Raw genomic sequence first — 72,089 nt, 5'->3', positions numbered from 1 at the left:
TCACACACAGTGTCAAATTCAACTCAGAAGTATAAATGATACGTGAGATGGTTACAGACAGAGCTTCGTGTGTGTGCTCCAAACACCTTCAGAGTGTGCATTGTAGCTCCTCTAAAAGCACTGGGAGCCAACAGTGTGGGCGGTAACCCTGCCTGGGAGCCGGACGAAGCAACCACACCCTTCCAATTGATGAAGAAGTTGATGAGTGTGAAAGTGTGAAGTCCTTTCACACATATCATAGACTCAGGCTTATGGTCCACAGACATGACGTGGCCCTCCTTATGACTAGAGAAGAGGTCAAGGAGTTGTCACAGAAAAACACACAGAGTACACATAAAACAGACTAACGTGACAGTGCTAATGAGGATACAGGTGTAGGGTGTGGAGGTCTGGCTTCTTGATTTTGTCCTGGACTCCCATCTCCTTCAGCCAAGACAAAGTGCTGTCTTCATCTCTGTAGTCTCCATCATGGTCTCCTCCATCAACTGTATCGCTCAGCTTGGGGAACCTATACATTGGTTCCCCACAAAAACACCACAACAAAAGGTTCTTCTTACGTCTGACTGATTACATTTTTAAAATTTCCAGGTTATTAGTGCCTCATTTTTCCTTATGGTATATTTAAAGCATGACGACTGGTTATATCTAGTTCCTTCTACAGGCCTTTATGGCTTAACTTACCATCGTTAAAAATAACTAAACTTTTTACTTTTCTTATCTTTTGTAGAGTGCTTGTGTTAAGTCTGTAGGGTGCAGGTTTCTTTTTATTGCCCAAAAAGTTATTCCAGTCATTCCCCATTTAATTAACATTTAATTTAACCTAATTAACAAGAATAATCCAGGCATCTGAGTCTCTTAAAAGTATTAGATCAGTTGTATCTGACGCATGAATATCCTAATCTCCACCGTGTATTTGGACTACCGAAGCCTCTGCTGCAATCTAATTAAATCCTTTCTTTATTCCTCTTGATTGGGTTGTGCAAACCATTTACATGAAGGGTAATCATACTACGTACTTGATTTTGCATTTGGTTGTTTTTTGTTCTAACAGTTGAGTTACGTGATGACCAAACGTGAGCTGTTGCAGAACTATGAAGCACACTGATGGATATTTTCAAACAGAAAGAATGAGAGAGAGAAAACAAAACTGGATGAACTTCATTTTAGCGTTAGCTATTTTGGTGTGCGAGGGATAATGTACCTTAATGCAACAGGTAAAAAAAAAAAAACAACTTCTAAAGTGTGTTCTGTGCATTTTGTCCATTTAGATTCGATCTTTCACCAAATGTTTCATTATTCAGTGGATAGTCTGAATTATGCTTATGTTAGGCATAGGGGTACCTGGTCATCATGCACATACAAACAGTCATAACCCACCAAGTCATTGAAAGTTGGGTTTAATAATATAGTAAGGCCAGACACTCCCTGGTGCACTTGCCTTGCTGTCAGCGGTCCAAGCATCCAGTGCAAAGGCCAGGAAACTATGAATGTTAGAAGAAACATCTGTAGTACTAAGTGTTGCCAGTACTTGGCTGCTCCATCCAGTATTTGAATCCATAGTGTGGTACTGCGCTTGTATGGACATTGATCCACAGCCAGTAAGAACATCCACACGGACCAGCTTTCAGTGAATAATTCTGTGAGAAGGCGACTCCGCTGAGAACCGGAGTTCTGTCCACGCAGGAACCAAGAAAATGTGGTTCCATAAAAGTGAAATGTGAACCACGATCAGTTATTAAACATGCCAGCGATGGCATTACTCCACATGCTTGGTGTCGACTTCTCTAACTGCACATTCTCTTACCCAAATTCTTCATTATTGCCATGCAGTTCTTTCAAACTGTTGCCTTCAGTTGCAAAGTTGTAATTTAGCACAGCCATTGGAAGCTTTGCAGGGTTGCTCTGTTAGCTCTCATATGTCCTCACTGGAGATGGACCGATCCGATATTACGTATCAGACCTAACTTACTGGATCGGATATCAAAAAGAAATAAAAAATGTAATCCGATCCATTAAATATCAAAAAAGCAGCTCACAGAACTTGCGACAACTCCTAACTCTGCTCATAACCATAGCACGTGGGAGCAGTATGCATCACGTGATAGAGCGGCTGTGGCGCGCCAGACCTGTCGGCGGTCTGGTTGAGCATTTGTAGCCTTGGTACCAAACCGGCATTTCATCTCCGAGGAAGTTATCCCAGAGAGAAGTAAAGCAAGTGTGTAAGTTCATCTCTGAGTGTTTGTAAAGCATTCCAGCGTTAGCGACTGCCTTTCTCTCTCTCTCTCTCTCCTGCTGCTACTTCAATCATGAAACTGATCAATGATCAGCTGATCGGCTTTTCTGTAGCGAGTCCGTCTCTCTTGTTTGTTTATCGCCCACTTTGCACCAGAAAGAGGAAACCAGCGGCTGAACAACAGCAGCACGTTTAAGCTTGATCAGCTGTTGTTAGAATTTATTTAATATAACTTTCTACTCGAGGATCTTTTTCTACGTAGCTGACACTGGTAACTGTGCAGGGGCGGATCTAGCAAAGTTTAGCCAGGGGGGCCGATAGGGCATGAACAGGGAAAAGGGGGCACAAAGACAGACTTTTCTTTCTTATTCTCATTTAAAATGTCGAGCTTTTAATAAATAATTATCCGACTCTTACACCCAAAGTTTTAATCTGATGTAAAATGTATAGAAGTCCATTACTGTATATAGTAACTGTTAAGTCTAATATACCCTAGTAAGCTATACTACTTTTTCCATCTGTGCAGTTCTGTTGAAGAAAGATGTTGAATCTATTTAATTATTCTTGAAAAATAATTGATTTCTGTGCAATTTTTTCCCACTGCATCAAATTAAAGTTGATTACGTCGATTAAGCATCATGAGGTGGAGGGTGGGGGGTGGTTCCCTATTTTTTTTTTTGCTGGAGTTTGCAACCCTATTAGTTAGGTTGCTTAATATTTCTGCTAAGTTCTCTTTAAAATACCAGAATAGGGAGGATGGAGCAGGTTTAAGTTTATTAGATTGATCAGTGTTGCTGAACTATGAAATATTTTGGGTACAGTGTGTTTTTTCCATACAGGTATAACAGAATAGCTTTAGTGTTTGTTTGTTTATTTAAACTTTAGTATGAACTTATACAAAATGCAGCAATACATTAAAAAAAAGTTTCATTGATTAAAAAACACTATATCGGATTAATATCGGTATTGGCCAATATCCAATTTTATGATATCGGTATCGGACATAAAAAAGTGGTATCGTGCCATCTCTAGTCCTGACTTGGGCGCTTCTCAGTTTCCGCCTCGAGGTGTCCTGTGCAGCAGATCCCCTTGGTCTCCTTAAATCCTCCACTGCCTTGTTTGCCCTGCTGTAAACTACCAGCCTGTACACTTTTATTGTGGCAGCAGGGCTGGTGTCTGGGATCAAATGTCTTGCTTCGAGTTTTGCTGCTGTATTCTGAGTTTGACTCCACTCAGGGCTCTTGAGCTGTTTTAATAAAATCATTTATAGAATCAGATGTTGTATCCTTCCAAGGCCTCCACATGGTGGGAGCCTCCAGGTCTGCTCATGAATGCAGATTCGAGTTCCACTCTTCCATATCAGCTCATCTTCCCACCCTGTTGGTCGTCTTCAAATCAGTTATTAGGTCGCCTAGTTTCTGTTAAAATTCTGCTATCCTTTCTCAGATTGTCTCTAATGTTTTCTTGAAACTGACCCAGGTCAAACTGGACCTCTTGACTTATGTCTGTGTGGATAGCAGCTAGGGCTGCCACGATTGGTCGACTAACAAAATCATCGACGACAAATTTGATAGTCGACGCGCTGTTTAAAGCTTTGTAAGACCAGAAAGACGCAGGAATACGTAGCAGGATTTAAGAGTGTAATAACGGACTGAAACAGAAGATGGCAGCACTGCATGTACAAGGATGCCAGCTGCCGTTAAACCCCGAAGAAGAAGAAGCAGTGTCCGGTATCATAGCTGTGTCCAAATTCAGGGGCCGCATCCTTCGGAGGCCGCATTTGAAGGCTGATTACGTTACAGCAATGTGATGAAGGCTGTCCAACTTCGAAGACTTCGGCAAATACAGTCGACAAATGCGTCCTACTTTTCCCCAGATTTGAAGGACGGGTCGGGCGTATGGCCCAACCTATCCCAGAATTCATAGCGCAGCCCAGCTCAGTTTCCAACAATGGCGGCAGCTAGTTAGTTTTAATGTTACTCTTATTATTCTTTCTGGGTCACAAAATAAACGTTTAACATATTTTCAGGCGAGAATGTAGCTGTGTAAACCTCAAATATCTGCTCAGTTTATCAAGACACCACATATTTTCAAAAGCGCTCCGACGTTTTCAGAGACGTCTGTTACCCACTAGCTCGATATTTAGCCGGGGGCTAGGCTAACTAGAGCCGTGAGAACACCGGACTCCTGGCAAATCGTTTTCAAACCCACCGCTGTCTTTCGCTACTCAGGTTAAACATGATATATGAGTCACTTAGATAACTTAAAAATGTTATTGTTTGGCTTTTTTTTAGAATTTTATTTGTTCCTGAGTAAATCGGTTTGGCTGAGATTAAAGTTTTTACACAGCTGAATAAACATCAAGCAGACAGCTGATTATCAGAAGTGTGAGATGCTCCAGAATTTACTCCGGTGTCCTGTTATAGTTTAGATGGCAAGGAGTTTATTAAACTTCACTGAAACAATCTGCAAATTTCATTAAAATTTAATTCATCTTGTCTTTATTTTTAGTTAGCACAGACCTGAAACACTTAAAGCTGTAAGCTAATGACAGTTACATAAGAGCAGATGCTGCTGGTGCAATAAGCTGTACGTTTTATGTTCAATGGATGATGATCTGATTGGTCGACTAATCGGATCATGCATCTGTTGGACGTAAAACATACAGCTTATTGCATCAACATGCGTCTGCTCTCCAAATTCAGGGGTCAAAAGATGTGGCCCCTGAATTTGGACACAGTAAGCGGAGACTGCTGCTTCTTCTGCTTCTTCTTCGGGGTTTAACAGCAGCTGGCACCCTTTTACATGCATTGCTGCCATCTTCTGTTTCAGGCGTTATTACACTCTTAAGTCCTGCTACTTATTCCTGCGTTTTTCGGGATCCTACAAAGCTTCAAATGACGCATCGACTATTAAATTGGCTCATGGCCAATTTAAATGTTCTTTTGCTATTTCATCTAGGGTTTGAGAGTAACGAAATTTCTATTCTCTGTATGTCCTGTACATGTGGTAGAATTGACAAATAAAGTTGACTTTGACTTGACTTTGATGGCCGCTCAGACATCGTGTTTGTCTCTTCAATCGTCTTTTTAAAAATCTTTCCCATCTGGCAGCTCCGCCAGATGTGAACTACCCAAAGATTTTTCATTTTAAAAAAGGAAGTATTATTATTTATTATTAGCTGTATGAGAAGTCAGCTATTCTAGAATGATATGAAGCTGTGTGGAAACTGCTGAGTGAGTCCAAAATGATATTTTACACATATTTTCAAAACAGTGATCAGAATCAGAACCCCGACAGCTCCCAGCCCTACTGAGCACAGACAATGAAAGAGCAGCACTTACGTGACCTCTTGTTCCTCCTGCTCCTCCTCTTGGTGAATGGTCTGCTTCTGTGCCTCCCTGCACCTCCTCTGTTCCTCCAGCAGAGGGAGGGTGAACTCTATACCTATATGGGTAAACTGATCAGTGAGGAGCAGCGAATGATGAAGCTGTCATGTCCTCTGTTCAGTCCTAACCTCAGGCTAGAGGTCTGACATTGTTTGACTCCTACAGCTAATTTTTCTTGTACTTTTTTATTTGACAAGTCATGTCTTAAAGAATAAACTACAGGCAAAGCTTTTTCATACAGCGGTCAGGTTTGTGGACTATTTTACTGCAACTACATGTCACATTTCAGACGAGTGGAAAGAAAATGTTGGTTGTCCACGCTGCCTGCCCGGCCGGCTGACAACGATACCTTGTCAGCCTTTTACGGCTGTAAATGTATCAAATGAAAATTAATTTTGAGACCAAAGCTACAGTTCAGCTCTCACCTTCAGCCTTCATTGCCTCTCTGAGGCCCCTCGTTGTGGGGGAAATGAAAGCAGTGATGCTGCTGGATCCTCCAAGACCTGCTGCCCGGAACAACACTGTGAACTGACAAAGAAACAGATGAGCTGAAGGACGGTGTTGCTGAGCACAGTTCAGATTGCATATTAACACCTACCTGATAGGAACAGAGGTAGAAGTACGGACACAGTCTGGCCTTTAACAGACTGTAGAGAGATGACAGACTGAAGGACCTGAGCAACAAACATGGACAAAGGAAGGAGTGTGGGAATAATGCCACTGAATACATGTACAGTATACAGAACACAGCAGCCAGTGTTCAGCAGTTTCACAGTACACACAGCATTCATTTGACTCTGGCTGCATCGAGTATTTTGAATTACAAAAAAGACCTCAACAAGGCAGCACCTGTTCCTGGAAGCTCCACTAAAACCTTTACTGGATACAGGCTGGCGTTAAAACACCTGTTTCACTTTATAACTACACCTGACCTGTTTGTCACAGCTACAGTAAAGTTACATTCAAACTCACAGCTGAACACACGCACACGTCATCTGGTCCAGGAGATACAACAATGTCAGAAGTCTTTTTGCAGAGCATCACCATGGAGCTCCACCTAAAAATGCTACTTCATTGTGTGGCTGCTCTTACTTGGCCATGAAACACTTCACTGTACAAAGGTTCATTTAATGTGCAACCCTGCTGTGTGAGATTTAACCCCACCTGTGAAGCTGGATTCAGGAAAGAAGTGTTTAAACATGTTTAGCGCTAGTACAGAGCGTGATGTCACTGGGTCCGATGGTTAGCTGGCTGCTGCTAACAGACTGGGTTTGTGTTAGCTAACTGTGACAGAGCTGATAACTTGGCGTACTGATACTAAAACACAGTCTAAGGAGGTCGTAACTTCCTTCTCTCTCTGACAGATTTATTGGGGTTACTCAGCCTAACAATGACCTCTTTCATCTACATCTCTTCGGACCTCCAGTGTAAAGATCTCAAATCTTAGAATCAAGTTCAGTTTTTTTTAATGATTCATTTATCAATAGGACATATCAGTGAAATCACCTGTCAGTCAGTTATACATAAAAATGGCTGTAATTCCTAAACTACGGAGCCCCGCAGGGGACATGGGAGAAAAAAAAAATTAGGATGGACTTTTGCGAGATCTCGCAAAACAAACTCGGGATCTCGCAAAACATTTGTGAGATCTCGCAAAACATTTGCGAGATCTCGCAAAACTTTCTCGCGAAAGTTGAATTCCAACAATGGCGGCAGCTACTTAGTTGTAATATTACTCTTTCTGGGTCACAAAATACACTTTTAAGATATTTTGAGGCGTGAATGTAGCTGTGTAAACGTCAGATACCTGCTCGGTTTACAAGACATCACATATTTGCAAAAGTGCTCCGACGTTTTTGGAGATCTGACACCCACTAGCTCGAAGCTAACGGGAGGTCGAGACCTACTACAGCCGGGAGGAACACCGCTTTCCCGGCACATGGTGCCTCGACCTACCGGCCGGCTTCGAGCTGGCGGCCTCCGAAGAATGCGACTAAAACTTTTGCGAGATCTCGCAATACTTTTGCGAGATCCCGAGTTTGTTTTGCGAGATCTCGCAAAAGTCCGTGTTAATTTTTTTTTCTCCCATGTCCCCTGCGGGGCTCCGTACTAAACAAACAATATTTTTATTAAAATCCGTCGAGTTAAAGTTGAAAGTCTGTGATTCAATCGCATCTTGATTCATTTAAAATCAGGACAGAGAGAAAAATGAAATCATTGCAGTAAAACCTTGTCACCCTATCAGCCTCACCATTCTGTCATGAGACTCTGCTGTATCGTTGCATCATGAGCCCAGGGGGCGCTCTTGCCAAAGAAGCTCCTTTCAGCGTTGATCCTAGGGAACAGAGACAGCCAGGGTATGGAGGGATGCTGCCAGTAGACCAGGCTTTGCTGGAAGGCACAACGTAGCTCTGAGCAGGACCTGGGATCCTATAGCAGGCACAGAGACAGGTCGGGCTGAGGAACAAGCTACTGAAGAACCCAAGACAAACTAAGAGCTGTCGGGTATCCATTAGGGGTGCAACGATACACAAAATTCATGGTTCGGTTCGGTTCGATACTTTGGTGTCACGGTTCGATATTTTTTCGATACAAAAAAAAATGTTCATGCCTTTTTAATTTGTCATTTATTAAAATTATAAATATATATTTTAACTCAAAAGTACAGTTTTTAAATTTAACCCTAACCCTTGTGCGTGTTTTTTTATTTTGACAGCGAATACGCACCTGCGGACCACTTATGTGCAGCCCTGGTTATTTAGCTCGTCATATTGCAGCCACAGAAATTATTTTGTCCATGAAACCATAAAGCTGCACTTTCTTTTTACCTTATAGTCTGATTTGTCATAACTTCTCCGTTTTGTGGTAAGCTTTTCTTTGGCTGTCACTTCTTCACCCTGACCTGTCTTATTTGGCTCAGCAGAACTGAAATATATATCCTCCTGCTTTTACACAGGCACTCACATAAGCTCTGCGATTCTCTGCGCGATCAACCTCTCACATGTTTAAGCTGCGGGAGATTTCACTTGTCATGTTTGCATAGTAAGCTAACAATTAATAAGACGATGTCAGAGGAATTGGTGCACAAATTATCATCACTCACAGATCAGTGCTGTCGCTCTCTATACACAGTTCGCGCGATTGCAAAGTGAAAGCAAAAAAACAAGCGCAAATTCAAACGCGATTTCAATATGTCACATATTGACAGTGGCTCACCCAATGACATAATTACCCAGCTACATTTCTGAAAGAATGCAAAAGCATTGACATATATTTTTCCTTCCTACAATAGCCCGACGGGCAGGGCAGAGATAGATTTTGGTAGCCCGACTGGAAAAATCGCTAGCCCCGGGACGTCGGGCTAGCGATATTGCGAGCCCTGTATCTGATTGAGGAATCACTCATCTTTGGAAAAGAGAGTTTATTACAGAGAAATGTCTCTTTCCAAAATAAAAGCTCTACTATACGCTTCTTCTGGGCTATATTCTCAGCAGCATATTAAACATATCAGGTCCCCATAAGGAGAATCCTGTGCTAACGGCTGTCTAAATGACTCTGCTAAAGTTAGTAGCATGCGTGCTTGTTGTTTTTGTCTGCTTCCACTTGTCTTTGCACTAGGATGATGTCGGCGTAAATGTGCAGTCATATTCGTTGTGTTCCCACTAGTGCTGTCAGCGTTAATCTCGTTGAAATAACCTTAACGCCACAACATGGCAAATCTCCGTTAACGAGCTACCGCCGATTGCCCCGTGCGTGGGGCTGGACGGCCAACACGTTAACGAGCTAACTGTGCTAACACACTAGCTCCCACCCATGTAATTGAGCATTGCATGGCACATCCAACATACTATTTTACTTTAGTCCATGACTCGCTTACCTTCAGGGTCATACGTCACATGAAGACCAAAATAATTCCAAACGCCAGATCTGAATGAGGGTGGGGGAGGTCCACTTCTGTCTCGCTAGCTTGCCCTGCGCTCTTCCTTCTGACGATGCTGTCTGTGTTGAGCGCTCAGTGAATCTGCGTTCGACTACTCCGCCTAGGCTGCACTCTCGAGCCTAGGCGGAGTAGTCGAACGCAGATTCACTGAGCGCTCAACACAGACAGCATCGTCAGAAGGAAAGTTGATAAAATAAATTACAAATTTTGTATTGTTCGATACATATGCGTACCGAACCGAAAGCACTGTATCGAACGGTTCAATATCGATACGAGTATCGTTGCACCCCTAGTATCCATATCAGCATACTTTATTAATACCTAAGGAAATTATGTGGGTTACAGTTGCTCCAGTAAAGTAACAGTAACAGACCAGTAGGGCTGCCACGATTAGTCACTAGTCACGACTATTAAAATCGTCGACGACAAATTTGATAGTCGACGCATCGTTTGAAGCTTTGTAAGATCCCAAAGGACGCAGGAATAAGTAGCAGGATTTAAGGGTGTAATAATGGACTGAAACAGAAGATGGCAGCACTGCATGTACAAGGATGCCAGCTGCCATTAAACCCCGAAGAAGAAGAAGCTGTGTCCCAGAATTCATAGCGCAGCCCAGCTCAGTTTCCAACAATGGCGGCAGCTAGTTAGTTTTAATGTTACTCTTATTATTCTTTCTGGGTCACAAAATAAACGTTTAACATATTTTCAGGCGAGAATGTAGCTGTGTAAACCTCAAATATCTGCTCAGTTTATCAAGACACCACATATTTTCAAAAGCGCTCCGACGTTTTCAGAGACGTCTGTTACCCACTAGCTCGATATTTAGCCGGGGGCTAGGCTAACTAGAGCCGTGAGAACAGCGGACTCTGGCAAATCGTTTTCAAACCCACCGCTGTCTTTCGCTACTCAGGTTAAACATGATATATGAGTCACTTAGATAACTTAAAAATGTTATTGTTTGGCTTTTTTTTAGAATTTTATTTGTTCCTGAGTAAATCGGTTTGGCTGAGATTAAAGTTTTTACACAGCTGAATAAACATCAAGCAGACAGCTGATTATCAGGAGTGTGAGATGCTCCAGAATATACTCCGGTGTCCTGTTATAGTTTAGATGGCAAGGAGTTTATTAAACTTCACTGAAACAATCTGCAAATTTCATTAAAATTTAATTCATCTTGTCTTTACTTTTAGTTAGCACATACGTAAACACTTAAAGCTGTAAGCTAATGATAGTTATATAAGAGCAGATGCTGCTGGTGCAATAAGCTGTACGTTTTACGTCCAATGGATGATGATCTGATTAGTCGACTAATCGCAAAAATAATCGCTGACTAGTCAACTATCAAAATAATCGTTTGTGGCAGCCCTACTGATGAGATTATTTAACGATACAGTATGTTACACATGTGTATTTAGTTCTATATTTCTGGAGATAATTTGTTCACTCTGGTGCTCTTACACTGGTGCAGATTAATTGTCATCTGGTATTGACTAATAACAAATACACACATGCATTTTGTGTGATAAGCACAAGTATTAAAACCTAATGGTGAAATAACTAGTAGCTCAGTGTTTCAACATGCAGAAGAAGCAACTGCTATTGCAACTAGAGATTTGAAAGAGCCGCTGACCTGAGAGGAAATCCTGGACCCTCAATGATTACGAAGACTAGGTGAAGTAGGGCTGGGCGATATGACCCAAAATTCATTTCTCGATATTCTTTAGCTGGATGACGATATATATCTCGATATTTTTTTAAAGACATAAAGTAAGAACAAAAAGAGAGTTCTTAGTCAAAGCTGTGTCCCAGATGTCACACAGGCACTTTTATTATCATACAGCACAGATGTACATGAAAAAATTACTCAGAAAAAAATATGAGCATTTATTAAATAATAATGCTCCATAAATAAAAGAAAACAATGTTGCTTTTGTGCATAACAAAAAGCTCACAATTGTGCAGTCAAAACGTGAACTAACAGACGCTGAGCATAATAACAAAGACCATAGACTTCCGCTATGGTTCGCTGCTGAGCAGTCGCGTGGCAGAGCCGCTCCTAACTTTCAAGGAGTTCACTACTAATTTAATCGAATTTACATCAAATTCTAGCTTTACTGGAAATGCCAAATTCAAAAAATATATATACGATGCCTCCCAAAACTACGAAGCAACACTCAAAACAGCAAAATGGTAAATGGCCTACATTTGTATAGCGCTTTACTCAGTCTCTAAGGACCCCAAAGTGCTTTACACTACATTCAGTCATTCACCCATTCACACACACATTCACACACTGGCAATGGTAAGCTACGTTGTAGCCACAGCTGCCCTGGGGCCTAACCTGGTTCAAGATCCGGAACAACAAGCAAGCGAGATCACGGAAGATGAGCTAACTACGGATGCTAATGCTAGCGAAGTTGCCCCGACATCCGTACTTCAGTTAATGCAAGTAGACTTTGGGAAAAGATTTGATTTCGGCAAGCACAATATCAAAGCTGCAAGATGTGATAAACAACTTCTGGCAAACCGTGTCGCGCTGGCAGAGGACAGAATTGGAACAAACGAGGACGACATTGCTGCTGTTAAAGCTACGAATACCACTTTAGAAACAAAGTTGGAGACACTAACACGCAAGGTAGAAGAGCTGGAGAATGACAGCCGAAGAAATAATATTCGCTTGGTGGGTCTCCGTGAAGGAGAAGAGGGCACAGATATGTGTGAATTCCTAACTAAGTGGATCCCAGAGGTGCTTGGGATTCAATCTTTCCCAGAACCCATAGTGATTGAGTGAGCCCACAGAATCGGGAGACAAAGTCAACAGTAAATCCAACACGGCCCTGCGAGGTGTTAATGAAGTTTTTAAACTCTGCTGATAAGGTTGGGCTGCTCAAATCAGAGTGGCAATGTTCTATTTTGTTAATGAGCAAACTCCAGTGTGGGTTTCTATGGAGTCTACAGAAATCAAAAATCCCCCGGACTTATATCTTTACTCAGCCGACAGGAAGACACTAAATAAGCAAACTAAGAACCCCTTTTTAAAAAACACTATAATGATCTGGTTAGAAATACACAACTACTTGGGAGAAATGATACAGCTGTCTAGGTTTACTCTGATATTTAGAAATAACAGCTTTCTTCCTGGTAGGGCGGATGCAGGTTTTAAATTTTGGTTTGATCAAGGTATAAGAAAAGTGTCTGATATATTTAGGAATAATACTCTTATGTCTTTTGAACAACTTAGAAGTACTCTTTCTATTCCTGTCAAACATTTTTTTTAATTTCTTCAATTAAGAAATTTTATCTTAACCACACAAGGTAACAGCTTAGAAATCCCCACCTACTCCTCTCTAGAGAACACAGTTATAAAGCATCTAAATGGGAGAGGTGAGTTTCTGCATTGTACAAATTATTTATGGAAAATTCCAAAGAATCAACACAGTCTATATTAGAGGCTTGGAGGAATGATTTGCAAATGGATATATCTGATGATGAGTGGTATAAATCATGCTCCTTGGCCCAGAGTCAGACAATTAATGTGCAATCTCGACTACTTCAATATAAATGTTTAACAAGACAATATCTTACTCTGTCCAAAATGCATCATTTTAACTCAAACATCCCAGACACCTGTATTAAGTGTGGAGTGGACAGGGGCACTTTATTTCACTGTATATGGGACTGTCCACATGTGAAAATCTTTTGGGAAAAGGTAATAAATCTGTTGAGTCAAATCATTGGTGATGTGATTCCACTTCATCCTAAAATATGTATTTTAAATATATACCCGAATAATTTTGTACCTGCTGCAAATATATGGTCAAAATTCTACAACTTTCTGGAGAACTGCAGCGTGAACACACTTAACGGCCTGAAGCGCTAACTTGATTTGTATATCTGTCCTTCCCTTTTGTTATGGTTTGCTTTGTTTTTGTTTCTATTACTATGTTGTTTCTGTTGTTGTTGTGGTTTTGTTTTTATTTATGTATTTATTTATTTTTTTTACTTTATTTTTTTTTTTTTAATGCTCGCGGTGCACCATGTAAAACCGGTTAAAACCAATAAATAAATGTTAAAAAACAAAGACAGATTTCACAGCTGCTCTGTTCCCAACTTCTACTGCGAGACTGACAGCCTGGAGCTTGAAATCCTCTTTGTAACCACGTCTCTTAACAGCTGCCATTTGTGGTCCTTATACGCACACAGTCCGGTTGAACCACAGTACATATTACTCCGTAATGCTCCGACAATCCATCAGGCGGTGCAGCTCCGTAGCTTACCTAAGTCGTACTAAAACATTTTTGACAGATTGCTGAGCGCCGTGTACATAAAATCGGTTCACGGTCAGTAAGCACAACCAGAATTCATACATAAGGCGCGCTGTCGATTTTTGAGAAAAAGAAAGGACTCTAGGCCGTGCAGCCCCTGTGCGATGTGAATGCAACATTACAGATAATCCCCACTGTGGTCATCAATGTAACCAACCAACTGATCTACCCCACAACAGCAGTGATCAGTGAGATTTTTGGCAACAAAATGAGCACCCACAAGGAGCAGTACCCTCCATGGAGAAGGAAACTAGAGGCCAAGGTCAAGGCAGCATAGAGGGAAGTATCGGAGCTGCAGAAAGGTGTGATAAAGGAAGGGATGTCTAAGAAGTACAGCAAGCTGGTCATACCTGATCATCAAAGACTCACAGCCTTGGCTAGCAGCTTGAAGAGGTACACCAGAGAGATCGAAGCCATGAAAATCAAATCATCTGAGGTGTGAGGTGCTGGAGATGGAGCAATATCGGAAGAGTATACAGCAGAAGGACACAACCCGTGACAGCAATGCTCAGTGTTCAGTGGATCTAAGAGCGGACCACAGCAGCCTCTCTGAACGGGATCCATTAAGCATCACAGCAGCAGACATCCATGAAAGAGTCTCAAGCATGAAGTGTTGGGCAGCACCAGGCCCTGACATCATCCACGCCTACTGGCTAAAGAAGCTCATATATACAAAATCCCTACTAATGACAGCAGGGACCTGCAATTTTCATTATTATTATAAATAATAATTATTAAGACGCAAATCTTTGTTTTAGACTGAGACTCAGAATCATCAAACTGATCCAGGTTTACATGGAAACTGTGACACTGATCATCTCTGTTATTCTGTGATATCATTTTTTAATTTGGTTACAGAAAAAATAATCTGGCTGAATAAAAAACAAGATTTTAGGTTTAAACATCTGAAGTAGGTCTAAAATCGAAAAGTCGTGACATGGTGAGGGCTCAACAAGTGCTGAAAAAATATTTATTTGGAGGGCTGTAACTGGTGTCACTGGTGTCTCAACATATGTGACTATTGTGTGCCTGTCCATCTTCCACATGTATGCAATGAGCCTACCTGTGGACTGTGTGGCAGGGAACTGAACTGTGCCCTGCAGTGCTGGCTGAGCCCCTGAGCTTCTTCCTGAGCCTTGAGCTGCTCTGCCCATGAAAGGGAGACCAGAGAGGTCAGGAGGAGACGAGTCTTCAGGCTCCAGTCTGCTGGATACTGGGTGCACACAGGAGCTGCAGTGGGAGCACTGGCTTGGGGGCTCTAGAAGGACAGAGGGGAATCCTTTGAATACACGGTTATACACTGCACAACAGAAAACCTGGGAAAAAGTGACAATTCTCACAGATATGTCAGTCAGCATTTAAAAAAATACAGAAAAAATCCCCACCTTTAGCAGGGGGCTTTTAATATGCTCCGGTTCTTCTTCCAACAACACATCACTCTCAGACAGAGATCCAGATTTCTGCAGCAGGACACAGACAGGAAAGGTAAGAGGGGGTCCTATAGTGTCTCCCTTCATGTTTACATCTCTACCACATAAACACAGGAGCTTTCTGATGATACGGGCGGTGCAAAGGACCGAGACCAACCTGGCTGGAAGCTTGTCGGTACTCCTGTTTTTGTGCCTCATCGAGCCTGAAACTGAGAGCCAGATCTAGCGCGCCTTCTCTCTTCGATGATTCTTCATCTCTCTCATTGTTTGTGATCCCGGAGCTATCAGAGTTTTCGGGGTTACAGCTGGCGTCGCTGAAAGTCAGACGTTTCTTCTTAGGACTGTAAGTGTTTTCTATTTTTGCGAACGGGTTCCTGCGTTTTATTCCAACCCCGGAATGGTTCTGGGCACCGGAGAGCGGTTCTGGGGAGAAAGTCCGCACGCACGTCGGAGATGAGCCGCTTTGTTCGGGGCGGTCTGTGGACCCGGCACCGGTGTCGCTTCGGGCTCTTTTGCACCTCATTCGCAAAATTTCCGCTGGTCGCTTGAAGCTGGGTGAGTATCCAAAGTGTTCCGACATCCTGTGGAGATGCAGTTTGCCCCAAACAATCCGCTTTTAGCGCTGTTTCCTTTAGAAAGCGCAGGACCCGCGGCTGTTTTTGTTTTGCGCTTTCTGCGCTGTAAAAATTTGGCGCGCAGCGTGCTGACGTAAAGAGTCCCCGCGTGTTGATGGCTGTGAAAAGGAGCTAAACGGACGTCATTTGCTTACGTTTGTTTTTGTGACGCACGTTAAAAATAAATACACAATAATCTACAGTGTTAAATGCAATTATTGTATCTGTTGGAGCCTTTACTCATCGGGAACTTTGGACGTTATGGTACAGCAGGATGTGACGTCGTGTCGGGTTTTACTACATTTGAATTGTATGATTTAAATTAATAATTTAATAATAATCAGAGACGTATACACAAGGAGATGTTGGAACAGTTTGAAAACTTGAGGGTTTGTGGAAAGACCTTTTCAGAAAAACACAAGGCAAAGCCTTGACTTCCGGCTTTGACTTCTTCTCTTCCTATATCAGCGCTTATGTGGCAATATTGTCTGAGTGGCGACGCCTATCTTCCAGGAGAATACTGCAGCGGCTTCCTGTGCCTTACCGGCGGATATACAGTGACGAGTACCTGGAACTTAGAGGGGATTTGAGACAAATTTTACGTCGCCAGCTTCGCACAGATCTACAAATGTAAGCTGCTTTCAAGTTCCAGTGTAAAACTGGGACATTTGGGCTTCCATTGTATACCTGCATTTTGTTTTCAGATGAAGTAGTCTTTTCTTTCTAAAAAACAAACAAACTTGAAAGCGTGATTTATCATTGCAGACACTATACAGTAGCCTGTAAAGGTTAGTATATGGTTTAAATAATCTGTTGTTACATGCTGAACGCTCTTCGGTGGGGAAAAGCCAACCAGTGCTCAGCTGCAGATAGAGGGAACAACATGGTTGTATCATCCTCTCGAGTGAGTATAGTTTTCCTTTTCAAGATCAGCTCTATAAATTCGCTATAGGCTCCTCTTGTTCATGTGTATCTTTTATCAGTTTATTTATTTGTTTCTTTTTGTGTCATTTCAGTTATTACATTATGTGTGGTATAGTATGACAATGTCTAAGGCAGGACAGGCAAGAGGAGAAATAAAAGGGGGAAGGAGGGAAGAAATAAGAGAAAATATAATAAAAGGATAGTGGCACGAGCCGAGAACAGGGTCCCAGGGCTCCAGGCGCCCAAGAATTGGCCAGCACCTGAGCCAGAGCCCCCTAACAAGGAAGAGGTCCAAGCCATCCCATACCAGCAAGGGAGCGGCTCAACAACCACACCAGAACATCCAGCCACGTGCCGTTGATCCCTCCCTGGGATGCTGCCCCTCCCTACATCCCAGGGAGGGGCAGCATCGTCCAGCGGAAAGTGGTAGGAAGAGGGAACCACTCCCTCCATGACCATTTCCCAAAGGGGCCAAGGTTCTGCAAGCCCCAGGTCCGGTCATGAGCTTACACTGGATTTTTGAGCCAGTATTTTTTACTGGTCTTACTGAAGTGCTCTTACTGCACCATTGCTTATAAATTGCTCCACACTGCAGTTTTGATATCACAATAATTTGCCTCGCTTAGTAAATCTGTCCCATGGCATATAAAATTAAATACATCTTATTTTCTTATATTTTATGGTTGTGGTCCAGTTTAACCCGTTTTCTCCTTCCTGGTTAGAATTTCAAAATAGGCCAGGGGTCAAAAAGAGGAACACCAATGCCCTGTTCCACACTAATATAATCAGTGTTCTCACAATCGAGGTAAACAAGGCAAACAAGCTAGAAAACGTGGTCCCAATATGATAGAGAAGCTTAAACATGACTAGAGTTTGCTTATGAAGAAATCAATGGCATTAACAAAAGAAAAAAACAAGCTCTTGAGAAAATATTCAAAAACAGCAAAGTGATATCAGTAACAGATTATCTGAAGCGGAGTGCTACAAAAAAGGATGGCGTCTGCATCTGTACGCTGAGAATGAACAAGAGAACAGGACATGAGACAGAAAGTATCCTGATTCTGTCAGAAAGCTGCTACCGAGCTCAGACAGAAGGCAATGATTGATGTGACGCACACGCTGGGCAGACGAGCCATGTGCAATCATCGTCCTCTGCTCTGTGAGAAACATCTGAAAGAGAGCAAACAACAGTTCCTTCCTGAAAGAGAAGAAGCTTCATTTTGGTGAGAACGAGATTCGTCAGAGCAGCGCTGTGGAAACAGCTACATTTCACTGTGTGTTATACTTGTATAACTATGCTTGTGACAAATAAAGAACCTTGACCTTGACCTTGACAGCTTACATCCAAAGATTCTACTCTGTCTATAATCACGTTTTGGTTGATTTCAGCAGAGCTTGAACTGAATATAAATGAGGCAGACATTTTTCCTGCTATTTTGAAAGACCACAACATTTTGACACTGACACCAAATATCAGTAAGTGGAACAATAGAAGGGGTTAGGCTCAGACTAGCTCATTTCTGAAGAGTGAACAGCCCATATCAGATATCAAGGATGTTATAGGAAAGTCCTGGAATTTGGCCTCAAAAAGTAATGTATGTGGAAAATACTGGGAATTTCTAAGGTTTTAAATGAGAAAGATAGCCACTGCATATGGCAAAAAAACAAGCACATAAAAATAGCTCAAAAATAGAAAAAATAATGATGTTTCTGCTGTCAATTTACCAATTAAATGATTAGCTGCTCTCTTTAATGAAGCGATCTGTAAAAGAAGAACTGTCCCCTTCATTGAAGAAAGGACATCTCCCTTTAATTCCCCAAACCAACAAAGATCCTTTATTTATTGATAACTGGAGACCAATTACACTCAACAATGATTATAAAATGACAATTTTCATAGTAGCAAAGCGTTGAAACACTGATCCAAATAAAAGAATTCAGGAATCCCACTGTGGATTCATGAGTGGCATTCATATCTCAATAATATTCACCTGTTTTTGGAGCTACAAATAATGGCTTGTTGGCAGTCACCTGATTTTATTCTTGATTCTCTACAGTTCTCCACAATTCTATCTTTAACCCTAAATTTTTAAAAATTTGATAACTTTTTTTATCAAAGCAATCAAGACATCATCGGTGAAACTGCCATCACTCCGATTAAGAGGGGAATTTCGTTATGGCCGTCCCATCTCTTCTTAGCGGTAAGCCAAATTCTGAACCTTTCAATAATCTACCATAAGTTTAGTTGCATTATCTTTAAATATACACAAGTCATTGTCTCTGGGGTGACTGTAGCTCAGGAGGTAGAGTGGGTCACTTTAGTGGTTTGATCCCCGTCTGCATAAATAACCCCAAGCTGCTCTCTGATGCATCCATTTGAGTACGAATGTGTGTGACTGTTAGATAAAAAGCACATAAGTATAAGAAAAAAGTGATTGTATTAATGGCAAATGGACTGATATGAATGGTGCTTTTCCACTCTCTCAAACACAATAATAATAATGTGTACGTTGCTCAGGGGTACCTCAGGGGAGCCGTTCAGTGGAGTCAAACCCCCGACCTTCCGATCATGGGGCAACCACTCTACCTACTGAGCTATCCCTGCCCCTCAATGTGTCACAATGACACAAATGAAATCTCAAAGTCTGATCTGTTATTAACATCAGGCTTAAACCTTAATTTAAATAATTTTGACATTCTTGCTTTAAAAGACATTGCTGATACAGAAATATCCCAGTTAAAAATATTGTTAAATATTTGGGAGTTTTGATCCCAGTGGAGGACAAAAGCTTGATGGATGATAACATAGACCTGGTGATTTGATATGTTCAAATGAAATGTAGCTCCTAGCTAAAGACTTCCTCTTTATGTCTTTATGTGTAAGTGCTGTTAAGCGAAGAAATAAGCTGCACAACATTTTTCCCTGCATTTAATCAGATTATCACAATTATTGGTCCAGTTGCTGCATCCGCACAGAGGATGGCTACACGGATTTCTTCACCATTGAGACCGGTGTGAGGCAAGGGGGTATCCTCTCTCCCTTCCTCATCCTTCTTGCCATTGACTTTGTTATGCAGAGTGCCATGGACCAAGATGGCTTTGGGATACCTTGGCATCCACCAACATGCCTCAAGGACCTCGACTTTGCAGACGACATCGCTTTGTTGGCTGACGTCCGGAAAAACATGACTACTATGACATCATGCTTGGAGCAAGAGGCAGCCAAAGTGAGCTTATGGATCAGTGGAAACAAAACCAAGGTCATGAGGACAGGTTACGTGACGAAACAGGACCCCATTACGGTAGGACTGCAACCACTGGAGGAGGTGAATCAATTCACCTACCTGGGCAGCATCCTGGCAAGTGATGGAGATGCTGAGCATGACGTTGTGTGTCGAATTGTTAAAGCAGGTGCGGTCTTTCAGCAGCTCCGGCCAATCTGGTCGACCCCAAAGATCGTGGTCAACTCCATCGTTATACCTACTGCAATCTACACTTGTGAGACGTGGAAAACATCAGCCAGAATCGCAAAAAGACTCCATGTGGCCCAGCAGCAATGGCTAAGACGTATTCTGGGGGTCTCCTACCGGGACCATGTCACCAACGAATAAGTACACCATCGAACTGCCACACGTCCCCTCCAGGACATTGTGACTGAGTGGCGTGTGCGGTTTGGAGGTCATGTTCTACGTCAACCCCCACATCAACTGCCCAAGATTGCCATCACATGGAACCCACCCCATGGAAGACGCAAACCAGGCCGCCCCCATACAACATGGCGGAGGACCTTCATCGATGACTTATGCACCATAGACATTGCATGGGATGAGGCCGAAGCAGCCGATCGAGTATGTTGGTGGACACTTGCCGCCCAATGCGCTGAACAGCACAGGAGGACCTAAGTCCAAGTAAGTAAAGGTCTCCAAAGAGGAGATCCCATACTAAACATATTAATATATAGAAAAAGATCTATTTAAAAATATTTTTTAAAGCTTAAAAGAGTATGAATATGTAAGATTTCCATGGGAGTGCAGAGGATCCTCTTTCACAGCATATTTTATATCTAAAGAGACTTTCAATAGAACATATTTTAAATGTCCAGTACATGAAAATAAGATGCCAATCCAGCAGTATTAGTTTGTCCCACTGTTGGCAGTAAAACAGAACTGTTAGTTCACCCCTGACAATAAACCACAGGACTATCACACTTTCACTCAAGCATCACCAGAGTACACAGACCAGAGTTTTCCTCAGTACTTTCATTTTGATTCGCCCATGGTTATTATTCCAAAAGGAAACTATACCAAGTTCATACTCACACTTGTATAATAAATCCCTGAACTCAACAGGCTTTAAGAGCAACAGATGTTAACTAGTTACTTTAAAAAAAGTCAACTTCTAATGTAAAGTTTGACTAATACTAAGGGTTTACTGTTTTTGTTCAATGTGTTATTCATTATATTGTATTAAAAGTAGACAAATGCGTGTCTAAGAGTGATTCTTTTTTTGTTCAGTCACAAGGCATTAATGCAGAAACCAGCGCAGTGCTTCAGATGGATGTCAGAGCCTGAAGATTTGATATATGCTGTTAAGGAATATTGAACACATTTAAGGTATTTCTGAAAATCGTGATATAAATAAATGTTTAAGTGGATCTGTAGTTATTTAGATTCAGGAGTCTCCAGTGTTTGTAGTTGGTATCTGTGGCAGTTCCCTCTGAACTCAGATGTTTAATTTGAGATGGAGGGTTAGTTAGAATCTCTAAAACACTAATGCGCTTATATTATCATTGTATTTGACAACACGTGGACCCAAATAAATCAAAGGGATATATTTACATTGATTTATATATTAAAACTGGCCTCTGGAGATGAAAGAAGGGCAGCAGGAGAGCGCAGGCTGAACAGGTGAAATGCAGGAAGTAGGTAGGTGCTTGGTCATGAAGCATGATGAAAGTGTCAGTGGCGTTTAGGTTGGGTCATGAGCATGGTGGGTGACACTGGAGATTCAGGGGAACAGCGAGAACCATGGTTAGTACAGTGAAGATCAGACAGGACCAATCAGACAATATCACGTATGTTATGCAGTCAATACAAGGAAAAAAGTAAAAGTAAATCTATAAATTTCACTTCAACAGGTCCCGCGATGGTGGAAGATGGTTTGACTTCAAGTGACATGTTTCTTTCTTGGTCTTTTTATATCCTGTCTTTTTCAAATAAGGTTTTTCTATTAAATGTACTTTAAGTTGTGGAAAATCTTTCCACTGTGAATGGCAAGTAGAAGTAAAGATGAGGGCAGCTGCGAATGAGACCTCTCAGTCTTTTGCTTTCTGATTGGCTGACTTCCACCCCCAACCGCCACTTCCCCCCTTCAGCTACAAGTGCAACAAGTGTTGCAAAAGTCAAAGCATAGAATATGTAAATATGTGCAGTTGAGCACTTGTATTCACTGATTTAAGAGCTCACAGAGCTGTGTTTTGTAAATATTAAAATAATAAATAAACATGAATAAAATGTGAATACAGGTTTGGAGATTTAAACTGTAACTGTAATTTCAAATTTGTGTGAGAAATTTTACAAATGAAAATTTCAAAATACAAGTTTAAATTTTTAACGAGTTTGTTCAGACTATTGAAGGAAAATCATAAACAGCGAAACAAATAGTCTCAGGTTTTTTTCTCACTGTAGCTCCTGTTTCCCTGTCATGATGATCACTGAGACTTTATGAGAATCCAGCTCCTTGTTAATCTGTCATCAGTCATACAGAGCTCAAAAAATGGAGCACCTGGATCAGAGTACAGTATTACATTTCTGGGATACTCATCTGGTCAGTTGTGTGGGGGGTGTTAATAAGGGGGAAACAATTGGCTGACTCTATCCTCATCTTTTCAGAGAGTTTTTTCCACTAGTTTTGATTTGGCGAGGCTCAGTGTCACTATGGGTAGCATGAGGCGATACCTGGACTCTACCATTGCCTGAGGGTTTGCTGTGTCTCCCAGCACAGTCTCAGGAGCATGGAGGAGATTCTAGGAGACACACAGCTACTCTGGATAGTTGAACAAAAACTTTTTAAACAGTCAGCAGCAACAGTATCCGGATGAACACTGCCAATCCCTTACAAAATGACCTTCAGCAGGCCAGTGGTGTGAAGGTCCAATTGTCATTTATGTTGTTTGTATCATCGTTCTACATAACCATTTGGGTACTGTGCCAGTAATGATCTGGGAAGACAAATCAATGAATGGATTGCATAGACCTCTACAGGCTAGGCAATGGCACCCTGACCACCATTAGATACTGGGATTAAATTGTCTTAACACATTATTAGACACTACACTGGTGCAGTGGGCTCTGACTTCCTTTGACAATGCATGACAATGGCCTCCCTCATGTATTAACAGTAGTTCATCCTTTTGGATGGAGGAAATAATATAATGCACTGGGCTCCATGCTTGCCTGATCTAAGTCCAATAGATCATCTGCTCAGTACTCAATTTTCTGAAGGGTCAATTACTACAGACCTCCAAGCTTCATGTGGCCTTCAGATTAGCTCAAGAACAAAGAGCTTAATCGGAAGGGTTTCCATGAATGAGGACCTACATCTAAGCTTTACATAACCAAGCACAACACAAAGTGTTGGATAAAAATAAAGCATGCTCCCACTAAACTCTAAAGCAGTGAAGATGTGGTATCTGGAGTGAAGAGTCATGCCTCTCCATTTGGCAGTCTAATGGGCAAGTCTGGGTTTGTTGCCAGGAGTTAGTTGTCTGACTGCACTGTGCCAGGTGTAATGGTTGGTGGAGGGGGGATTATGGTGTTGGGTAGCTATTCAGGACTTGGGCTGGGACCCTTAATTCCAGTTAAAGGAACTCTTAATAATTTAGGATATCAAAGTATTCCAATTTCAAGCCCCAAACTTTGTTCCAACAGGAGTGCACACCAGTGCACAAAGCGGTTTGGAGTGGAAGAACTGGACTGGCCTGCATATAGACCTGGGAATGAGTTAGAGTGGAGATTGCAAGCCAAGCATTCTCGTCCTTCATCAGTGACTCACATCATAAATGCACTCCTGGAAGAATGCTAAAACATTCCTATAAGCACACACTTGGTGTCCTTTTTATATGAATAGATCCAGTCATCTACAAACTTGAATTACTCATTTGGTATTAAATTCCAGGCTGCAGGTGTCAGGTATCTCACTCGACTTTTAAGTGTGTTGGTGTTGCACTTCAGGTTCAGGGTCAGAAACAGCAAAAGATCGTGTGTGTGTGTGTGTGTTTTGTCTTAGGGCAGATTATTCATGAAGAGACAAATAACAATGAAAACATATTAAAGGACCAGGAAACAGTTGTGTTTTCTTTATATTTACATCAGTCTAATTGAAATATACACAACAGTGTTATAGCAAACTATGACGTAAGTGTGTGTGTGTGTCTTTGTATGTCTCTCTGAGTCTGTGTGTCTATTTGAGAGAGACAATGAGAGAGAGGAAGGGGTGATGAAAACAATCTTAGGGTGTCATATACAGTCATTGCTATATATGGTACAAATCAGTAGTGGATCACTGGAAAATTTGACACACAGACACACAATTACATGGACTCTCACCCAAACACACATATGCACACAGACAGGAACAAATATGAAATAAACTCTAAAAAGGCGTCATGAGAACAAATTCAATGCTTTTACAATGGTGCAGTCTTTGGTGCGATGGTTTGTTGGTTCAAAATTAAATGGTGGTGGATTTGGAGGACAGAGAAGACCATCTTGGATGAACACAGCTAATGGAATACAGTGAACTTTGGAAATGGAAACAATGGAAAACTTTGAACTATTTCATGTCTAAAATTATATTTCTTGAACTTTAGTTGAGAAAGAAAAAAGGGAGAAAGAATGCTGATACAGTAAACACAAACAGTTCATCACAACAGTTGTCAGGAGCAAATAATATATTCACATCATCAACCACATTATGACGAATAAGTCCTGGTACTGAACAAAGGATGCTTGGCTGAGATCAGTCCAGTCCTGCTCGAGCACAGTGTCTTCAGTTTGTTGTTTCTCCTCTACAGAGAGCAATCCTATCTTGATAGACCCTGATGTGACAGTATTTCATACTGGCTGTACTCTTCTGGCTCCTAGTTGTGTGATGTTTGGTACCGACATTAGCCAGTTCTAACATAAACTGGTCTTAACATGCAGCTTAACTTGAAACTCAATATTGCTTGCTAATTAGTAAGCAGACCCACCGGATGTTACCGTTTCATTTTATTTGTTCCACCCTTGCCAGTGTGTGCATCACATGACAAAGTGGGTGGGTGCACCCTTCACTTCTGCCATTGCTCGTTTAGTAGGGTCTCCAGACAGCTTCAGCAGGAGCCATGTTTGTTGGTGAGCTACTGTGACTGGACTCCACCTCCGCACCCACCCCTTCGTTCTGACTGGGTAAAGAGGGGTGCAGGAGGGAAGAACCTGTGGAGGCATTGGTGCATGGTGGCAAGATCCTTGGTGGTGAGCGTGAATCACTGCTGCCTGCTCCGCTTGTCATCATGGAGAACTGGTAGGAGCCAGCGGCAGTGGAGTAGTAGAGATATGGTGAGGAGGTGGACTGGAAAGGCCCGTTCTGAGCTTGGGGTGCATTTGCAGGATAGGGTGGAGGCAGGTAGGTGTGGTACCTCCCTGCAGGGGTGGTGGCCATGGCTGTTGCCATTGTGATACCGAGTGCACCATTGGAGACTGGATTGTGGGATGGGGTGTAGGTAAAGGCAGCTGCAGTGGGAGGATAGTGCACCCGGGGATCAGAAAAACGTGAGTCAGGCAAGGAGGGCAGGGAACTGAAAGGCCGTTCTAAGGTCATCCTTGGGTCACCAAAGGCAGTGAGCTCAGAGCCTGAAAGAAGACAAAGGTTGATTGTTACAACTTAATCACAGTGTTCCCTACGTGTGTCACCACGCATAGGTTTGTTACCTGTTAGTCGAGAGGACAGGTCACTGAGAGAAGAACGACCAGGTGATAGAGAATTAGCCGTGGGAACAGTGGGTGTAGTTATCTGGCCAAGATAAGGATACGATTGATCGTAAGACCATGATGGTGATGACTGCATCTGTCTGGAATCTGAAAGAGATACAAGCAGACAGGAGAAAGGGACTGTGAGCGAAAATACATGTAATATATAATCACTGATACCTTTGGAGCAGTAAAATGTTTCAAGAAATGTTTATTCCTTCAACAGTGCTAGTTTCAGTTACTGTGCAAATGTACTGTATATAAGGTTGGAATCCTGCAGTCAGCTGAGACTGAAGAAGTCATCTGGATGAAACGTTTCTCCCACTGAAAACGCTACGTCCAGATGAACAGGATCAACGTTTGAGGTTCAAGAAAAGTTTTTTTCACATGACTTTTTCCTGTGCTACTGACACTCCCAGTTTATGTTATGTTGCATGTGGGTGGGGTGATTAGCACTGTTTCTATTTAGTGAGAAGGTCCTGAGTTTGATTCCACCCCCAGGTTTTTCTGTTTGGAATTTGCATGTTCTCCCGTGTTCGCGTGGGTTTTCTCCAGGTACTCCGGCTTCCCCCCACAGTCCAAAGATTAGCAGTTGGGGTTAGGTTAGCTGGTAATTCTAAACTGTCCATAGGTGTGAATGTGAGTATGAATGGTTGTCTGTGTTAGCTCTGCGGCAGGCTGGCGACCTGTCCAGCCCTATGACAGCTGGGATAGGCTCCAGCCCGACCCTGACAAGGATAAGTGGATGAGACTGGATGAATGTTGAATGTGACTATTAAAAACTTCAAAGCCACACTTTAAAGAAATGTTCATGTTCAAAGTAGCCATTCATTTTACCCCAATCTCTCCCTTCCTAATTATGTCCCTCCATCTATTTTCTTACAACGTTAATTATGTCTTCCTTACTCTGTTGTTGGGGCTGCAATTAAGTCAAAACTCTTACCTCAGGATTGAGGACTGGTATGATATGTTCGTGCTGAAATAGTGTTTTTTTCCTTTCACCAAACAAGCCAATTTGGCCAAACATATTCACATTAGACTTGTATATCCAACATCGTCCCAGAAGTCTTGTGGCTTGCTCAGATGCCATTTTGCAAAGCTAAGGTTTTAGGGATACAAGGCTTTTGGCTGACAATGCTACCAAACAAGCCATACCTCTTCAGTTTTTTCTAATCAAAAGAAAAACATTGAAAGAAACCTGGAACTGATGAGCCTCTAACATTGATCTCTTTCTACCTTGGTGTTGCATTAAATCCCAAAGGAATACCCCACAGAGCAAACGACCAAAAATGTCTGCCTTTATAGAGGTGGGCACACTCGCTGATGATCATTTAATCATGACCATTTGATTAACATCTTTATGGAAGTAGTAATGGTGTGCTTGGTTTTTTATACACTGCTTCTGCATTTTGGCTTATTTTCTTTAGTAAATAAATAATAACACAGTGTAATATGTCACATTTTATAGTTTATCTGAGTTTGTATTAAACTAATGTTAAGACCTACTACAGACCACATTATTTTTTTTACATGTTCTGAGATATAAAACTTTAGAATTTAATTTTAATTTGTTAACTATTACACTGAGAATTTGGAGTTACATTCATCGTAATAAGCAACTTCTATGATAACAAAAACTGTGTGGTACGACTGATTCAAGAAAAATAACTAACCTACTATACTGAGATTAAATTAAGGGAAGAGGTTCATGCCAGTAACTCTTTAAGCATAAACTAAACATCAGTTGAAAAAATAAAATTACATGACACTTCAAGAAATAATCATGTACGAGCTTAATAAATTAAATGATGCATTGCATCAGCTTGCATGAAACAATACAGAAGTCTTTCTAGATAATTGATTTTGGCTCCTGATTGTTTCTTTTTTTGAAGGAATTATGGACTGATGCCGCATACAAACAAAAATCGCCCTTCTTACAGCTTTATTAGAAAGGTGGAGTGAAGACTGACAGGAAAGCAGAGGGGGGAGACATGGCAACGGGCCACGGGTCGGACTCAAACCTGGGCTGGCCACTCTCAGCCATGCAGCATTTGATCACCTGCTTATCCAACTGAGCTCAACCAGCACCCTGTTTTGACATTTACTTGCTTTGTTTATTTCAAGGCTTTTACCAAGGCTACTGGCTCATGGGTTGCTCCTGGTTAGTATTTAATGAAGTGGCAGGCCAGTGTATTTCCACCTCCAACTTGTGGTGGTATTCTGTACCCAGAGCTTAAGTATGGAGGCTTGTTCTCTGGATTTTCTCCCAGTCACTCACAAATGGAATTGGTTGGGTTGGCATGGGTTTTCACACTGGTATTGATGGTAGTCCCATGAGTTAAAGGGCTATCTGCCTGTATCAGTATTAGTAGATCCTAACCTTTCACAAAGTGAGGATACATCTGAGCATTCCTGGTGCTATAAGAGGCAAACTGGGTCTTAATCAGCCCAACAGGTAATATTTGTGGGCAGTGGAAGACTTGAAAATTGCAGCTATGCAGACAAAGTATGTAAAGATATATAAAGCTTTTTTACACAACACGTGTTAATTCTAACTCTGTATTTCTTGGACTCACTTTGTCAAGTCTTAACAAAATGATCAAGTCTTGAGCTGTTTGAGGTCCAAAAGACTGGCAAGAACAGGAACTTTGAAATGCCTGTAGAAAAGCCAGTTCAGCATCAGAGTCCTTTGTTTTTAATGGTCCTATATGATCTCTTCAAAGGTTTTGTAACGATAAAGGCACTGATCCTATTAGAAGTCCATCTGTAAGGAAGACCATTGATCATTGATCAAAGACCACTGATCAATATCCATGAGTCCCATTCACAGAGAGTTGGGGAATGGCTGCAATCACAGCATGTAAGATGGTGTACGACGCTTACAAATGTGGATTGCACAACACTGGACATTATATTTCTTCATTTCCATTTAATACTTGTACAGCTGCTGTTACTGTATATATATATTTATATTTCTTCATACATTCTTATATATTTCTAAACTTTATATTGTGTATTTTGTTGTACAGTTATTTTATTTTCAACTTTAACTCATATATTTTATCTTATTCTTTCCCAGTTAAATTTACCCTTCATTCTAATTTGTGTTGTACAGTTATTTCATTTTTAACTTTAATTTTTATATTTTATTTTATTTTATTGCTTCCTAGTTAAATTTACCCTTTTAAATTTTCATATTTATTTCCTATCTTATTCATAGCCTTTTCATTTTTCTTTAGGTCACAAGCAGTTGTCTAAGCATTTCACTGCATATCGTACTGTGTATGTGACAAATAAAATTTGAATTTGAATTTGATTTGATGACAGATGTACCCTTAGGCCCCTCCTCGATTCAGAGATGGTCTTTCCCTTTTCACGTAAATGGCCTCCTGGACTCCACCCTCAAACCAGCGTTCCTCCCTGTCCAGGATGTTACATCCTCATCCTTGAAAGAGTGTCCACTGGCCTGTAGGTGTAGGATAGACTGCAGAGTCCTGGCCTGACAAGGCGGTAAATGGTAAATGGACTGATTCTTATACAGCGCTTTTCTACTCTCTACTCTCTCGGAGTACTCAAAACGCTGTATACAACATGCCTCATTCACCCATTCACACCCACTCATACAGGCACTTCTAAACTCAAGTGCAACTAATTAACATTCACACACATTCACACTCCGATGAACGCATCGAGGAGGGTGGGCCAATTGGGGTTAGTATCTTGCCCAAGGATATTTGGCATGCAGACTGGGGAGCCAGGAATCGAACCACCAACCACCCAATCAGCAGCTGATCTGCTCTACCACCTGAGCCATAGCCACCCCACAGCTGTTCTGTTTTGTGCCATCCGCTTCACCAGAGGTTGTTTGGTTTCCCCCATGTATAAATCCTGGCAATCCTCCTGGCACTTAACAGTGTACACTATGTTAAGGATTTCCCAGGTCGCGTTTCCAATTCACTAAGCCTGGCCTCCAGAGCTGCAAATAGGCTACATTTCTCACAAATATTTGTAAAGGATGCTGAAGAGTAGCTATATGTCTGACATGCTGAGCAGGAAAATGTGGGAGGGACAAGTAAAGAAGCCACGCTGCCAGTGACTTGGCTATGAGCTAAGGTAGCGAATACCTAAAGACAAAATGAATGAATACTAGAAACTTATCAGCTGGTTCAGTGGCGTGTGCTTTGGATAAGGCACGTAAAGATGAAACTATGTGATAAGTCATTATCTGAAGGTTTCAATTAAATTGGCTACACAAAATACCACTGTGCATTTAACAGGAACTGGAAGTGATACAATAGCGCAGAGAGAGCCAACAACACAAATGTGTAATAAGCTGCCATTTCAAATGTAACGGAGATACAGCTACGTGCATGTTTGTTTATTCACAGCATGGAGAAATTATAGATGTGAAAGAAAGGAAGACAAATTAGAAATGAACGCTTGGTGGGGTTAGTGAGAGCGACAGGTTGTTCAGAGAAGAAAGGGCGAGGAAAAAGTAAGTTAACTGCTGAACGTTGATTTTTTTCTTCATTTTAACAGGGTCCATGACAGTAGGAAGCACTTAGAGATCACCTCTGTTTCTTTTTCACTCAGTGTACACACACCTCTTCTGCTACTTTACATCTCCGCTCATCGTCACAGCTTGAAAATACATGAAAGAAATATCAAACTGTTCATAGAAAGCAATCATCCACCACAGTCACATTACCTCCATGCCTCCATGCCATGCTACAGTACAGTCGTTTTAAAGGTAGTAAGAATGTTATAACAGGAATCCAACAAATGTATATATATTTCTTTGCGTATTTGAACTTAAGGTTCCTTAAAACAGGTTCGTTTGAGCAATGTTATGATGTTTGGCTGCTTAGTTATCTGGAATTTTACTTTGAGTTTTATTCCTTTTAACATATTTTTAAACAGCACAAAAACAGTTCAGTTGATTCACTTCTGAACTGTTTCAGCTGGAAGGGGCATTTATGCTACATATGGCAGCTGTAGTATGCGAGCTTTTTCTTTTTAGTTTGTGACAGTTACATACAAATTTTTTTTTCTCACAGTAGCACTTCCTGCTAGCTGACTCTCATTTCCTCCTTAAGTTGCCAGTTGTGTCCTCACACACACACACACACACACACACACACACACACACACACACACACACAGATATATGTAAATGCACACATTAGTAGGAACTGACATTCTGTGTCACCTCCACTGAAGATGAGGAGAAACAAATACTTTCTTTCGGTACAACATAGAGCATCCATGGAGAAGATAACAGATCTCATTAACTAAAGCCACAAGAAGATAAATGACACACAAATGCCTGTTATCACTAGAAGCTGAGTTAAATGGACTAGCTTTTCTTTTCCTTCTTTTCCTGGGTTGCTGATCGAGGATTTTGAGCTTTGGCATTTTTGGTGGTTGTCTTGTTTTTATGATTATTCTTGGTTCTTATTTCTGTCTATGGGTTTTGGATTATTCCTGTCATCTGTGCCTTTAGTTGGTTAGCAGTTATAGTTTCTCTTCGTGTTCCCATTCTCTTCCCTTGGTCTTGTCTCCATGATTTGTCTTCTGTCCCTGTGTCAAGCTTGTTTCTTAGTCTTGGTCTCAGTGCTACTTCCAGTTTTATTCACTTGTCCTGTGTGTGGCATATTCAGTTTTGCTTCCCCTGTCTTGTTACTCCTGATTTGTCCCTGATGTGTTCCCAGCTGTCCCCACTTCCCTAACAACCATCCAATATTGTGTCCGAGTCTCCCTTTGATCTTTGTTCGTGTTCTCCCTGGATAGTATGATTTCCTGTAGACAAATTTGGACTCATCAGCCCAAATCCCCGTTAGTTAACGCAGATCGCCTCGTGCGAGGGCTGTATGGCGTGAACGTGTTGGCGCGGCTAGCTCGTTAATGCGTTGATGCATTAACGAGCGTCATCTGGACCAAGTATCCGTCGCCTTCGCCAATGCTGGTCCCCTACCAAGCCTCCAGAGGTGTTCCATTGACTCCACCTTCACCGATCCCCGGTGTGTCCGGTACAGCCATCTGATGGGGTCTGTCAACTCCACTGCCTATGTGGACCTCCAACCCAGCTTAAGGGAGTCTGTCACTCTAATCACCTTACAGCCATCTGAGAGCTTCCTTCGATGCTGTCCTCCATCCAAACCACCGGAGAGGCTCTGCTGCAGTCGCTGGAATCCAGTCTTTGCCACCATTGTCAGCCTCCAGTCCTGTCGCTCAAAGGTTTCTGACACCACAGTTGGCGTCCAATAAATCATCGCCGGAGTAAAAAATAGCCTCCTGCCATATAACTGGATTGGCCACATCTCCTCAAACACTGTCACCCATGATGCCCCCTCAATTCCTTTCTAAATTGTTGGCCTCCAAGGCAGACCTCCTCAATGCCTGCCTGTAGACCTTGCCTTATGGCCAAACCAGCCACTCAAGCTGCTGCAGCCTTTAAGACTAACCTCTTGGCCAGGCCAACTCCCTCATTATCTGCTTTTTTTAGATCTGCTTTTGGTTCTGTTACTGTTCGCATTGTCCCTCATGGCTGTGTCGTCCCTTGCACGTCACTTTGCAGTATGAATGTAACAGCAAGATAATCAACTTCTGCCGCAGTAGACTTTAGATAGCTGCTTTGTACTGTTTTGGCACATGGTATTGAAAAGTGTAAAAGTAGAGGAATTATGTCCTTAAATTTAGTTACAGCACTTTCCAAAAGACACTCTGCTGTAATGAAATGTATTCCCACTACTGTGTAATCCATTACTGTAAATTTAAATATTAGGAACTGATCGAATGAGCAAGATCTTGCATGGAGCTTCAGAAAGAGACACCACTGACTTTCCCCAATGCTCCCCTGACCTAAATCTAATGTTTAATCCTCTGGGACATTATGGTTTGCTCCATCCAACACCACCAGGTTGGACGTCAGGTCGTCCAGACTGTTATGCCCTTGTCCAGATGTGGGATGAGATCCCCTAGGAGATGATCTGTAGTCTCAACAGGAACATGCCCGTGACACATGGCAACCTATTGACTACCATTTTCAACTGCTGCAATGAAATTTCGGCAAAAATTTTGTCTTTGACTTTTGGAGTGTCTTTGAATTCAGCCCTCTGTAGGTTGATCATCTTCATTTCCATCAAACATACCCAGTCCATATCAGTATAGCCATCCAGTATGATGTTTTTTTTTCCTTTACAATCCGAAGTGTTCATTCATATGTGTACTTAAGTCACTCAGTGACATGCGAATCAATTTATAACGTTTATGAAATGTGGTTTTTCTGAATTTTGGGTTGATATGCTATCTGTCTTGATTAAAATTAGATATTGGTCATTTCTTTGTGAGCAAACTTATAAATTCAGCAGGGAATCAAATAATTATTTATGTGGCTGTATTTTAATCATATTCTTAACCAGTGTTGGTCAAGTTACTTGAAAAAAGTAACTAGTAATTAATTACTGATTACTTCCCCCCAAAAGTAATCCTGTTACTTTACCTATTACTTATTTTCAGAAGTGATTAGTTACTTAGTTACTTTTTAAAACATGATTTACAACCTGAATAGGTGATAAATCGATAGATCTTTCAGCCCAATTCTACTTTTTCTGCATAATCCATCATACAAAATGTAATCAAATGGAAAAGTTAGTTAGTTTTAATCTTTTAACTTTATGCATCAAGCAAACATTAAATTATCTGCAACATTCTCTGACTGGGAGAAATTTGTTTAACATTTAAACCTGTTTTCTGTCATTCCAGCACATAAAATAAAATATTTTTTGTGTTAACACTCAGTCTTTTAAATAGAATGAAGTAAAACACAGCAGAAAATAAATAAAATCAAAGACTCAGTGGTCCTGTTGCTCTATTTACACCTGTTTAGCAGGAGTGAGGCAGGCGGAGGTTTACCCTGGTGCAAGTGTGCCGCAGCAATCAGTGGAAGGATACGGCAGTTTCTCTGTGAATGGCACATTCCAGCGGCAGCGTATTTGGCGTTTGCTCGGGAGTTCTGGGGGGTTTTTGCTGTAAAAAGAAGTTTTCTTCCCACACAGTGAACAGAGGACGCTAATGTTTTTGTCACTTTTTATGGAATCAAACTCTAAGTAAGGTCAGCACTTCCACGCTTTAAACGCTGCACGCTCATACTCTCTGCCGCACTTGTTATATGATCCATTGTTGATCACAGCTGTTGTCACGAACGTCGCACACGCTTGCGTCACTGTCATGAGACACTCTCACAAAAAAATCACGGTTTTAGTAACACAGTAACGCAACATGCTTAATGACCTTTTTTGCAACAGTAATCCCTTACCTTAGTCGTTACTTGACAAAAATTTATCGGATTACCGTAACGCGTTGCCCATGTCTGTTCTCAACACAAATGATTAAGAGATTAGAGTTTGGATTTTTTCCCCCTTAATCATAAACACCTTCATTTAGAAAATGCATTTTGTGTTTCCTTTTTTTTGTCTACTATTTAAATTTGTTTAATGATCTGAAACATTAAATGTGACAAACATATATAAAAAAGTAAATCGGGAAAAGGACAATCCCTATTTTCAAACCAGTATATACAGTGTGAAGACCTGGATGTAGTGACCCACTTGGATCCAACTTAGTTTTCTTTTGAAGAGTTGAGAAGTTCATGTGTGTCTTTCCTTTGATCTAACGTGAAATAAACCCAGACCCACTTCACAATCGTTGATGGTCATTTCTCTGCCCATGGTGATAACAACTTCATCTCACCTTCGAACTTGCTATTTAACACTGACACATAGTACAATGAACCTGGGTCTGGTTGAAAAACAGCTACTATATCCTTTACACCTACATCAGGAAAGCTGGATGACTGTCATGGATATGGATCCACATTAAAGGGGCATCAGTTAATGAAAATGGTGATATATATAACAGTTGTACAGTTGTGGACAGGTAGGAACATGAGTGACTGATTTGAAGGACATAAACATACTTACCAGGAGTTATCTGAGTGTGCGTGGGGCTGGAGAAAGCGGCAGAGTTGAGAGTTGGAGGTTGGCGACTGTTGGCTGACGATTGATGATGGTGATGAGGAGGTGTCACCCTCATGGAGCTCCTTCTCAGCTGTTCCAGTTCTGTTAGCCTCTCAGAGAAAGCCAGGGAGCCTGGTTTGACTTCGTCCATCTTCTGACGATGACCTGAGGCAGAAAGTTAAGAGGAAATCGTTAGAATTTCAAGTATCACTCCTGAGCTCAAAATTCCTGAAATTTATTGAGTTGTCAGCAAAGCACTCCATGCTTGTGATGTGATTACACTGTGTGTGTGTGTGGCTGCACTTTAAAGCTCTGATACTGAGCTCCAGTTACAGGCACTTCCTCACAACAAGGGAAGTGTGCATTTGTGTATTTATACTGTGTGTGCATGGGTGAGTTATAGACGAGTGATGGGTATTCACAGCTAAGCAGATTTGACAAGTGCTCCTGTTGTTTTGTTACTTCTCCTCTTGTTCTGACCAGTTTCACTTTGTTCATGTCATATGGAAGTGAAGTGGACTAATGTTATTTTAATGACACTTATTAGCATTTATTAGAAGAAACACGTCTATCTTCTTTCTTCTCCCATTCGTAAGCCTAAAGAAATCCCCATGTTTCATCATACTCAGTGGGAGAGGAAGTAAGTGTTGCATCAGGTTCCCCTTATGAAAACACTCAATTGAAAGTTTGTCTGCAGGGGTGCGTCTTCATTGAGTATGCAGTTCACAAAATAAAATAAAATAGATGAAATAATGACATTAAATAAAACACAGTATCCTAAGAATTTGTTAATGATATTAGTATAATTCAAAGTGTTTATTGTCATGTGTACAGAAGAAATAGCATTTCTCTGTGCAATGAAATTCTTCCTTTGCTGTCCATACACAAATGCCAAGTAGGTAGGGTTGGAGGAACAAGATAAACAAGGATAACAATAAGACAAGATATTAGATATATAAAGATAAAAATAAGGATAAAAATAGTGAAAGTTAAATAAATAACTACAAAAATAAGTAAGTGAAGACAAGTGAGGTATGCAGATGTAAATGGATGTACAAAGGAGCTCAATGTGCAAAATAAAGTTAGTGTGCAAAGTGTACTAATGTGCAAATTGCAGTTGAGGTAGGTCAGCTGTTGTTGAGTCGGGACAATTAAAATGGCATGATATAAATGCAGCCTAGCACCAAATACAGTAAAAAGGTCTTACATTTGGTAGGTCGACCTTTTGTAATAAACTAAATAAAAAAAAGTTGTTTATTATTGGTGAGTCTAATGTGTTGTTAAAAGGAAACCCTTTAAACAATGGCACATCAGAAGTTTGTTTTTTAGTTTTCAGGTTCATTTATTATTACCATGCCTTGTTCTGCGAGCCCAATAAACAATGCCAAAATACAAACCGGATTCCAAAAAAGTTGGGACACTAAACAAATTGTGAATAAAAACTGAATGCAACGATGTGGAGATGGCAAATGTCAATATTTTCTTCAGAACATAAATCACGGAACAAAAGTTGAAACTGAGAAAATTTATCATTTTAAGGGAACAATATGGTGATACAAAATGTCATGGTGTCAACAAATCCCCAAAAAGTTGGGACAAGGCCATTTTCACCACTGTGTGGCATCTCCCCTTCTTCTTACAACACTCTACAGACGTCTGGGGACCGTGGAGACCAGTTTCTCAAGTTTAGAAACAGGAATGCTCTCCCATTCTTGTCTAATACAGGCCTCTAACTGTTCAATCGTCTTGGGCCTTCTTTGTCGCACCTTCCTCTTTATGATGCGCCAAATGTTCTCTATAGGTGAAAGATCTGGACTGCAGACTGGCCATTTCAGGATCCTTCTCCTACGCAGCCATGATGTTGTGATTGATGCAGAATGTGGTCTGGCATTATCTTGTTGAAAAACGCAGGGTCTTCCTTGAAAGAGATGACGTCTGGATGGGAGCACGTTGTTCTAGAACCTGAATGTATTTTTTTTGCATTGATGGTGCCTTTCTAGACATGCAAGCTGTCCATGCCACACGCACTCATGCATACCATCAGAGATGCGGGCTTCTGAACTGAGCGTTGATAACAACTTGGGTTGTCCTTGTCCTCTTTGGTCCGAATGACATGGCGTCCCACATTTCCAAAAAGAACTTCGAATCGTGACTCGTCTGACCACAGAACAGTCTTCCATTTTGCCACACTCCAGTTTAAATGATCCCAGTGAAAACGCCTGAGCTTGTGGATCTTGCTTAGAAATGGCTTCTTCTTTGCACTGTAGAGTTTCAGCTGGCAGCGCGGATGGCACGGTGGATTGTGTTCACTGATGATGGTTTCTGGAAGTATTCCTGAGCCCATTCGGTGATTTCCTTTACAGTAGCATTCCTGTTTGTGGTGCAGTGTCGTTTAAGGGCCCGGAGATCGCGGGCATCCAGTATGGGTTTACGCCCTTGACCCTCACGCACAGAGATTGTTCCAGATTCTCTGAATCTTCGGATGATGTTATGCACAGTTGATGATGATAACTGCAAAGTCTTTGCAATTTTTCGCTGGGTAACACCTTTCTGATATTGCTCCACTATCTTTCTGCGCAACATTGTGGGAATTGGTGATCCTCTACCCATCTTGGCTTCTGAGAGACACTGCCACTTTGAGAAGCTCTTTTTATACCCAATCATGTTGCCAATTAACCTAATTAGTGTTAATTGGTCTTCCAGCTCTTCGTTATGGTCAAATTTACTTTTTCCAGCCTCTTATTGCTACTTGTCCCAACTTTTTTGGGATTTGTTGACACCGTGTAATTTTGAATCAACATATTTTTCCTTTCAAATGAAACATTTTCTTGGATTAAACTTTTGATCTGTCATCTACGTTCTACTCTGAATAAAATATTGACATTTGCCATCTCCACATCATTGCATTCAGGTTTTATTCACAATTTGTTTAGTGTCTCAATTTTTTTTGCAGTCCGTTTGTACTTCACTTGGACATGAATGTCATGGTAATTCTTTGCTTTTAATAATTCTTTTAATTGTTTTTTTTTCAAAAGTGGAATGATTGCACTGCATACATTTTTAGTGATTTAAAAAAATGAGAGGTGGGTTATCAAGTTTGACTTTATTTGGGATTTTCTCTGCTCACAGGTTCAAAGATGATTCTGACAGTTCACAGGGCTCTAGACTAACTTTTCGCCACGGTTGCACTGGTACGCCTAACTTTTTTTCTTAGGCGCATCAGCACAAAAGTTAGGTGCACTCAAATTTTTCAACTGCATCGCTTAACACCACAGTTTTACATGTGCACTTTTTGGGGGGGGGAAATTGCAGTCCATATAGACAGTATTCATTTGTAAATGATTAACTAACAATTTTGTGCTTAAAGTGCTTTGGCACTCTTTGGCAATATTGTAGAAAATGTTCAACTTAATCATCATCTCGACCTCCTCTGACGACCTGTTTGCTGCTGCCTGCCGCTGAAAGGCAGTGGTAGAGGGAACACTTGGGCAGTGCATTTATGACGACATATAATGTGTTTTCTGGATACACTGTGCTTTTTCAGCATTCAAAGATTGATGGCACTGTGTCAGAGCACTGGCTATGAATTTCAGAAGGATCAGGCCTTAACAGAAAAGTTATCAATAGTTATTTTCATCTTTTCTTATTCCCCACAGCTACATCCACTTCTGTCAGGCCTAGGCTGCTCACTAGGGCTGGGTATCATCACTGATTTCTATAATCCATTCAATTCCGATTCACAAATCCTGATTCGATTCAATTTTGCCTCAGACAGTCAGAAATATTATAATTCTGATCATTTATCAGTACTGACTTTATCAGAGGTGTGAACATCACAGCAGATGCCTTTGTGTGAAAGTAACTGAGAGTAAAACACAGAAGAACATGAAGGAGATTTTCCTGGCCTGGACTTTTATAGCAGATAACCTTAAAAATATTCTGCAATATTCTGCAATTTTGCATAGATTTAAAAAAGTTAAAATTTCTTCAGTATAGAACTGCAGAAACTAGGCTTTCTTATCCAAGGTCGTTAAGTAAAAAAGAAAAAAGAAAAAGTGGCCGACAGCGCTGTAAACAACGGTAGACTGGTGGGTGATAAGCGAAAGAATAATGCAGAAAACAGAGATTTGAGATGGGAAACTGTTCTTGAAGTACACTGAGAGAGAGAGTTGTGCATGAAGTGATTTTTATCGTGGTGGAAGCAAAACAGCAATAGTAAGAGGGAATTCATGACGACATTGATCAAATGTGAAGCGTAGTTTGGATCTTCTTTTGCTGCTGGCTCGGTGAATTTTGGTTGGAGAGACAAAACCTGCAGCTCAGAATCAGCGCAAAAAGACATAAACACAGCGCGGACCTGACGCATCAGAGTCAGCGAGCTGTCGGCTTTCAGCCCCGATGGCGTGTCCGTGTCCATTTACTGTTTGGTGGTTGTTGAAATTGTTTTGTGAACTTTAATCTGGGAATCTGGCGTTTCTGGCAAAACACGGTTATATTTAAAAGTGGATTTAATGAATCGATATCGCTTCATTCAAGCTACTCATCTCTCTCTATCCACCTGCACTTTCAACTAGACCACGGCCAATCAGAGTGGTCCCGCCCCTGACTATCTCTAATTGGTTTAGTCCACGATAGGGGCATAATATGTGTCTGTTGTTGACCACACGGAGACTTTCAGAGTTGCAGAGATTTTTTCTTGTTACCCGAACATTTGGTCGCACCGGTGCGACCTACGATTTTTTTTAGTCGCACCATCGAAAAATTTGGTCGCATTTGTGACCAAATTGGTCGCACTCTAGAGCCCTGGTTCATGTTTTAAAGGCCAAGCTCTATTAACTTCATGTTAGCAATTAGAACTTGTGTGGCATAAAAAGAGTTTGCTCGACAGCGCTTGTTGGATTGACCAATACTCAGAACCATGGAACTGGGGAACGACAAACTCAGTGAAGATCTAAGGAGAACTATAGATTAACACAAATTGCGAAGGTCTTTTGGAACCATTTATAAACAAAAATGCAGTATTGATCAAGGATCAATCCTGGCATGGACTATGAACACTAGTGTCACCATCGACTGTCAACCCCTATTCCAAAATCAAGGCCTTCAAGCGTGGCTAAAACTAAATATTTACAAGAGAAGAAGAAAAGAAGAAGAAAGAGATATACAAGAGAAAAGCTGAGCTATTTGGCCAAGGTGTCCAGAGGTAATTTTTCTAGGTGTAAGTCTGAAACATTCAGGCCTAATAACACTGTACCAACTGTCAAGCATGGAGATGGTAGTGTTAAGCTCTGGGGCTGTTATTCTCCTAGTGATGAAGGAGGAGGATGACCTCCAAATTCTTTAACTTCAGTCAACAGCGAGATGGTTAAAACTTTTAAACAACAATATATTTAACAGGATAATAATCTCAAAGATAACAAAGATACATTAAACTGGTTTTGTAATGGATAAAGCAGGCTAACATAAAGATTCTGCAATGCCCTTCCCAAAGCTTCCCAAAGGACAACATTTAACCGGATCCATGCCAGGAAAGGAAACAATTTAACCAGCCTGTGTAGATCCTAGAAAATCCAAAATGAAGTCAAACTTGTTCACCCAATTCCTCATTTTTAGTCACCTTGAGGCAGCTGTGGTGATCTGATGCTTTATAAATAAAATGAAAAATGAAAATGAAATGAAAATAAATATATACATATACAATCATTCCACTTTGAAAAAAGAGCAATTTAAACCTCACTAAAACCCCCAAATTACCATGACATTCATGCCCATCATGACTGTACGTAAACTTCTGACCACAAGCATATGTATTTTTGTAATTTGATTTGATCTACAAGCGAACTGTATTTAACACCAGGTTAGCGTTTGCCTAGGAGGAAAATGTGAACATTTGTATGTCAGTAGTACTCACGCCGCGGCTCTCTGGGACCATCCACTGTGATTTTAATGGCTCTTTGGTATGTGGCCACCTGTGGAGGGTTGGTGAATACTGTGATGGTCAGTGTGAAACTTTTCCCTATGAAAACACAAGAAAGGGAGAAAAAGGAGGGTGAAAAGAGAGAGATGACGAGAGAAAGGGAATGGACAAAAATCACAGGGCAAAACCTTTATACAACATATGTATATATATATATATATATATATACAGGGCTCTAGACTAACTTTTTGCCATGGGCATACCGGTACGCCTAACTTTAAAAAGTTAGGCGTACTGCACCTAACTTTTGTGCCAGTACGCCTAACTTTTTAAAGTTAGGCGTACTGGCACAAAAGTTAGGTGCACACAAATTTTATAATAATTTATATAATATAATGTGTTTTTCTGGATACACTGTGCTTTTTCAGCATTCAAAGATTGATGACACCGTGTCAGAGCACTGGCTATGAATTTCAGAAGGATCAGGCCTTAACAGAAAAGTTAGCAATAGTTCTTTTCCTATTCCTATAATCCATTCGATTCCGGTTTTCAAAGTCCCGATTCGATTCAACTTAGCCTCAGACAGTGAGAAATATTATAATTCTGATCATTTATCAGTACTGACTTCATCAGAATTGTGAACATCACAGCAGATGCCTTTGTGTGAAAGTAACTGAGAATAAAACACAGAAAAACATGAAGGAGATTTTCCTGGTCTGGCTTTTTATAGCAGATAACCTTAAAAATATTCTACAATGTTCTGCATATAAAGTTTAAATTTCTTCAGTATTGAATAACAGAAAAAATAGGCTTTCTTGTCCGAGGTCATTTAAGTGAAAAAAAGAAAAAGAAAAAAAAAAGACAGCAGCCACAGCGCTGTAAACAACGGTAGACTGGTGGGTAATAAGCGAAAGAATAATACAGAAAACAGAGATTGGAGACAGGAAACTGTTCTTGAAGTACAGAGAGCGATAGAGAGAGCTAGCTGTGCATGAAGTGTGATTTTAATAGTCGTGGAAGCAAAACAGCAAAATTCATGACGACATTGATCAAATGTGAAATGCAGTTTGCTGCTTCTTTTGGTGCTGGCTCGGTGAATTTTGGTTGGAGAGAGACAAAACCTGCAGCTCAGAATCAGCGCAAAAAGACGTAAACACAGCGCGGACCGGACGCATCAGAATCGCTGAGCTCCGACAGCGTGTCCGTCTACGGGCCGTCGGGTGAGAAAGCCGAGAAAGACTAAGTTGATTCTGATGCGTCGGTCCGCTCTGTGTTTACGTCTTTGTGTGGAATCCGTGTACCTGCTCTCATTTGCTGTTTGGTTGTTGTTGAAATGGTTTTGTGAGCTTTAATCTGAGAATCTGGCGTTTCTGGCAAAACACAGTTATATTTAAAAGTCGATTCAGGATTTAATGAATTGATATCGCTTTATTCAAGCTATTCACCTCCCACTTCCACCTGCACTTTCAACTGGACCACGGCCAATCAGAGAGGTCCCGCCCCTTACTATCTCTGATTGGTTTAGTCCACGATAGGGGCATAATGTGTGTCTGTTGTTGACCACAGGGAAGGTTGCAGATTTTTTTTTTTTTGCTACCCGAACAGTTGGTCGCACAGGTGCAACCAAATATTTTTTTTTAGTCGCACCACTGAAAAATTTGGTTGCATTTGCAACCAAATTGGTCGCAGTCTAGAGCCCTGAATATATATATATATATATATATATATATATATATATATATATATATATATATATATATATATAGACTGACCAACCTGTGCACGGCCTGGATTGATTACAAGAAGGCCTATGACTCAATGCCCCACAGCTGGATACTGGAATGCTTAGAATTGTACAAGATCAATGGGACCCTAAGAGCCTTCATCAGGAACTCAATGGGGATGTGGCACACAACACTAGAGGCAAACTCCAAGCCCATAGCACAAGTCACCATCAAGTGCGGGATCTACCAAGGAGATGCTCTGTCCCCACTGCTGTTCTGCATAGGCCTGAACCCCCTCAGTGAGATCATTAACAAGACTGGCTACGGATACCGACTACGGAACGGAGCAGTTGTCAGCCACGTCCTGTACATGGATGACATCAAGCTGTATGCCAAGAGTGAACGAGACATCGATTCACTGATCCACACCACCAGGATATACAGCAATGACATTGGAATGTCGTTTGGACTGGAGAACTGTAGTCGGATGGTAACAAAGAGAGGGAAGGTAGTCAGAACTGAGGGGATTGAACTACCAGAAGGCAACATTGCAGACATAGAGTTACAAGTACCTGGGGATCCTGCAGGCAAATGGGAACCATAAAGAGGCCGCTAGAAAAGCTGCAACCACCAAGTACCTGCAGAGGGTCAGGCAAGTCCTGAGGAGTCAGCTGAATGGTAAGAACAAGATCCGGGCTATCAACACGTACGCCCTGCCCGTGATCAGGTACCCTGCTGGGGTAATAGGCTGGCCAAAGGAGGAGATAGAAGCCACTGACATAAAGACAAGAAAGCTCCTTACCATGCATGGAGGGTTTCACCCCAAGTCCAGCACCCTGAGGCTGTACGCTAAGCAGAAGGAAGGGGGCCGGGGACTGGTGAGTGTCAGCACCACAGTCCAGGATGAGACAACGAACATCCAAGAATACATTGGGAAGATGGCCGCAACTGACCGAGTGCTCAGTGAATACCTCAGGCAGCAGAAACCCAAGAAAGAGGAGGGAGACGAGGAACCATCATGGGAGGACAGGCCCCTGCACGGTATATACCACCGGCAGATAGAGGAGGTGGCTGATATCCAGAAGTCCTACCAGTGGCTGGACAAAGCTGGACTGAAAGACAGCACAGAGGCACTAATCATGGCAGCACAAGAACAAGCTCTGAGCACAAGATCCATAGAGGCTGGGGTCTATCACACCAGGCAAGACCCCAGGTGCAGGCTGTGTAAAGATGCCCCAGAGACAATCCAGCACATAACAGCAGGGTGCAAGATGCTAGCAGGCAAGGCATACATGGAACGCCATAACCAAGTGGCCGGCATAGTGTACAGGAACATCTGTGCCGAGTATAACCTAGAAGTCCCGAGGTCAAAATGGGAGATGCCCCCAAGGGTGGTGGAGAATGACCGAGCTAAGATCCTGTGGGACTTCCAGATACAGACGGACAAAATGGTGGTGGCTAACCAACCGGACATAGTGGTGGTAGACAAACAGAAGAAGACGGCCGTAGTGATCGATGTAGTGGTTCCGAATGACAGCAATATCAGGAAGAAGGAACACGAGAAGCTGGAGAAATACCAAGGGCTCAGAGAAGAGCTCGAGAGGATGTGGAGGGTGAAGGTAACGGTGGTCCCCGTGGTAATCGGAGCACTAGGTGCGGTGACTCCCAAGCTAGGCGAGTGGCTCCAGCAGATCCCGGGAACAACATCGGAGATCTCTGTCCAGAAGAGCGCAGTCCTGGGAACAGCTAAGATACTGCGCAGGACCCTCAAGCTCCCAGGCCTCTGGTAGAGGACCCGAGCTTGAAGGATAAACCGCCCGCAGGGGCGTGCTGGGTGTTTTTTATATGTATATATGTATATATATGTATATATCTCACACATATATATACATATATATATATATGTGTGAGAAGGCTAGGTCTCGGGGGGGAAAGGATTCAGGCTCGGGTCCTCTAACGGGCCTGGTTGGGTCCTGCGCCATTCCCATTCAATTACCGGCCAATATATATGTATATGTATAAGGAACCAAGGAAGATGTTTGTGGGGGTGCTTGTGGGGGAGCTTGTCCTACAGCATGATTGTATTCAAAGCAGAATTACAGTCCACAAAACCATTATACTAAGTTCCTGCAGAGTTCAGATGCTGGATGATGAAGTCTAGTGCCATGCTAACTACATCACCTACTGATCTGTTGGCTCTGTACGCAAAACACAGGGAGTTCAAGAGAGAGGGGGTCAATCACTGACTGTAGATGGGACAGGCAAAGGTGAGAGCGACAGGTCTGTAGTCATTAAGGCTTGTGATCATTGTTTTTCAGAACAGGAATGATATTGGCAGCCTTGAAGCAGGCTGGCACATGACATATCTGCATTGAGGTGTTGAAAATGTTAGTGAACACTGTCAACAGTGTTTCAGGGTGGATAAAGACATTGAGTGCTGAGGTGCTTTGTGGGGGTTCTGGCTCTTTCTATATAGTAATCCTGGAAATTACATTGCATTTGGTTTTTATTGGTAATGGTCGATATGTAAACTTTATTCCAGCTTCTGAGTGTGATATACAAAAAGTACTGAAAGTAAAAAAGTTTTTGAAAAGCAAACAATATGTATGAGAATAAAAAACTATTACTTTGTCCTTTGCTGGATGTGACTTGATTCCTGAGATTGTGGAGCAAAGAAAAAAGGATGGTGTACATGAAAATGTTTTTTCATGCAAACTTGTGGTCATAGACAAAGTTAACAATTCAAATGTAGAATATTACATATTCTACAATAATACAGAATGTTACCTGTAATCATGAATATTACAAGGTATTATGAAGCTATTCGCACATATCTGCAGTCAATCTTTTCAAGTAGATATTTTTAAAAAATGAGAGAAAAACTAAAAAACTGTCTTTCATTTATAAACGAAATTCTCTGCTTTACCTTAAATGTTATAAAAACAAGTTTTTGTAAAGGTTTGATCATTTAAATGACAAATACTTTTTTGAGTGACTTAAAGTTTGGCTTTGGATGTAGCCTAATTACTTATTTAGAAAACTACTGTGTCCCATTTCTAATAGACACCTGCCAGCCAATCACAAACCAGTGTTTAACTGCGGTCATATCTAAGAGATATGAGTGTATGTACCACACATTAATAGGACTATCTCTGTGTCTGTGTGAAGTAGCAGTCACTTAACACTGTGCTAGATGTAAACACTGCACATGGCAGAGCCCCACTGCTGTTGTGTGTCGGGTGTTACTCTCATTTCCCTCTCCCTTTCTGTCTCCTCTCATTGTCTTAAATTATGATACATGAAACGTAGTCATATATTATATAACATATATAGTGCTATACAAAGCTCAGAACTGAATAACAGTTTAAGTTGTCTAGAACCCTTCTATAGGAAACACTAACGATTAACACATGCCATTCTCAGCTGTATTAATGGCCACTAGATGGCAGCTGACATCAGTGTGTCTCTGCTGTCTTTGTGCAACCAACAGAAAGAGATCGTGATCCTGGTCTACACACAGTGTTTTCTCTGCTCTATATAAGCAAAGGAAAAGCACATCATGAATGAAAAATGTATAACAGAATTTCTGTTCCCTTGTTTACAAAAAGAGTTACATGCATGCACACACACACACACTACATTAACAGATAACAAAGAGCCTGTGTGCGTCTTAACAAATGTTTTCTCTGCAGTCACTCAGTTAAATATACACAGAGTGTGTGTGTGTGTGTGTGTGTGTGTGTGTGTGTGTGTGTGTGTGTGTGTGTGTGTGTGTGCACATGTATGTAACCAATTTTCAGTCTTTTTCTCAGTTCCTCTTTCAAGACCATGATTTCTGTATTTCACGATATATGGCCACACACACACACACACACACACACACACACACACACACACACACACGTCTGGTTTGCTATTCTCATTGGGACATCTCATTGGCATAATGCTTTCCTGAGCCGGTTACCCTAACCATCAAAAATGCCTAGCCCTAAACATAACCATAACCTAATTGTAACCATGACACTAAAACCACATTTTGAGTGTGAAAAACGCCTGAACCTCGTGGGGACGTGGATTTTGGTCCCTACGAGGGGACTGAAAAGTCATCAGAAAGCATAAACAAAGAAGAAATACAGGTTAGCGAGGCAAACGTTCTAAAGTCAGAACAGCTCTGTGCAAAGCAAAGGCAGCACTCGTGAATAAACGAAATCAGGCTTTGATTGAGTGAGCATGAGATGATGACATCTGCACAAAAAATGATCTTGACTTGAATCCATAAGTGTAAAGGTTTATCAAAAGCAAACAGAAACACGGTGAGATGTGATTTTACACATATAGAAAACGGTAAGAAATAAAATATGTATTTACTGCACGAGGCATATTGTATGCACCTGTCTCCTCTACATTTATTCAAAAATGAAGAAGCAAGGTCCAGATTTTTCACCAGATTATTTCCATATTGACTGCTTTATTTTTCCAGACAGAGTCCAATAATTGCATTCTGAGAACTGATCCACGAACCACCAGTTTTGTTACCAAGTCTGTAACTAATTTTTCACCAATTTCCAATTTAACTTTTGGCCATTTAGTGGAAATGAAAGTGACATTTGTGCAGGTTTGTATCGTCTCCGTCACATCTGTACGTCTTACACATGTGTGTGTAAATGATTTGCGTCCTTCCTGCGTGTTGTTCCTGTCACCTTATCATGAAACGCATTAATAAGAAATAGACGCACAGAGAACAAAGCACTGTGTGTCACAGCAGTTTGGGTCAGACACTGTTTTACAGACAGATGCAACTACAGTCTTCCAGCTGTAAGTCAACATTACAAAAACACTATCTTAAAATACTGCTGGGAGAGAAAATGGTCCCATTGTATTCTGTGCTGTTAAATTTGCATGAAACAAATTTAGACTCCTCACTCTTCTTCATTTGAATTCTGCTGCACTTGAAATATTAATATGCTCATTTTTTCAACTTAAGGTCTGCACAGCTGATAAAATATTGACAGTTATACCAATTTCTTTTGGCTGGGGGAGGATTTATCAATATTGTGTGTGTCTGTATGTTAGCAGGGTTTGTGTACACAAGACTGGTGTTTTAAATAGATAAGTAGGGACATTTGCCTGTGCCTGATTTAGAGTAACTGTGCTTGTGTGTCCGTTAAAAAGAGAGGGAGAAAGAAAGAGGCAGACACTGGATGGGATATTAGGAGGAAGTTGTGTGAATGCTGTTTTTATTCACATGTACTTCCCCTAATTTAATGCTGTATGCTTGTACAAAACATGTCTATTAATTTTCAACCTGTGGAAGATTTAAAGGTGAAACTCTTCTGACTAATGTCACTCATACTAATAAACTGGTGCCTGCTAATTTCACACTGTACAACTTTTACACTGTACAGTAAATCTGCATTCACATTTCCATGTATGTATTTGCGTGTCTGTGCGTACCTCTACCGCTGCGGCCCACAAAGCGGAGGTCGTTGAATCTGGCCACTTGGTTCTTGATTGCAGCTGTCGCATTGCGAAGCTCTGCTGAGTAATTCTCATCATTTCCTGCCATCACTGTAACCAAGGTGCCATCTGGAATGTCGCCCAGGGCAACCACCTAGTGACATGTTGGCACAAACAAGAGAAAAGCACGAGTGTGCGCTGTGTCTGCGTGAGGGTTTAATCCAAGTTTGAGGTTTTCAGAACATCTTTGTATCCAACCTGTTCGGTGCCATTTTTCAGTGCACACGTCCCACAGAGGTTTTTACACACCTGATGCTACTTTGCACCAAATGTCAGTCCATGCAAAGCAGGAGTGCAAAACTCCTGATTATGCAGATGGGACAGGGGTGTCAAACTCAAATACACAGTGGGCCAAAATTCAAAACTGGAACAAAGTTGTGGGCTAACATTAACATTTATTGAAAAAAAAATCTTCCTCCAGATATAAGAATGAATCTTTTCTTATGGACTCAAATAAGTTTTGCTGAAAAACTGAATATGGAACAAGCAAAGCTTAATACTAAACAATATATATATTAGCTGTATAATACCAGTAGGCCAGCTCTAATAGTAATTTGGTATGGCTTCGCGGGCCAAATGTAATTAGGTTGCGGGCCAAATTTGGCCCGCGGGCCAGAGTTTGACACCTATGAGATGGGATGATTGTGGGATGATCCAAAGTAGAGTACAACAAAAAAGTCATCTATTAGTGACTGAGCAGCTAATGTTCATATATAAAGACTGAATTGCTGAGAGGCTAGCACAATTTCAAACTGACCATACGCTTGGTTTGACTGAGAGGCAAAGAGGCAGTTTTACACTGAACTTCATGGACAGTAAAAGATGCAAATGATTAACTAAAAGTTGTTGAATAAAGCTTTTGTGCATACTGTTAGGCTTTACCCTCCACGAGAGCTCAGCGCACTAGAAAGCACACTCTCCTTTTCCACACCTACACAAATATAGAGCCAGGCAGGCTGATTTCCATATTGTGGCTAATCACACCAAAGCATCATTGTGCAAATAAGCAGGGCAGATATAGTACTATGGAGCATCTCTGTCTGTGACCCAGAGCGCTCCAACCAGCGCTGACTGCCACACTAGTATTAAAACGACAATTATACCTTCCACCTATTGGTAATCACTTAAAGTGGTGTGAGACTGGGTACCAGTGCCGGTCACAGTAATGAGATAAGTTGATGGAATCACACTGGCTGCAATAAGCATTTCACTGGGTTTGGAAATTATTCAAGAACAAACAGTAAATTCACTGTCGGGCAGACTGTGGAGCAGCAGCAAAAAAGCAGCCCAGCAAATATGTGTGTCTGTATACAGAACAATACCTGCAGAGTGTGTGTTATCAGCTACATACAATATGGATGTGCGTCTTTCGCTGTGTGCATAAAATGTGCGTGTTCATCTCAACAGTCATCCATTATCAGTAAGAGGCAGTGACATCCGCTCATGACACTCCATAATGATGCATAATGCACCAAACTCTCTCTTACACACACATGTATGCGCAAACACTAATGCATAAAACTCAGTAAATCAATCCACTGTGTTTTCTGCAGCTAAAAGCCGCTTTTCCACAAATGCATTTTGTCTCAAAGTGCAGGAAAACCATCCACATGAGGGAAACGCAGCAAAAACAAACAAACTTGTGTTAAATCACTGAGGGTGGATGGATCATATGACCCACTGGTAAGACAGTATAAAGGTCTGTAAAAACGGACCTTTGTGAGTGATGCTGGAAAATGTACAAAATGTTAGATTTGGTACATTAAACACTAAAGTCGTAAATCATCCGGACCACTTACATCAATTAACTTTTAAAGGCAAAATGTCAAAGATTTGTTCCCAGATGTGAGGAAATGCTGCTTTTCTCTGTTTGTCAGTGAATATACTGAACAGCACGTTGGACAAGAACAGTAAAGGCAATCAAAGTAATAGAGAGATGAACTCATGATGATGTAATAATATATAAATGCTACATGTTATTATCAGGAAACTTTCAGTAGGTGAAAGGTTCGTGATCACTTGGTTAGAGGTGGAGCTGACTGCATACGTAACAGTAAAACCTGGTATGTATGTGAACTCTAAGTACGCACAGTCCATTACGATGTACAGCACGGCCCGTGCTAAAATGACAACATACACACCTTAAAAGCAATGGGAAGAGTCTTATTACACCTCCAGTGAGTAGGCAACACAGAGCACAGGAAATTGGGACTGTCTGTCTTCACCAGCTCTCCTGGATGATCTGGCATCACCTGAAAAAACAGCAGCACAGTTATTTTAGTCTAAGACAGAAATAAGCAACCAGTCCCGTGCTGCCCTACCTCCACCATGCCGTGGTCTGCAATTCGCAATTTTCCCACCATAGCAGCTCCACCACCGGCCTCCTGGGCTCCGAGAGGCAGGGCCTCGGCCATCTTCCCCCCCGAGGCAAGGGTGGTAGAGGGGGGAGTATAGCGGCGACCGGGGGCAGGGTCTGTGACAGAACCCAGGAAAAAATAGTCTTTGAATCACGTAATCATCAGAACAGTATGAGAATATATTTTCACTCTTCATTCATTGTTTAAGAAATAATTTCAGCAGAGAAAGAAAACGTAGCGATTCTGTTTGCTCACAGATATTTTCTTTCCCCCCAGTCTGCACTAACAAGGACTTTTTTCACTATTCTGTCACAACTTATGATCAATCAGTAAGTAGATTAGTAGGTAATGACTAGAAAGATTTCTATAGATAGTGTTTGACAAATTATGACTACGCTTGCTTTTTATTCAGGTTAAAGACACACACACACACCTGTTTCACTGTACAGGTGTGTGTGAACTGGGATCTATAAAACACACACACAGAGTGAGACTGAGAGATGTTTAAGTTGTACACTTGTCGGGGCACCACAACCACAGGAGAAGGTAACCAGGTGAACAGGTGTGACCGTTTATTTTGCTAATAGTTACATTTGTATCTAAATGTTAAATTGACTGATTCTTATATCTGATTTTTTAAATTTCTAATCTGGAGCCTTCAAAGTATTTTATACAACACACCTCATTCACGTCCTTTCATACAAGCGCTTTTGGTCTAACATTCACACACATTCACACTGAGAGCACAGAGAGCACCCTGGGGTTCGTATGTTGCCCAAGGATGGCATGCAGACTGGACCAACCTGATGACCTTCTCAGTCAAATCCAAAGTTTTGGATCCTAGTGAGCTCAGGTAACACTCATTCGTATTATAGCACACATTTGTTAGTTCAGAATGAACACTTCAACACATGGTTAACATTTTGCATCAATCTCTGAAGAATTCTGGCAAACCCTTTTACAAACACTACAAACCACATTCACCAGTTCACACAATAACTCTGTTTCCATTCACGAACGCAGTCACTGAGAAAAGGTGGGGTTGTATATTTAAATCTAAGAAACTTTGACTCGTGGACTGGATCAAACCAATAACCTGACAATGATCGTTTGAGCTGATTTGGATGTCACAGAGTAAACCGGTACACGAACGCTGGATTGTGCTATATTATGTATAAAGCTACAGTTTTCTACAGGCCTGTAAATGACAACGTTGTTGTACAATGACACACATTCCAGTATATGGATATCACCATCACTGCTCACACACAAACACACACGGACCGACAAACCACGGACTAACACCGCGCCGTCAGAGACCATTTCTCCAAAAGCTCAGTCAGTCAAACTAATGTGACAGCTGAAGAGAACAAATATGTTCTCTGCGCATGTCTTCATACTTTATCGTGAACAACAACCAGAATAATACGTCGTACCGTATTTGGCGTCCCACGGAAACACCATCTGTGCGTCCACAGTCTCCTCTCGCTGACTTTCACTATAAGCCTCCTGCTTTCCTCCTGTTTGCGGCCAAGAAGCGGATTCCTGTGTGCGCGTCGTCCAGTACTTATCTGTCAAACTACCCCGACCAAACGCGACACATTTAAATCCGTGCAAACATGTCCCCGACGCTTTCAGATGTGTTTGATGCGTCCTCCATACAGAGTAGAAGTCAAAGGCAGACTTGAGATGGGTTCTGTAGTCTTCAAAGCTCAGCAGAACAAACTTCCGCTCATACTGAAAGTGGAAGGAAATGGGCAGACGTTGGAGGGGAAAAAAGAGAGAGTATCTGACTGTATTTCAAATTTTGCTTCGGTAAGTAAGCGCTTTCATCATAACTACTTCTATGTCCTTTCCGCTGCAGATGAATGGCCATCTCCGATCTTGGCGTCAGCCTTTTACCGGCACCGCTCTGGATTTGCATCTCGTCTGCGCAAAGACCTGCTCTCAGCCAATCAGGACACGTTCTAGAGGCTGTCGCCGAAAACACAAGACCAATCAGCATCCTGTGCGTCCGAAAGGAGGCGGCTTTAGCTGAGAAACAAGGAGGCAGAGCTGCGCTTCTTCCTGCGTGACACTGTGTGGTTATGTGCGTTATCCACACATAACAAACTAACGACATATGAATGCATCACTGCGGATCAAAGTCAGAGTCACATGCCTCCAAATCTTTGTTTTCTTATTCTTTTCACCACAGCAGACCGAGGCGTGAGAATCTGTGTGCTTTATATATGCAAGCTGTCAGTAGCACATACAGACGATAGAGGGCAGCAGGTGATCTAAAGCACGTTACTGATCCTAAATGAAGACGGCACAGGCCGAACGAGCCGACTCACATGGATGACACTTTCATGTGATTTCATCTGTTTCTAATAGTAAGAGTTCGAATACACATTCAAACATCTGCATTAGTACTTTGATATAAATGATACCTCTGAACTCCTGACCGTTTTATAATGCTCTCAGCCTCTAACTAAATTGCATTATTGTGATGTTATCATCATAACTGTGAACACTGTGTTATTGCTGCCTATACTGACCAGGGATAGTTTGAATCCCGCTCAAGTTTTTACTGGAAAGTATTTCACAAAACAAATTAAGCACCAAAAATAACTTTAAATGAAGGAAAAGCTCTTTTTATTATATTGCTATTATATTAATTTCACATTTGAACAACATTTGCACATGCACATTGTCTTCATGCACACACAAAAACTTTAATGCACAAAAAAATGGTTTAGATACTGAGTTCATTTCAGCACTCTGTCTTCTGCATGTACTGTATGTAAAGTCTATATAAATGAAGATGACCAGGAAGGTTATTATTATGGAGCTATTAACCATTTCTGGAAGAAAGCAGCAACAGGGAAAGAGCTGACAGATGAAAAAAGTAACTATGACTTATCTGCTCAACTAAAAAAAGTCTCAATGATGAAGAACTAAACTGTGTTTAAGCTGCTGCTGAAACTCCAACAGCACTTACAGAGTCACACAGTAACCACGTGGGAGTTCATGTGTTTCAGTTTTACATTATGTTCTAATCTTAAAGACTAAAACGAGTGTAGGAAATCATGTTTTTCTTTCTTTTTTTTATCCAAAAATGAGAAAATGATCCACTCATTTGTGTGTGCGTGACGTTAATGTTCCTCTGTGTCTGTGTATATCTGTATGTCAAACCGCAGCACACCAACTTATAAGTGAACGTATCTCTGAAATCATTTTGCAGTTGTTTGCTTTGAAGCCAAATTCAAATATCTGTTTTCCTCTTCCATTAATATTCCTTTGGAGGAAATAAAAACTAAAAAATGAAATAAAAATTTCTGCTCATTCTGTTGGTTTATGTCTTTTGCCCTTCTCCCCCGTCCCTCTTCTCAGCTGTTTCTCTTTCCCTCTTTCTTTCTCCCCTTCTTTCCCCCAGTCAAGTCTGTCCCGTATTCAGTAAGTGAAAATAAAATAAACAATAAAAGGTGAATCAAATGGACCATTACGGCAAGGCTGGGATGGTCAATTTGGTAAAGTAAATCCGTTGGGCATCTTTCTTTGCCTTTAGACAACAATTCTGATGGCAAAAGAGCCAAACGGGACAGGCAAAAAAAAAATAAAATTTAAAAAAAAAAACAAAAAAAACCCAGGAATCAGCAGCTTGGAGTTTTTCCAGAAACAGGAGTAAACCTATGCTGTACACACAGTAGCGATGATTCCTTTCACTATAAAACTATATTAAATACAGCTTTGTGTTGCCTGAGAAACACATGCTGTCCATGCAGACACCCGTCTGTCTTTGTAGCCAACGGGGGATAATAAAAAATGTAAATGCCCCAGCCCCAGATGGACACGGTGTGTTTTGCTCTTGGAAATATCCATTTTTCACATCATGCCTGTTTGTCCACACTGTGCAGGTCATCAGGAGTTAACAGAAATCAAAACGTTAAACCTATTAAAGGCTGACTTCACAGCTTTTTACCATTATTTTCCTTCAAGTACAAGTACAAGTTGTTTTAAAATATAGATTTTTTAAACGTGACATTTCCTTTTCTTATGAGTAAACTGCTAAATATTCCAAATACTGAAGGATTGTTTGAAACAGTATATCTCTGAAGACAGAAATAGAGTTCTGGTGCTCATCACAATAAAAGAAAAAACAAAGAGCAGCCTGCTAAACACTATTTCAATGAAAGTCCTCTGTAGACATCTGAGAAGTCAAATAAAACAACAGATGAAGAAAGAAAGAAAGAAAGAAAGAGTGATGACAGTGGCAGTGGAGTTGGATTTCACGAAGCCAGCATTTACCGCTGACTATCTTGTAATGTGAGCTGCTTACTGCCCTCTGATCTATAATCAATACTCAGCCACAGTGTCCTATCAACGTTATTGATACTAACATTGCTTGATATCTTTCATAGAAATACAGTGTGGATCAGTAGTGTGCATGCAACTGTTTTCCTTTTCTAATTATTTATTAGACATAAAAATTTCATTGTGAAAACCAGAAGCTGCTTCTTTAAAATAGCAGGAGGACAAGTTTACTAAAGAGATATGTCCTGTCCAGGGTAGTGATTGACACTGATCGATATCTGCAGTCAGAGTCAGCTGTGCTTCTCACACGTTTGATGGTTTTTTTGTTTATTTCTCTTTTAAAGTTAGATGATTTATATCAATAAACAGGCACGGCTGCAGATCTGAGACAATGCAAACTTTGGTAGCCTTTAGCCAGAACCAACTGAAGCACCCAGCAGAATTTCAAAAAGCCTTGAAACTCCATCTACAAATGCTTGTAGAAATCCAAGAAACAGAATTAGACAAGAAAATGGAACAGGTAAGAGCCATCTGATGATGGGCAGCACAGTTCAGTTTAACTGTTTGTACTGTGAGGATTTAGGTCATGCAAAACCTCCCAATAAGGAGCCCCAACAGAACAAATAGTTAAGAACAAAAACAACATAATCACGAACAGAGCAGATATGATAGTGATCGAGGTGACGTCAAACATGAAGAAGAATCAGCTTTACCAAAGAGTCCGCTGCCTGTCCGGCCTTTCCTCATCAGATACATAGCCCAAGACAGAGGCCCAGAGCTGGAGAAAGCCCCGGGGTTCATGCTCCGGTCCTGTGTGTAGAAGCACCAACAACTGGGGCCCAATTTCAGATACTCAGAACGTATGAGGGAAAAACTGTACGGAGAAGGATAAGAGGGAGGAAAAAGAGAACTTAAATAGGAAGGGAACAAATCAAGTATTTGTGAAACTTAAGAACAACATGTGTAAGAGAGTCCAAAAAGCTGTTCAGCAATGAAGTGCTCCAGCCTGCCCTTACCTTCATCATTTGCTTTTATACCCCTCGTTCATCTCCTCAACCCCCTCCCTCTCCCTCCATGTCACCCTACATATTAGTGCAAACCAGAAGAAAAGTGAGGGAGTTAAAAGTGAGAGCAAAGAAGAGGAGGAGGAGGGAGAGGAGCAAGTCAAGCTTAATTCATTCTCCCCTTCTTCAAAGCATAGCCACGAGGGACACAACTCCATTTTGCCCTCAGGCTCTTTAAAGCTGCTAATTTTATTTAAGCGCTCAAATAATTTTCTCTTTTTTTCTCCATCTCTCGATCTGCTCTTTGCTCTTTCTATTTGGTTCTGCTAAGATCTGCTTGAACACTGAGGTCAAACAATCAGTATGATGAGCTTTATTTAGGTGTTGAACTTGCAGATAGCTATTGTGTTCAATTTGAAACCATGCTAACTAAATATTACATCACTGATATTTGACATATGGACCATCCCAGTCCACCAAAAGCAGCATTATTCATTTCAAAGACCTGCACACAAAGCAAATTGGTAATAGAGCTGTTTTGTAATAAAATACAGCCCTCCCTTTTTATGCAGTCTCAGCACAGAGCACTGTGTACCCCAATTTCATGAGTGGAGAGTAGACTTGTAGTCCGTCACATCAGTGTAGCAGCCATCCTGTGAAATGTTACCATTCATATCAATATTTCCTGTTTAGAATGTGCACTGGCATTTTTTAAGTGTGCTACTAGAAAGCACAGATCCTTGAAATACACGAACAATTACTTTATAAACAATAACGTTTGTTTTTCAGCTAACTTCACTGTTTGCTCCGTCGTCCTTCCTGTACCCGTACCACCTCTCTGTGCTCTTTCTTAAATATTATAAGAGCCCAAATAACTGATGAGAGTACAGTACACTGCTTAGTTATGTGAAATCATCATCAATAAATGTGGGCAAAACAGAAGCTACAGCTTTGTAATAATGACATGTTCTCTGTCGTTTCTTAGTGTTTGTGCCGTTACCCAAAAGTGAGATTTTACACTGAAAGACATAAAAATATTCAAAGTGATACAGGCTGCTGCTGGACACTGTCACCATAGCGACCAGTGACAGCTCTGTGGGTTGTTTAAAAAGATGAGCTCAGGCTAGCTCAGGAACCTGAAACCCAACAAACTCATCCTGGGCAGGTTTGGCATCCCTGATGTGCTGGTACATGTCCCAGTTGTTATAGACCAGGGGTAGGCAACCTTTCTGATGACGAGTGCATCTAAAATTTCCTCAGAGGTCAGTGTGCCATATGACTGCATTAGCAATAAATTTAATAACGCTCTATATGAACAGTTACACACTATATAGAACCACTTTATAGAATTATATGTGTTCGCAGATGTTGGCAGCTATCAGTGAATAGTTATCAGCTATTTGGAAACAAAAAAAAAGACTTTTTATCCATAACAGCAAATGAACTGTACAACTGAAAATACAAATGCTCTCTATGGTCTCCTCACAACAATGATAAGAAAAATAAACTGGGCCAATATGGCATGTTTGTTAATACAGAGACACATGTTAATGTGATCTCTGGTCTCCCACTCAGAGACACAGGTCTCCCAGTGTCCAGCATTCAGAGGCTACCTGAGGACTCATGTGAGAGAAAATCTGCTCACACAGACATGTAGAGCCAAATACTGTCAGTAAGGCCTCTGCAATGTTCTGAAGACAGTTAAACTTGTCAGGTAGTGATGTCCAGCAGGTGAACATGCAGCTCCATGAACACGCACAGCTGTGGATTCCAGCTGCGTGTTGCATTAACTGGCATTAACTCAGCCAGTTAATGTGAGACAAATCCAGCTGCTCATTAAAGATTTCTGGTTTGATCAGAAAAGAAAACATTGGTCCAAACACCTGAAAGTCCCCAAAACACATTGTGAATTCTGTCTCGAGTCTACGGATGTATCCGTGTATCTCCGTGGTGCTGATGCTGCGCTGAGCAGACAGCTGCTGAAACTTTTGAAGTGTCAGAATATGGAAATTTCAACATCGCTTGAAAAAACTGCCAGCTAGCAATGTCCCTCTCACCGGTAGCTAAGTTATTTTTAGCCAATTACAAGGTGAATCTGGTAGTTGGGGTTGTTAGCTAAGATACTGTCATTAAGAAGCAGCACAACTAATGTGTCTATGTGAGCTAGTTTGCTATGTGCATCGCTGGCGCGGCCATTTATTTTTTAATGCACCTTCTCAGATTAACTCACTGTGTGTTGTGCCCAGGGCTGGACTGGGACAAAAATCAGCATTTTGACTAGAGACCGGCATACCCAGGTATTAAAGCCATAAAGCCTTTGAATGAAAATGCTGTTGTGACAGTGATGTACAGTCTTGTTGGTATATGTATGATTTCTATACATTTTACATCAGATGAAAACTTTGGTTGTAAGATTCAGATAATTATTTATTAAAGCACAACACTGGTCACTATATTCTTCATTTCCAGTTAATACTTGTACAGCTGCTGTTATTGTGTATATATTTATTTAGATTTAGATTTCTTCATACATTCTTATATAGTTCTATATTGTGTATTGTGTATTTTGTTGTACAGTTATTTTATTTTCAACTTTAATTTATATATTTTATCTTATTCTTCCCAGTTAAATTTACCCTTCATTCTAATTTGTGTTGTACAGTTATTTCATTTTTAACCTTAATTTATATTTTATTCCTTCCTAGTTAAATTTACCCTTTTTAATTTTTCATATTTATTTCCTATCTTATTCATAGCCTTTCCTTTTTTGTTTTCTTTAGGTCACGAGCAGTTGTCCAAGCATTTCACTACATATCGTACTGTGTATGACTGTGTACGTGACAAATAAAATTTGAATTTGAATTTAAAGCGAGACATTTTAAATGAGAATAAGAAAGTATTTCTTTGTGTCTCTCAGAAACAGTTCATAACTTCAACTCATCCATGTCACCTAAAAGGTAAACCTGTTTCTCCATCACCTGTTCAGCTCTGATGATCCAGTAAGGACATCTCCTGGTTTCATCTTCATGTTTCCCTCTCACCACATATCCAAACCGACATCATGACCAGCAGCTTTACAGCTGTGGCTCCAGCAAACATCAGCTGATACTAGAAATTAATATTAAATAAATTCTAACAACAGCTGATCGAGCTTAAACGTGCTGCTGTTGTTTAGCGCGACATCCGCTGGTTTTGTGTTTCTGGCGCAAAGTGAGCGATAAACAAACAAGAGAGAAAAGACAATCAGCTGATCATTGATCAGTTTCATGATTGAAGTAGCAACAGGAGAGGGAGGGGGGAGAAGAAGAGGCAGCTGCAGCATAAAGACAGAATAACTCCAGCTTTGTGTCTTTTTCCATTGTAGCTGAAGTCCGGGACAAACTGTTCCTTTTCAGCTCAACACGAAACTCGTAATATTTTCTCTGAATGCGAGATGATTCAGTTTTTTACGGGACAGTTGGCAACTCTACTAACTAACCTTATGAATAAAATAAAGTTCACTATCAGTAACATCATAGCACCACCCAGCTGTATAGAAACTCCGTCATGCTAGCTAGTAGCAGTATGAGGTATTGTAACTGACTGTAAAAAGTCAGCACAGCTAAAAAAAACTCCACCTAAACTTGGTTCATATCTGACCCAGAGAGACTGCAGGTCATAACTTCTTACCTGAAGTTCACTTCACCTGATACTCGGACCGGCGGCCGCCTCGGGTGTCTCTCCTCCTCCTGCCTCCCCTTTCCCTCATCCACCTGCTGGCCTCCACCACTTGCTAATGTTACTGAATCTGTGGAAGCTCCGCCATAGCCACCACCAAACAACTGAGTTATTTTTACACACTGGCCAGCATCTGGCCAATCCACCACCTCTCATTGTTTATACCGTTACAAAAAATAATCATCGGCCCACCAGCCAGTCCAGCTATGGTCGTGCCATCAGTTAACCCGTCGCATGCCAGCTGTGGCATGCGTGCCTAGGGTTGCCGACCCCTGTTATAGACACATAAATGTGATTTTGATGTGAGTTTGAGTTTAATGGCCAATGGGCAAATGAGTTTAATGCACCTCAAGGGGATTAACAAAAGTATTACATGAATATTTAGGAGAATGGACATTTTTATACATGGCCCAAAGGTAAATGTTGCTGGTACTCTGTGTGTTTAGTGACACTAGAAAACTCCTATATAAATTCTAGTCCACCAACATGCTTACATGGTATGTGCAGATTTACATTTCAACATAGATGTAAAAGAGTATTACACGTGGCAGAGATGGTGCATGCTGCCAGACCTCACACCAACATCGGTGCTCACTTAGCCTCCCACAGAGGATTTTTAGCTGGTGACGTCTATCTGTCTCCCCTTAGTGGCTCTGGCAAACTTATAGCGTGTATGTGACTGCTGGACCAAAAACTCTCTGTGATTTTGGTGAGCCGCTGTGGTCGTGGTCGAGGCCTGCTTCAGATCTGCTTGCTTTGATGCTTCGACATAATGCAGAAGTGAAAACCAACACAGACAGTTACCTTGATCCCTATGATGGTTTTCCTTGGATGCAAATACATCACTGCTTATCATCGCGTTGATGTATTTAGTGGATAATAATAATAATAATAATAATAATAATAATAATAATAATAATAATAATAATAATAATAATGGATTGGATTTATATAGCGCTTTTCGGGACCCCTCAAAGCGCTTTACAATTCCACTGTTCATTCACTCTCACATTCATACACTGGTAATGAATACTGACAGGAAGAATGGTGCATAGATATTATCTGACCAAATAATGGTTTGAGTAAATGTAGTAAATGTTTTAAATCAATATCCCATAGAATAAGTTGACATAACAGAGTCACATGTTTGAGTTTAGAAAACGGTTCATTTCTGTGATCCTTTTGAATTAACACTAGGAAGGCCCAGAGCCCAGCCATTTGGCTTTTCTACCTATAAAACCCGGAGAGTTGCCAAATGGCTTTTAGCTAGGCTTTAGCTTCAGCCAAGTGGAAGCTAAATTGGCTAGTCATTCATATGTAAATTGGGTTGTTACCTGGGAATTCTGGAGGGAGGGGAGTGGGGGTGTGTGATTGAGGGCGTGGGGGAGCTGCTAAAAGCTGTGCACACACAGCAAATTCAAAAGTGTTAAATTTTTTGGTGTTAATAGTCTCCTTGCAAAAGTAGAGTTAATTTTACTCTAAGCAGAGTCACATTCTTTTAATGTAACTCTGAGGTGTAAAATGATAGTAGTTAAAATCGAGTGTTAAAAATGAGTGTTTCTATTTCAAATCTGGAGGTGTTACAATGGAAACATTAACTCTTGACCTCTTAACTCTGAACTCCTAGAGGGGCTATGACACCAACAGAGTAAATTCACAGACTCCGCCCCCAGCACGGCTCCAATCGAAGCTGAAGTGAAGCCGTTTCAGAACATTTTGCTCTACATATTTGAGTTGTTTGCCATGCTTGGTAAGTCATTTTTTCAAAGATTGTTTCAATTATTATTATGAGCTTTTACTTCTGTGGCTCTTTGGAGTTGAGACAAAGCTGTGTGAAAGGCATTAGCCATGTTGCTCGCTGATAGCATAATATTCTGTTTTAGCTAGCTGAAAGGTATTGTTTGCGGGCAAATACCACAGCCTTGAAAAAAAGCTTGCATGTGAATTTTCAGTCAAACTTTTGGTCAAATACACCTAAAACAATGTCTAGAATGTGAAATGTTGGTATAATGGTGCTACTTGAAGCCTGAAAACGATCGCCCATAAAAAAAAAATAAAAAAACGAGCAAACAGCAGTAGCAGACGTCCTGACTGGGTTCTACGGTAGCATTTAGATCCCTCCAGAGTTTTGTGCACACGGTTTAGGTAAAAATGAAAAAAGTTGAGGTTTTACATTTAGTTCAGTATTACCTGTTGCCTGTGTCCTTGTCTTTTGGGAAAATACTTTACACAAGTAATGGCTCAAAGAGGATTCCTTTTTTTTTTTACTGTGCTGCAATTGTTTACTGGATTATTTGTGCCGTTAATTAGTGTCAACTAATTTTTATTCAATCTCCACACAGGATATGCTTGTGAAGATGGAATATGGGGGAGAGCAGAAGTGCGTTGAAGTTCCACAAAGGGATGAATGAAGGACATGCATATTGTATTGAAGAAATAAGTGATGAGAATGCTGTTATTTGCATTTACCATGTCAGACCTTTTGATAAACAAAATTCTAATGAAAGTGAGAACATGTATACTGTTACATCTTTCAGAAAATGTTTTGAAATTGTGGTGCACAGTTCAGAATAAATGTTTTTCAAAAACCATTGCATCTTTTTAGTAAATGTTTATTTCCAAAAGAAATTTCTAGAAGTTCAGAACAGTAAAATTCCCGCTTTTTAGAATGAATTAGAAGATAACTCTTACGTAGTTAAACTAAAATACTCTTTGAGAGTTAATATATAAACTCTTAACACCAAGTGTTAAATTATCAACTCCAGACAGATTTGGTGTTTAACACTAAATCAGAGTTAACGTACCAACTCTCCAAAAAGAGTTAAATTAACACTCTCTGGTGTGGACCCATATAGACACTTTAATAGTGTTGAAATCAAATCCGACAGTGTTAATTTGGACATGCTGGATTTGCTGTGCAGTCACCAACTTGGAGTGTTTCAGTTTGATGCATTCTCAATCATCCAGGGAAATAAATCTCCAAAAGTCACCAACTTGGAGTGTTTCAGTTTGCCATCTTAGGGAGAAATCAACACACATGGGTGTATGTCCTTTGTTGCTGAGATTTATTGATAAAAACAGTACAAAAAACCAACCATTTGTACACATTTTTACAAATAATAATAAAAAGTGAGTGAGTACATTCCAACATTTTCAGCAATCACTCACAATCCTGGCACTGCCGTGGTATCTGTAGTCTGCATTTACCACATGTGTATCTGTAGCAGTGAACACGTCGCACAGTGGCATGATTGTTCTTGCAATTGTGTTTGACCTGACACGTGGCTCTTTTTCCAGGGCTAGGTGTGGAGGGTTGTGTCCGAAGCAACTGTTCTTTTCTTGCCTTCTTCGCAGCTACATGAGAGTGAGCCAACTCTCTTGCAAGCTCCACCAGGAAGTCCACCCGTCTTTCCTTCGTCCCGGTGCATGCTTGATACAGCACATGTGCATTCAGTGCTGCCATGTCAATCATGTTATAAAACACGGCAACTGGCCAGCGCCGTGTTCCTTTGCGGACAGTGTACTCCCGAACCATCTGGTCCATCACATCCACGCCACACTTTGTTTTGTTGTAAAGGGTGACCGTGTTTGGCTTCCTTTTGGTAGTGTTATCAGTCTGAACCACGCCGTGCATGCTGCTAAGAATATAGACTGTCTTCTTCCGTTTGGCCGCATACGCCGTCAACGTGGCAGCAGAGGTTGAAAACACCTAAGAAATAAGATAAATTGTTATTTCCATAGCCCTTTTACACACAATGAAACACATAAACATAGAACCACAAAAGACCTGCAACATACCTGAGTGGTGAATTCACTGCGATCTGTCTGTCTAGTGGATTGAGGAATTTCCCTGCGAATCTTGTTGACTGTGCTGAGGATGGTGGTTTTCCGTCCAAGAAGTTTTTGCGCAAGTGAAAGCGATGTGAAGAAATTGTCCATGGTAACATTTCTGCCCTTGTCTAGGAATGGTTCCATCAGCCTCATTACTACATTTTCAGAAAGTCTCTCCCCAGTGGGACGATTGGGGTCCTTGCCAAGATATGGGAAGACATTGCAAATGTACTTGGATTTTAGGTCGCAGGCCACCCAAAACTTGATCCCAAACTTGTCCGGTTTACTTGCAATATACTGCAGGAAACTGCACCGAGTCTTTGATGGGAAAAGGGTGTGATCACATTGATGCCACAATGGACGACTGATCAAGCCCTGTCACCCTTTACAACAAAACAAGGTGTGATCACATTGATGCCACAATGGACGATGCCACAATGGACGACTGATCAAGCCCTGTCATCCTTTACAACAAAACAGGGTGTGATCACAGGGCTTGGCTTCCTTTTGGTAGTGGACAATTGATCAGGAAGCCAAGCCAAGGTAAATGCAGACTACAGATACCATGGCAGTGCCAGGATTGTGAGTGATTGCTGAAAATGTTGGAATGTACTCACTCACTTTTTATTATTATTTGTAAAAATGTCCTCCCTAAGACGGCAAACTGAAACACTCCAAGTTGGTGACTGTGCACAGCTTTTAGCAGCTCCCCCATGCCCTCAATCACACACCCCCACTCCCCTCCCTCCAGAATTCCCAGGTAACAACCTAATATACATATGAATGACTAGCCAATTTAGCTTCCACTTGGCTGAAGCTAAAGCTTAGCTAAAAGCCTACCAGCCATTTGGCTGGTGGCGGGTTTTAAAGGTAGAAAGGTACAAGCCTGGTCCTCCTAGTGTGTTAAACAGAAGTCAGTCAGCTGAAATTCAGAAATCTCCAAAACATGTAACACAAAACTCAAATACACTGAAAATACAAAGCAAGATAGCGTGCTCTGAAACAGACTCCAGCTGTACTCTGAATGAATGCAGTGTAGTACTGTAGGTATGGTGCATGCATCAATTCCTCAGCAGTTGGTTGCAGTTTCAGACTTCCACACCATCGCTTTGAATGATGCTGGACTCGACAGGCACCTTCTCAGATTCGGCTCATCAGATGATGATTTTACAAATCTCCAGTTTATTATTTAATGCTCGAAAGCTACGTATTATATTAGTTACTTTGTATTTTTATAATTGTTTTGAGAACAAACGGAGAGATCAAAACAGATCGCCTGTGTATGGTCACCAAACCCAGATGACAAACAGAGGAAAGGCTGAGATGGTTTAGACTCCAGCAGGAGGAGGGACAGTGGGCACAGTGTGCAAGGATCTACAAAAGCACTAAAAAGAGGAAGAAGAGAAAGAGGAAAACAAAGTAAACTACTGGTCAAAAATCACATTTTGAGGTTCACATTAAACGATCTCTTTGCACTGTGAAACTTTAATGTTTCACCCAGAACCTTTGCTGATTTGACTTTTTTGGTTGGCAGGCTGGGAAGTTTGGTGTAGAAAGTGTCCTGCATCCTCTGAATCCTCCTTTAAATGTTGAAACTCTGAGTAAACCTACACTGAAAAAAACAACAAAGATGTAGCGTGACTACTGCTGCGGTATTTGTTTCAAACACAAGTGTGAGGGATGTTCTGACCGGCCGTCATCCTGGCTGTAGATTTCTGCATTGCTTTAACTGAGCAGATGTGCAGCAACATATTCCACCCAAAATGTTCAGCCATTTCTTTACGTATCATACATACTTATTATATCATCCATCCATCCATCCATTTTCATCCGCTTTGTCCGGGGCCGGGTCGCGGGGGCAGCAGCCTAAGCAAAGAGGCCCAGACCTCCCTCTCCCCAGCCACCTCCTGCAGCTTATCCGGGGGAATACCAAGGCGTTCCCAGGCCAGCCGAGAGATATAATCTCTCCAGCGTGTCCTGGGTCTGCCCCGGGGCCTCCTCCCGGTGGGACATGCCTGGAACACCTCACCCAGGAGGCGCCCAGGGGGCATCCTTATCAGATGCCCGAACCACCTCAGCTGGCTCCTTTCGATGTGGAGCAGCAGCTGCTCTACTCTGAGCCCCTCCCGGATGGCCGAACTTCTCACCCTATCTCTAAGGGAGAGGCCAGCCACCCTTCGGAGGAAGCTCATTTCTGCCGCTTGTATCCGCGATCTCGTTCTTTCGGTCACTACCCACAGCTCGTGGCCATAGGTGAGGGTAGGGACGTAGATCGACCGGTAAATTGAGAGCTTCGCTTTTACACTCAGCTCCCTCTTCACCACGACGGACCGGTGCAGCGTCCGCATTACTGCAGCTGCAGCCCCAATCCGTCTGTCGATCTCCGGCTCCCTTCTCCCATCACTTGCGAACAAGACCCCGAGATACTTGAACTCCTCCACTTGGGGCAGGAACTCATCCCCGACCCGGAGTGGGCACTCCACCCTTTTCCGGCTGAGAACCATGGCCTCAGATTTGGAGGTGCTGATCCTCATTCCCGCTGCTTCACACTCGGCTGCGAACCGCTCCAGTGCGAGCTGGAGGCCCTCACCCGATGAAGCCAACAGAACCACATCATCTGCAAAAATCAGAGATGAGATTCTGAGGCCACCAAAGCGAAAGCCCTCCGCCACTTGGCTGCGCCTAGAAATCCTGTCCATAAAAATTATGAACAGAACCGGAGACAAAGGGCAGCCCTGGCGGAGCCCATCACCCACCGGGAACGAGTCCGACTTATTGCCGGCAATGCGAACCAAGCTCTTGCAACGGTTGTATAGGGATCGAATGGCCCGTAGCAATGGGCCAGACACCCCATACTCCCGCAACACCTCCCACAGGACACCCCGAGGGACACGGTCGAATGCCTTCTCCAAGTCCACAAAACACATGTAGACTGGTTGGGCAAACTCCCGTGTGCCCTCAAGTATCCTCGAGAGGATAAAGAGCTGGTCCAGTGTTCTGCGACCAGGACGAAAACCGCATTGTTCCTCCTGTATCCGAGGATAAAAATTCATTTCTCTTTACCTGGGAATAACTGCAGGTGTTTTTCATCAGCTCTCTTTCATCCACTGATTCCCCTTCACTTTGAAAGGTTAGACTTTGTTATAATGTGCGTCTGTCCATTGCACCAAATAAGAATAGCACATTGTCTATAATTTAAAAACTTAGAGGTCTGTCTCAGCTCCCAGATGTCCTGCAGTGATAGCACAGCTCCATGGTATACATGGTATGTATAAAACTCTACTGCTAACTTCCAAATCCATGAAACTTTGTAAATCCTTTTTTTACAGGAAGGAACAGCTGGAAGGGTTTGGGTCACTGAGTTTTGGTTAATTATATTAGACTTGGGAGACAAACTGAAGACACTGTTGGACAGTAGATTACCTCACATTATTTAATGACCTCAGAAAGAAATGCATTTAAAAAGTTAAAACCCTAAATTAAAAAGTCGGTTGACTCTTTTTAAGATGTTCATACTGATTTTTCCCCTGCAGTTTACAATAAATAAATAAAAGCAACCCAAAAATGATTCAACTTAAACATAATGGAAGTGCAAGAACTTGTGAACAGCTGACAAAAGACTTAAAACAAAAGATTTCTTTATGTTTGGGGTCAAATCGACCCAAACAATAAAACCTTCCAAAGATGAAATTAATGAGTAAAATTACATTATTAAAAGAAATAATCACATTTTAAGTAGCAGGAATGTAATATGCAAACTAGCTGAAGTTGATCAAAAATAATAAGTTGAAGAAAATGTTGGATGGGTTTATTGAATACGTTAGAGTTTGTAGGACTGCTTTAAAAAAACATAACATAAAGGGGAACTGCAATGATACTCCACGTGTTAAATTCAACAATTTAACAGGCAGAACATGTTGAAAGCTGAGAAACTGTCTTTCTTTTTCTGTTGTTTTTCACCATTTTGGCTGAATGAGGAACCAAATGCAATAATTTGTTTTGTGATTTCATTTAAATGACCAAAAGTTCTGTACTACTTGAACTGTAAGTGTTTAATTACAACAGCTTGTAATAATAAATACATGCTATTTGATATTGTGTGCAGTTTATGTAACTAAGTTGTGTATAATCAGAGTCCGGTGAAAAAGCACTCAGATAAAATGACCTCATGGTCCCCGCCCCCACCCATGCCAGTGGCTGTCAGTCCCTGTCGTCGCCTGAACTGAGGCCAGCCTGAGGCTAATGACAGTGCTTGTTCAACACACACACACACACACACACACACACACACACACACACACACACACACACACACACACACACACACACACACACCTTCAGCAGGGGATCAATGGATTGAGAAACCAGTGGCTGTATTGAGGGTGAATCCTTTGTTTTTTCTAACATGTCTCATCATATTTTCTCAAAAGCAGAATTTCGAGTTCAGACTGCGATAAAATCCAATCTTTACGAGCATCACTGAATTTCTCCAGAAAATGATACAGAGAGATCACACAAAGGAATGTACAGCAGTGAAATGTTTTAGACATCACGTTAAATGCTTTATTGGATTTTCATTAACTTTTGTTTCTTTCATGTTACTTGACATCTTTGTATTATTGTCCTATTATTCATTTCAGTTGCTTCAGACTCTTCACAACTCAGTGGATTTGTGTCAAAGCACTCTCATCAAGTTATTAGGGACAGAAGAGCTAGCAATTGTCTCTAGTTAACAGAGAAACCATTGGTATTGCACACACACACACACACACACAGAGACACACAGATTATTTGCACACACACTTCATCTATAATTCATGGGGTGTATTGTGCGGATGCAGTTAACTGCCACTTCAAAGTAATTAATTGATTTTCTGACATATCAGTTCGCAGCAGCACTAAATGACACAAATAGACCCAAAGAGTCTGGATAAAACGCAGACCTGCACCACGATGTGCACTAACTGCACATTATAGAATTACACAGTAAACTGTCTCATTCTGCCCTCTTCCCATTTGATCGCTCATAAACGTAGACAGTCCTTAACTGAATCATTGCCCCTTTGGATTTGAGAATTTATCCTGATTACTGTGATGAGTACAGCATGTTTAACGTGGTGCTAATCACTCAGATTACTTTATGACACAGATGGGTGCTTTCACAGTTTGTCATTGCAAATTGTGGGAGAAGTAAAAGGCTGTCAGCCACAAAAAATCAACTCCCTGTGACTACCTATGAATCATTAAGGAAGTACAATGTGCTGCAAAATATTAGATTTATTATTAATATTATTTGTCATATTTCAGGAATTCTTTTGTTACAGCAGTTAAAATGATGATGACACCATTATTATTGTTATTATCATTAACAACAACAACAATAATAATAATAATGTGTGGCAAACAATGCTCTAGACAGCTCTGTTGTAGATGATGTATCAAGGTTTCTTGTTTGCAGCGAAGCTTAAACAGTGTGAAGGTACTCCGCTGCCTCTTCTGTACATGCTGTGGTCGAGTTTATCCACAGTAACAGGTAATAATGACATGCTTCCACCGCAGAGCCAGCTTTCCTAAGGGATGTTGCTCCTCCAGTTTTCACGGCTGGCTCATAGAAAACCTTCATTATTTTACTGCACACACTCACTGGGAGATCTCATCCTCTTTAAGGAAATAGAGCCTGCTTCTTGTATACACTGTGTTGGTTTGAGCGGGCAGGTGGACGGGTGGACAGGCGGGCAGTCAATAGATGGACACTGGCATTAGATCTCCAACATCTTGCTGCATATGATGAAGGATCTGAGCTTCCTCGGAAGATAGAATCTTCCCATTCGCTTCTTGTGCACAGCATAACTGTTGGCCCTCCAGTTCTGCTGGATTACTCCACAGAAATCTTACCAGTTCCTTATTCCCCAGTTCCTGCCCAACTCTAAAAGACCCCGCCACTGTGGTGGGAACAGAGAACTTCTGCAGGTGGCATATTTCACTGTTTCACTGGACTGGAAAGCTTAGGAGTACAGGCATCCCCAGCACAGTACTTCTGTATGTTGTTTCTGTTTCTGTTTCTGTTTCTAAAGCTGTTTCTGTGCTGTGATGAGCTCTGAAACCTGACTGAAACTCTTCAAATAAACCATTCCTCTGCAGATGATCTGTTAGCTGTTTGACAACTACTCTTTCAAGGATGTTTGATATGAAAGGAAGGTTGGAGATTGGCCTATAATTAGCTAAGACTGCTGGGTCTAGAGATGCTTTTTGAGTAAAGGTTTAACTACAGCCAGCTTGAAGGCCTGTGGTACATACACCATTAATAAAGGTAGATTTGGTTTAAGATCATATTTAAGCATTAATTAATAGGACTCCACACATACCCTGTGTTGTTTGGTCTCCACCTTTCCTGCTGTAGGAGTCACTGAAATACCTCAGAGCTACCTAAAAAGTTCTGAAGCCAGAAACTATCAGACTGTCAAGTTTGAGATCAGTATATAATACTAACGTCGTTGTATTTGCTCTAGGTCTTAAGCAATGCTCTAGGCTCATCCACTATATTGCCTCATTCGCTAGAGGACCTCAAAGAATCCGTGCTGACTGAACGGATGGTTTCATTTGCCTCGTCTTAGTTTGCTGTGACTCCAAAGCCCTGTTTTTTCCTTTGTACCTCAGTCTTGCTGGTGTGAATTCGTTTTGCCCTGTGTATCCACTGCTGGCTGACTTCTGGCATGGTGAGTGGTATGTCATCCAGATTTGGGCTTGGCCTGGCATAGATGGCACTGTTTATGTGATGGCATGTCATATCTGGCCCGATTGTGGTTTGGTTTACGTGGCCCAGGCTCATAGAAAACAGGTCTGGCCTGGATCTGGCATCAAGCAGGCACTTCGGACTGACTGGTGTCATGGCAGAGTGTATGTCAACCAGATGTGGGCCAGGTCTGGCAATGATGACACTGTTTATGTTCCTATTTTCCTATTTTAGTTAGAAGATCCAAATGCCATGCTGCAATACTATACTGCTATGGTAGCCAACGTTTCAAAAGCAGGTTTGTGAGTGTACACTTTATCCAAAACCTAGTGACGGTTTACTCAGGTTTGCCACTGGGTGGCTGTAGCTCAGGTGGAAGAGCAGGTCACCTACTGCTCGGAAGGTTAGTGGTTCGATCCTTGGCTCCTCAAGTCTGCGTGCCAAGAGTGTGAAAGTGTATGAACGCAGTAGGAATCACTCAGTTTAGAGGAAGTGTCTGAATGTGGCATGTTGTATAGAGCACTTTGAGTAACCCAGGGGAGTATACAGTAAGATTCAGGTAATTCATTGTCTGAACAGAATTTTGTCATGTTAATTTTGCACTATTATGTTCTGGCATATTCTGTTATTACATGGCTTGAGTAAGGTACACATTATGCTGACATCTGGAGCCAGAGCTGAAACTGTTGTGGGCCAGCAGTCTGCAACTGGCCCGTGGCTGCACACAACTTACACATGGCACAGATATCGCAAAGAATGACAGCCCTTTGGTGGCCCAGACCAGGTTTGCCAGAGGTGGCCCACACATGGGCCAGCACAAGGCCAGGAGTGTGTCGGCAACTGGCCTTGTGCTGGCCCATGTGTGGGCCACATCCGGGCCATACCAATTTTGCTATGTGGGTCAGTTCGAGAACACCCTTGGAGTGGTTGGATTATGCATCTATGTATTTGAGAGTCTATTTGAGAGTCATGTAAATAGGAGTGGAGTCCAATAATGAATATGTTGTTGTATTTGATTTTTATGGTATGTTGTAACAAAAACACAGAGTAGATTTAATGTCTCGGAGGGATATCTTTAATAATTCTCTAAAATGTATCAAAATCACAGACACACATTGATGTAAGAAAGAAAAATGATAAAATGCTCAGCAATGTTCCTTTTCACAAAAAGTACTTTACAAGTGCAAAAGTGTGTAATTGTTTTTTAGGTGTATGTGTGTGCATATATGTACTCAATTATTTAGCCAGCCTCTGCGATGAAAGGAGACAGGTTTATTCTTGCTAAACTAAAAATTGATTTTGTGACAAGAAATGTGGTGATGGTGATGTTGGGGTTGGGTTTGGGGGGAGGGGAGACATACCTATTCAGTCTTGCACACAGTCAGAGTTATTTAAATCTTCATTCTTTTAACATAGAAATAGACATAAAAGGGAGCAAGACAGAGAGAGTGATAGAGAGGGAGAGATAGAATCGCCTCAGGCTGTGTTTAGTGCAGTATGAATGGATAACAAGGTGCATTAGAGCAGAAACTTTTAACTCTCCCCCTTCTTCTCTCTCTCTCTCTCTCTCTCTCTCTCTCTCTCACACACACACACACACACACACACACACACACACACACACACACACACACACACACACACACACACGTCCATCTGTGACCATCGAAAATTTAAGCATATCTCTCCTGCTGTGTGGATGTCGAGACTGAAGGTACTGCAGATACAGTGGGGCAAAAAAGTATTTAGTCAGCCACCGATTGTGCAAGTTCCCCCACCTAAAATGATGACAGAGGTCAGTAATTTGCACCAGAGGTACACTTCAACTGTGAGAGACAGAATGTGAAAAAAAAATCCATGAATTCACATGGTAGGATTTGTAAAGCATTTATTCGTAAATCAGGGTGGAAAATAAGTATTTGGTCACCTCAAACAAGGAAAATCTCTGGCTCTCACAGACCTGTAACGTCTTCTGTAAGAAGCTTTTCTGTCCCCCACTCGTTACCTGTATGAATGGCACCTGTTTGAACTCATCATCTGTATAAAAGACACCTGTCCACAGCCTCAAACAGTCAGACTCCAAACTCCGCCATGGCCAAGACCAAAGAGCTTT

General features: G+C 41.4%; 2 protein-coding genes across 3 annotated transcripts in view; both read right to left on the bottom strand.

Annotated features, from left to right (window-relative positions):
• donson (DNA replication fork stabilization factor DONSON) overlaps nt 1–16,379 on the bottom strand; it is a 17,773-nt gene extending 1,394 nt beyond the window's left edge. Inside the window, exons 1-9 of the mRNA XM_082523469.1 lie at nt 15,475–16,379; nt 15,273–15,347; nt 14,951–15,145; nt 7,874–8,052; nt 6,221–6,296; nt 6,048–6,150; nt 5,578–5,680; nt 371–508; nt 87–285 (exon numbers count right to left, since the gene is read on the bottom strand). Coding sequence (XP_082379595.1) covers nt 87–285; nt 371–508; nt 5,578–5,680; nt 6,048–6,150; nt 6,221–6,296; nt 7,874–8,052; nt 14,951–15,145; nt 15,273–15,347; nt 15,475–15,897 — 1,491 coding nt within the window. The 5' untranslated portion in view covers nt 15,898–16,379. The remainder of the gene's footprint in view (nt 1–86; nt 286–370; nt 509–5,577; nt 5,681–6,047; nt 6,151–6,220; nt 6,297–7,873; nt 8,053–14,950; nt 15,146–15,272; nt 15,348–15,474) is intronic.
• A 7,818-nt stretch (nt 16,380–24,197) lies between these two features.
• runx1 (RUNX family transcription factor 1) lies at nt 24,198–52,433 on the bottom strand. 2 transcript variants are annotated; one of them, XM_082523483.1, is made up of 8 exons: nt 51,832–52,432; nt 50,360–50,511; nt 50,180–50,290; nt 47,976–48,132; nt 40,792–40,896; nt 34,845–35,045; nt 25,825–25,971; nt 24,198–25,746 (listed from the first exon to the last, which is right to left on the bottom strand). In XM_082523483.1, the coding sequence occupies exons 1-8, from the start codon at nt 51,857–51,859 to the stop codon at nt 25,205–25,207; spliced, it is 1,443 nt and encodes a 480-aa protein (XP_082379609.1). In that variant the 5' UTR covers nt 51,860–52,432; the 3' UTR covers nt 24,198–25,204. The 2 variants fall into 2 exon arrangements, with proteins under 2 accessions (XP_082379609.1, XP_082379610.1); XM_082523484.1 differs by lacking the exon at nt 50,360–50,511 and having other exon boundaries at nt 51,832–52,433.
• Between the last annotated feature and the right edge of the window lie 19,656 nt (nt 52,434–72,089).

The sequence above is a fragment of the Aulonocara stuartgranti genome (assembly GCF_965226115.1).
Source record: "Aulonocara stuartgranti genome assembly, chromosome: 23".
Taxonomy (NCBI): Eukaryota; Metazoa; Chordata; class Actinopteri; order Cichliformes; family Cichlidae; genus Aulonocara; species Aulonocara stuartgranti.
Note: the sequence above shows the minus strand (reverse complement) of the source record. Positions and strands in the feature narration are given on the sequence as shown.

Bases quoted from the DNA above. Each gene is read 5' to 3' on its own strand.
- runx1 (XM_082523483.1), bottom strand. From the start codon at position 51,859: ATGGTGTTTCCGTGGGACGCCAAATACG. The intron at 50,512-51,831 runs GTACGACGTATT...GTTCTGTCACAG, and splicing joins TCCGTGGGACGCCAAATACG to ACCCTGCCCCCGGTCGCCGC. The intron at 48,133-50,179 runs GTGTGTATGTTG...ACATGTCACTAG, and splicing joins CTCTTCCCATTGCTTTTAAG to GTGGTTGCCCTGGGCGACAT.